Source organism: Thermobia domestica, chromosome 3 (genome assembly GCF_964235325.1).
Source record: "Thermobia domestica chromosome 3, izTheDome1.hap1.1, whole genome shotgun sequence".
Lineage (NCBI taxonomy): Eukaryota > Metazoa > Arthropoda > Insecta > Zygentoma > Lepismatidae > Thermobia > Thermobia domestica.
Genome location: NC_137456.1, coordinates 133,991,606 through 134,063,694, shown reverse-complemented (window position 1 = coordinate 134,063,694; position 72,089 = coordinate 133,991,606). Strand labels below are relative to the sequence as shown.

General features: G+C 35.8%; 2 protein-coding genes across 9 annotated transcripts in view; both read left to right on the top strand.

The window, feature by feature from the left end:
- nej (CREB binding protein nejire) overlaps positions 1-30,054 on the top strand; it is a 255,701-nt gene extending 225,647 nt beyond the window's left edge. For 6 of the 7 annotated variants that reach the window (XM_081751731.1, XM_081751729.1, XM_081751730.1 and 3 more), the window contains 8 exons: positions 1,269-1,445; positions 2,385-2,603; positions 3,861-4,091; positions 5,363-5,485; positions 5,868-6,074; positions 9,350-9,649; positions 14,679-14,869; positions 26,541-30,054. In XM_081751731.1, the coding sequence (XP_081607857.1) occupies positions 1,269-1,445; positions 2,385-2,603; positions 3,861-4,091; positions 5,363-5,485; positions 5,868-6,074; positions 9,350-9,649; positions 14,679-14,869; positions 26,541-27,816 (2,724 nt within the window). In that variant the 3' untranslated portion in view covers positions 27,817-30,054. The remainder of the gene's footprint in view (positions 1-1,268; positions 1,446-2,384; positions 2,604-3,860; positions 4,092-5,362; positions 5,486-5,867; positions 6,075-9,349; positions 9,650-14,678; positions 14,870-26,540) is intronic. The other variant, XM_081751726.1, reaches the window with a different exon arrangement.
- Positions 30,055-44,170: 14,116 nt separating this feature from the next.
- LOC145680753 (uncharacterized) lies at positions 44,171-71,356 on the top strand. Of its 2 annotated transcripts, none has more exons than XM_081751723.1 (2): positions 44,171-44,650; positions 68,790-71,356. In XM_081751723.1, the coding sequence occupies exon 2, from the start codon at positions 68,874-68,876 to the stop codon at positions 69,240-69,242; it is 369 nt and encodes a 122-aa protein (XP_081607849.1). In that variant the 5' UTR covers positions 44,171-44,650; positions 68,790-68,873; the 3' UTR covers positions 69,243-71,356. The 2 variants fall into 2 exon arrangements, with proteins under 2 accessions (XP_081607849.1, XP_081607850.1); XM_081751724.1 differs by having other exon boundaries at positions 44,171-44,677.
- The last annotated feature ends 733 nt before the right edge of the window (positions 71,357-72,089 follow it).

Below are 72,089 nucleotides of genomic sequence, written 5' to 3'. Positions count from 1 at the left end.
AATATTTTGGCACCAAATATTAATCGGTGGCCACTGTCCAACTGGCCACTAATTAGTATCGGTACCAAAATGTTCACCATCCTCTTAGGTATTGATTAACACCAATATCATCTCTCTATTACTTACCATTCTCGTGATATTGGCCAAAAAATGGCCAATTTCTAGATATTTAAGGAGCCGTAGCTCGGGAACCATAAGTTATAGAGAGATGATGTTTATCAGTACCTAAGAGGGTTGTAAATATTTTGGTACCAAATATTAACCAGTGGCCATTGTCTAACTTGCCATTAGTTTGGCCAGTGGCCAGTTGGATAGTGACCATCAATTAATATCGGTACGAAAATGTTTAACATTCTATTAGGGATTGATTAACACCAATATCATTCTCTATGAATTACCGTTCCCGTGATATTGGCCAAAAGATAGTTCCGATTACGGGAGATTTAAAGAGCCAAATCTCGGGGACCGTAAGTCACACAGAGATCATATTGGTGTTGATCAATATCTAAGAGAATGGTGAACATTTTGGTAACAAATAGTAACCGGTGGCCACTAATTAACTCTGTATTGGCCAATTGGCCACCATTCCCCAGATATTAGCCAAACTTTTCGAATTTCTAGATATTTAAGCAGCCATATCTCGAGAAGTGTAAGTCATAGAGATATGATATTTTGCTAATTTTTGCGAGAAAGAGAAGAAGGCGCGGAGAAAAAAATTACTTCTACATCTAGGAACAATGACAGTTATCCTTCCAGCTTCATCTATGATACGAGGCAGAATCAACATTATTTTTTAAGGGCTTTCTGGAACGCTTTGGAAGGCCGAAATAATTTATTGAATTCAGGTCATACAAGTCTGATTTTTTTCTCACGTATCAAATATAAATGATATGACTAAGTAAATAAGAAAATCAAAGTATCTACAGAGAGTAAAGAATTCGTGATTAAAACCTGGTATCACGCGTGAGAGTCATTTGGCCACAAAAAGGTACTGGAAAATGAATAATGTATAATGGACAACATGCGGAATTCGTCGAAGTGAATGTGTAGATGTACGTAACGTCTTCAGGGAAGAAAGGAACAATCTATGATGTTATGCAAAGAGTAATCTTATGCGATTGTAACTGTTAATTCTAAAATTGTTGATTTTCAAATACGTTAGAGGCGAATAATTTCTGAACAGTAGGAGAGACTATTTATGTGTTGTATTTAACTTTATCTGAAAAATTTGAGTGTGTTGTAATTATATATAACGTAATGTTTTTCAGGATATTCTAAAACAAGCTATGGAAGACAAGCTTAGTTCAGCAGCAGAGCTGCCGTACTTCGAGGGAGACTTTTGGCCTAATGTTCTTGAAGAAAGTATCAAAGAACTCGATCAAGAAGAGGAAGAAAAACGGAAACAGGCTGAGGCCGCTGAAGCAGCAGCCGCAGCAAACGTATGTGTAAGCTATATATTTTTATTCTGCTTTTTTTTTTTCTTAAGATGCGCATATAATCAAATTTGTTGGACTTCGACACACTGAGCTAGATACGAGTGCTGACTATTCATCGTACGTGGGTCATAATTAGGTTATAATTCTGTGCCATATGAATATGAATAATTGTGAATCAGGAGCTGCAGTGATTCTGTACCTAGATACTTACTATTAGTAAAGTGAGGCAACACAATTTAATAAATGAAATTTTCGAAAATTTATATTTCAGGCAGTTATCAAAATAATATAAAATTGGAGGAATTATTGTTAAATGTGGCATATATCCTAGTTTTTCTGATACATCCCTCATCTACGAGTTCTGTCAGAAAGGAAGTTTTATTTTATTAAGTAGAGAAGAGCTAAGATGGCTACATGTTTTCCCAAGCATGGGAGTTAAAAGATACTACATTATACTAGAATAATTACGGCATAGATTAATTGTAATACTCGACACAGGAAGCCAGAAACTTGACAAGAGATATCTGATACATAAAATTAATCTTTATATCCCTGGACCTCTTAACGAGAATTCTAATTTTAATCTAACAACACATTTTTGTTTCAGTAATTTTAATTTTTCTACTTGTTAAACAGTTGTATTATTCGCAGTTGTTTCATATTTTAATTCAGTTTTAATAAATAGCCAACTATACGATCGCAACTGTTGATAATTAACCACACATTTACTACAGAATCTATGAAATCACAAAATAATATTTATAAATAGGAGAAAGCAAGGAAATAATATTTATATAACTGGCACAATTAACACATTTTAAAGAACGTTATCACGATTATATTCCTCCAGTTCTCAAAATATGATAGAAGGATATATATCCTTCTATCATTCAAATGTACTTAGCTGTCACACATGCATAGTAACGTTTTTTCCTTTTCATTTTGAAGGATGAGAGTGAAGTTGGACCTGATGGTAAAAAGAAGGGTCAGAAAAAGGCGAAAAAGTCAAATAAGTCAAAAGCGAATCAAAGGAAAAATAGTAAAAAGTCAAATACTCCACAAACTGGAAACGATCTTTCGGCCAAAATATTTGCAACAATGGAAAAACATAAAGAAGTATTTTTTGTAATACGACTACATTCTGCACAATCAGCTGCAAGCCTCCAGGTAAGTGACTTTCCTATTAGGTATATCGAATCTATAACATAAATTCGAAGGTAGAATTAACCTTAAGATTCAAAACATTTATGAATTGTTTTGTTAAAAAATTACAAAAGATCTGAACGTTCAGCAGATCCTATTAGACATATCAATTGATGCCAAGTAGTGTATTCGTACAAGATTAAAACCAAGGTTTGAGTTTACAGAATAAAATAAAATAAAACAGAATAAAATAAAATAAAATAAAATAAAAAATCGAAACAAATTTCAAATTGTAACGCTTCTAAAATTAGTAAAAGAAGAGCTGTTTATTTTTACCAAAGTCAGTCATCCAGTTTAAACCACAAAATATATTGTTACTTTTGAGCTTAAGTTTCGGAACATAGTGAGATACCTTTTGGGAAGAAAAATGTAATTCGTGAGCTATAATGCTTTATATATGTAAATAGGTAAAATTGGTTAAGGATTCAAGGGGTATTTCTTTTTACATATGTTAAAAAGTCAATAATATATATTTTCTAAAAATATGGATAAAAAAATACCCTTGAGTGGTAACCAGTTTTCCTATTTGTTTTATTACGTAAGAATGATTATGATAATGCTTTGCTTAAATTGTACTGCTTTCCAGGTTTCCTTTCATCAGTTTTTATTCTTGTTATGAGTACAGGCAGTATAAGCGTAGTAAAAGTAGGTTCGTAATTTAATAAAGAGGAAGATGGAAAAAGAAAAAATATTCTTATTGAATCAAAGGTGGGCTGTATAGCTAAGGCTTGTGTAAATACCTCAAAAGAAACATAAAACCATAGCCGCATGAGAACGAAATAGAATTACGCAATTGAAAGAAGTATTATTACAAACTATTACAATCAGTTTCTGAATAAATTTTGTATTGAAGAATTAAGAAATCAGTCAGTTTTTCCTATATCGTATCATCTGTAGATGCGCACTCGATGGACAGTGAAAAAAATATTGATTGTCCCTCATACCTAATTGAGATGTGTTCATTAATGTAAAACATTGCATTGTCCAAGTTTAATTAAATTTACGATATAGTAAATAGGTGAGCACTGTTCTAAAGAATGTGTGTGGGGTCAAGGGCAGAGTAGGTAGCGTAGCAGTTGCATCGGCACTGTAAGTCTTGAGGATCCGGGTTCGATATCCTGTTCAGGCGTATCCTTAAGTTGTGAATTCGTGAAACATATTGTTGAATAGTTTATACTCCTTAGTCACTTCCTAATTTTCAACTTTGTTTTTTTTTTATAGAGTATCCAAGATCCAGATCCATTCATTAATTGTGATTTGATGGATGGAAGAGATGCATTCTTAACAATGGCGCGTGAAAGGCATTATGAATTTTCGTCATTGCGTCGTGCTAAGTACTCAACTATGGCTATGTTATATGAACTTCACAATCAAGGCCAGGATAGATTTGTTTACACTTGCAACAACTGTAAAACTCACGTCGAAACGAGATATCATTGTACGATATGTGACGTAAGTATCTGATTATTTTGTTTTGCAAATAATTAGAGATCCTTAACATTGATCTAAAAAAATTAGATTACGTACACTGTGCTCTCATTTATAAATACCTGATAAATATTATGTCTCCTATTGCAATCAACTGTCATTGTTGTGAGCAGTCCTATTTAATTGGGGAGACACATTTTATGTAGTAATTCGATGTATACACGTTAATTGGTGAATTATTATTTACTATACGAGGACTAGGTATTATTACCGACTCCTTTTACATTCAGTAAAACGTTAAGATAGCATAATAAACTTTATTTGCGGGGTTTTGCTTGGATTTCTCTGCTAGTATCGCTATGTTATGTAGTTTCATTGTGAAACTGACAAATTTACTATTACTTTACTAATAGAGAACTAGTGACAATTTTTTCATAATTTTCCGAAATACATATTTTGCAATGATTTTGTTGCCAATCCTATTACACCAGAGTAATATTGAAATCTTATTCGACACTTTAATTGGTGTGGATAGTGAAATCATGATTTGATAAAGATTAGATGATAATGTTCATGGGAACTCGTTGTTCATGTAATTTGCGAACGGCTGTGTCTTCGGTGTAGGTAGTCCCGGGTTTGGTCCCGTTTGGGAAGACTACATGAACTGGTAAGATGGGAAGATTACCTTAATTGAAACGTAATAAACTACGGTGTAGCAGACTAGAAATAGTAGGTCAGCGCAGGGAACCGGTGCACAGACCATGCACTACATAGTTAGTGTGACATCTAGCCAATCATAGCCCTTAATAAAGTTGTATACGAATGAGTTCCACTCTGGAGTTCCAAATTATAAGTATCTTAAGGATCACGTTGAAACTTTCCCAGGATTTTTTATTTTTTGTTGATACATATTTACCAGGATGAGGATGGAAACCGTGCTTTTAAATTGGGAAAGTTCGAAACCAGGGGTTATTTCTCCCTGTGAAAAGTGGAGTACAAGGTAAACATTGATAACGAATGTAAAGCGTGCGAACCTATAAGAACAGTGGCATAATGAGTTCGAAATAATGGCGTTGGAAACCGTGCACTGATAACTCGTGTTGCTGAACTTGCGCCATCTGCCCATTGATAACTCCCGAGAACTGTAGCGCTTCATACTTTAGGTTTAGCTCAATGTGACGTAGATAAGAGTAATCTGAAGTAACGCACTTAAACGTGGTTTTGGCGTGTTTTTTAAAGATTCTTTTGTTGTAAATGCATGAATAAAAGTATATCTTGTGTTTATCTTTTTGTAGGATTTCGACTTGTGTGTTACTTGTTATGATAAAGACGGTCATCCTCACAAAATGGAGAAACTTGGATTCGATTTGGACGATGGATCATCGCCAGGCGATCAGAAATCCCAAGCCAATCCTCAGGTTTGTATCTAAATTTGTTTTAGGGTAAAGTACAATGTAAATGGACTAGCTTAACACTTCAGTAATCTTTAATTCAAATGTGCAAAGCAGTATTGATTTTGTTGGACAAGTTATCGTAGAATGATTTTAATATTTTTCATGTATTGGTGAACTATTTTTATGCTTATACACTCAGTTCATCTATTACATTCAAAGGATATGTTATACTCAGGAAATACGTGCGAAAATAATTATGTATCACGTAGGGGGAAGGAAAACTAAGCAGTTTCAGATTTTATGTTGTGGAGGAAGTCGTTCTAGAAACTGTGTGCGCTTCATAATATTACATACTCATAGCTACTTACAAGTTAGTCATGAAGTTCTTCATCAAATTTCATTGCAGGAAGCAAGAAAATTGTCCATCCAAAGATGTATCCAATCACTTGTACATGCTTGTCAGTGTCGTGATGCTAATTGTAGATTACCTAGCTGTCAGAAGATGAAGAGGGTTGTCCAGCATACAAAGATATGTAAGAGGAAAACTAATGGTGGATGTCCAATCTGTAAACAGCTTATTGCATTATGTTGCTACCACGCCAAACACTGTCAGGTATGTTATATTCATTGTTTTGTATATATATATAAAGATAATAGTGTGTTTGTAGTATATAAATAAAATAAGGATTAACAGTTCTAATTATTGGTTTCCATCGTGTGTTGAAAATAAGTATACGAAGGAATATAAAAAATCCACTCCTCTAGAAGAAATCCACTCTAGAGAACTGTTACCATGATAGCATTAGTCCTCTATGTAGTCACCGTGTATAGACAACACATTTTTGCCAGAGGTTTTTCACTTTCCGTAAGCCCGTTTTGTAAAAGTCTGCAGTTTGGCTTTGAAACCACAGTTCAACTTCAGAAATGACGTCATCCTGCCATCAAAATGGCGTCCTCTGAATGGACGCATCATTTCCGGGAAGAGAAGGTAGTCTCTTGGTGCCAGGTCCGGTGAATGTGGTGTGGGAAATATTTCGTATCCTAATTCTACTGTCTTCATTGTGGATGCATGGGTGGAATGAGCCGGTACATTATCTGCCAACAGGAGCAGTCTTTTTGTAACCAATCCACGACGTTTGTTCTTCAGTTCGTCTCGTAACTTAGGAGATGGGAATAATAGGTAGTAGTAACAGTTTGCCCCTGTGGTGGGGAATCTGTCATGGTGACCCCTTCATAGTCTCAAAAAATAAAGTATCAGTCACCTTGGCGGAAGAATTCTGCACTCGTTGCTTTTTAGGTATTGGGGAGGAGAGTGTTTCCATTGTTTGCTCATTTCTTTGTTTCTTGGTCATAAAGATAAACCCACTTTCATCCATTGTCTCTAGTCTGTCAAAAAAGTCCTCTTCATCCACCTCACAGGGATGCAAAATTTTTCAGAGTCCTCGCGATTTCTCTTCTGGAAAGATGAGAGCAGTAGTGATGCCCATCGTGTTGACACTTTTCTGAAGATACAGCTGGTTGTGAATGGTATTCCAGGCAGACCCATACATAACACTTTCAATGGTTATTCTTCACTCTTGCATTATGATTTTCTCAAACTTTATCGTCAGTGTGGAATCGTCAGTGACATATGGTTTTCCAGATTTAGAGACGTCCCAGTGTTCAGTTTGGAATGGCCGTTTCCACTCGAATACCATCTCATAGGATGGTCTCTCATCCCGCATGAACTTCTTTCATCTCTTCTTGAATGTGCTTTGCTGATTTCCCCTGAAGCTGGAGGAACTTAATGATGATCCGTGCCGCAAGCTTATCAATCATCGCACTTCAGTGATTTATCTGCATGGTTAACCTACAAGGACCTAGCTATAAGATGTATATCCAAGGGAGTTCGTAGTTCGTCACCTTCTAGGTGATTGTATGAACTTTTTGATAACCCCTCGTACTACTTATGTAATTATTAAAAAAAAATATTTAAGCAAAATAGTCACTAGAAACTGAAACCGCAGAACATGTGACATAAAAGATTACAAATATACATAAAAATGATCAATGCGAGTAAATGGAAAAGTAATTGAGTGATTTTTTAAACATCAAAACAAATGTATTTACAAAACGTGAAATTCTGTCACCTGTTCATGAGATGGCAGGTGTGTGCACCTTGTACACGATAAACGGCATGTATTTCAAAATGATAATTCGGTTTGAGACATTCAAACAAGTGAAGCTGTGGAATGTGTTGACAATTCTATGATCAAAAAAATAGAAAACACTTGAAATTAAACATGAGTTGAGTACAAAATATAGTAACAAGTGCTTGACACTCGCAGAAGTAACTAGTGATCAAAAGCAAGGTGCATTTGTCCGATGGAATCCATTATGAATGAAGTGATCCAGTGGAACCTGAGGCAAACAATCCTAACAGTAGTGGATGGAATAGGTATTTCATATACAGTACATATAACATTATCCGTGAAACGCTTGAGTATCACAAAATGTCAGCAAGGTGGGTCTCGAGACAACTCGCTGCTCATGGAGAACCGGATGGCGTGCTATGTAAGGATGGAAACTCATTCCTCGACCTCAGTGTGACTGGTGTTGAATCGTGGGTGTTCCATTACATGTCGGAAGGAAAGTGCAAGGTTATAATTGGAACTCCATTCTCAGGAAAAGTTTTGCTCATCATCTTCTGGAACAACCGGCATGTGATTCTTCATGCTTTGCAGTTAAAGAGCAAATCGTATATTTCTTCGCATTGTGCTACACTGGATCGTCTATAGTGCTCTGTACCGAAAACTTCTCACAAAAACTTCGGAGATCATTCTGCATGTTATTACAGAAGTTTTGCAAAAACTCCAGTCTTGGTTTTGTGAGATTCTGGTGCATCCCATATCCACTCGATTCCTAGCTCATTCAGATGTACCTTTTTAGAACTCCTTGCCGGTCAACCCTTTCGCAGCAATAATGAGATCATCACAAACTTGTGTCGATAGTTCAGCGCCCAGCCAGACCAATTCTATCACATGAGTACCGAAAACTTGGTTGTCATGTTGGGACAGTATCTCAATATCAGTGGCTATGTAGAAAAGGAGAGAGATGTTATGTTTTTAAAATAGGAATATATTTCGGTTTAGCTGTGAAAAATTTACTCGGTTCTGTTGTAAATTTCCCTAAAATTTCAATCAATATATCCAAAATCAAATATGTACAGTCAAGAACACTTGATCTTGATAACTTAAATTTTCTGTAGATGATGATTTGCGAATTTTCTGTAGACGATGATTTGCGAATGACATTTTGACAAATAGGAAAGCAAAAATTAAATGAGATAAAGTCAAGTGTAAGTCTATCGTTAATAATCTTCAGTAGATAAAGTAGAGAAGATACGTAAGATAGATATCAGGAGATCAAGTGTTCATTAAAAATAATATCTCACATTTTAATAAGAAACCTAATATGGAAATGTGGTTATTGCGGGGGAAAAGATTTAAGTTCTGTTAATCTGTGCTAAATTTGCAGATACTTTAGATGAGAGAATATAGTGTTTTAAAATGGCAATTTGAAGTCGTTAGTGATGATAATGACGGGGAGGATCACAGTTTCTGTATGTCTGAATAATACACATTGGATGTGCGGGATTGTTGGTGTATTCATCAAGAATGACAGCTAAGTATTTTTTAGTAGGGTGTAACGTTTGACCGAATATCATCAATTTGATTGTATGTTTTTTTTAATGAATGGTTAATATATATATATGTATATATAAATGAACTATTGCTTTCAGTATAGTACTGAATTTATGTACACAATTGATTATTTCATTTAGAGTAATTAGTTGACAATGTAATATGCAACAGATGAATAAACTCATTTCTTTCCTTTCTTCAATAGGAGACGAAGTGCCCTGTGCCATTCTGTCTAAACATTAAACACAAGTTAAAGCAACAGCAACTGCAGCAGCGATTACAGCAAGCTCAATTACTACGAAGAAGAATGGCAACAATGACCACAATGGGCACACGACCACCAGTAACTGGAGCACCTGGGGCAGCACTACCTGGAACTTCGCAGGCACCAACACCACCTGCTCCGGGAGTTGTAGGTGGCATGCAGCCTCCACACCAACCGGGAATCGGTTTGAAACCTGGGACACAAAACCCACCGCCCAATGTTTTGCAGGTTGTGAAACAGGTAAATAAACGATGAAAAAATATACATCTTCACAAAATATACCAATCACTACCGTATTATAATTTTATGGTCTTTTTCGTGAATTCATTGTTACATGTCTGGATCTATTCATCTGTCACAAATGAAATCTTATTTCGACTTTTCCTCCTTTTGTATATTTCGGTGGAATTTAAATCTTTATCCTGCATTCCATATTGTATACGATCACGTAGCAAATTCTTTCTCCTTTGTATTTGTAGCTTAAGGTCGGAAGCTTCTTCACCCTAAATATACTTACCTCCCTCTCTTTGTTCTTCATTCTTTTATCTCTTATTCTCTTTCTCCAAACCTTTCATCGTTTAAACATCGTAAGTAAATTTAGTATCACGACATTTTGACAGTTAATTAATGCACATATTTTGTTAAAAGTCGCCAAATACTGATTACAAGTGCTATCTAATTCTGAAAAACTTTTGGTAGTACATTTTGTAATTAGTAATTTTGCTTGACAAGAAGACTCGTAGCTCTTCCATATTTCGTTATTTTAAAATTACCGTATTATAACTTTGTTCTGTTTTTAGTTGTAAAATAGTTATTTTTTGTTCATATAATCAGTTTTAGGTAGGAAGAAAGTCTCATTTATCTTCTGCTTACATTTCGTCGAAAGAATTGTGAACAGATATCTAATGGAGAATTTGTTAAAAATATTTCTTCCGTACTTTCCCATTAAGTAATCTTTCATTTTTAAGTAGAGCCGTTGCCTAGAATGGATATGTTATGACGTATATCCATTCGGTTAGGTCTCTTATTTACTTCATAATAAGAACCTAAATACAGTATGGTTTAAAGTAATATCGTTTTGTAGAAACCCTAATACCTGATCTCTCTCTTGTAGATTGATATGTCTACCGATGAATTTGAATCACATTTTTCATCTACGCAGGTAAATAAAGCATCGGAAGTGGTTTAAGATTTCAATTGTATTATGTAATATAAATAAAATATTTGCGTGCTGTATTTAATATTTTAAAGAGGCAAAATATAATTGAAATTACAGTATTTGGGTTACAAATTTTTTACACGGATTACGTAGATTACATCGTAATGAACGAAGTTGATAATTTTTTTCGATCAGTTAGTATTGTGTTGCTCGTTTTATTACTCAGTCCATCTCAAGGCGTAATCGAGTTATGCCACATCAAATCAACACACCCTCAAAACCTGACCATCGTAGATTTTAAAATTAGTATAGATACTATAGAAAAATGTAATTGCGTGAAAATTTCTCTCTCTCTATCAGTTTGTTTGCGTGTTATGGATGTTTAAAAAAATCAGTGGAGTAATGTACTCACCTATGTACTCTGTGAGTATTTGTGGTTATTATGTAATATCGTTTCTCCTTGGAACCTTCTTTAAGATGATTTCTGTTTGTTCCACTAGCTTCTTTGTATCATCATCTCCGAGAGTCTATTTATCTGGAAAATCTAAGAAATAGGATGATCTGGAAAAAATTGTTTGATTATCATTTGGTACTACTCGCACTTATTCACGTACGGAATTTTGTTAATACCGTTGAAATTTGTTAGAAATTCACTGTTTTTATAGTTTAGAAGTACTCATATATGTATGGTGAAAATATGGCCGTTACTTTAACAACTTATATTGAGTTTTACCTACTTAAAGATGGTTCCAGAAAGAACCGGTATTGTGCTATAACCAGAAAAGGATACCGAGTTGAGTTTACCGTTTATTTATGTAATATGTATCCTATAGCGTCCATTAGTAAATAATCATGAAGAAAGTAATTTATTTTGCCATAAGTTTTAGTTTAACGTCCTACTTTTATACCCCTTAGACTTACTATAAGTTATAACTTATCTTGATTGAAATCTGAAATTAGTTTTTAGTCTTGTTTGAAATGTAATAAAATGCCAGTTCCAGTGACACAAGGCCGTAGTTCGAATAACACGTGATTAAGGATACACTATTTGAGGTAATCTTAAATATATGAAATAAGTCATCGAATTATTTTTATCATATTTTGAACACATGTGTAAAGCTTTAAATATATATTCTAATTACAATCTGAACAGAGTGAAATCATTTAGATTAGTACTTTCCACGAATAGTAAATATAATCACAAGTCATCTGATGATTATATATTATAAGTTTGTAACGTTCCCCTCACAGATTTGACATCAGTCTGAAATAGGGAAATCTGGTGTTATCTACATCACAATTCACAAATTTCCTTAGTTGAATTGTTAAAGTTTCAGTGGCAAACGTTGTAATATTTCATTAAAAAATGAAGATTTATGCCCAAAATGAGAGCACTTAAGAGCGTAAATTAGGTTTTAAAAACACAAGTAACTTACAAGACCAGAAGAAAAATATGGAAACAAATATTTCCCTTATTTTTTTTTTTCCTATTAAATGCTACAATAATAATTGATACTTCTATTGCATTTCTTTATCATAAAAGTCACCAACGTTAGTTTTTTGCAGGTAAATAGCGTAATATTTCGAAATAAGAAAATACACATTTATTTTAAAAAAAAAAAAAAAAAAGTGATCATGGTCGATTGTTGGCATATACACTTGTATTATCACAATATCCATTGATTTTGAGTATAGGTTTACGAATAACAAGTGATCACTGCAACATTCCACTTTGGTTACGCTTTTTGCTATTTCGTTCCTCATTGCTGTCGCGACACAATTCTCGACCTTAACGCCACCCGAATAGAATATTGTTTAATTTCCCTATACTACCTCACCCGTTTTGGACCATCGAACTTTCTCAAACCTACTAGTTCTCTTAACATTTATCCATTTCCACTTTTAAATATTGAAGTTTACGCGCACATCGTAAAGTTCGTATGTTCCAGGTTTCTATACTAAAATGAAAGTTATTTTCTCCTTTGATGATTTTTCCCAGAGATCCGAACGGAAGACAGTTTTACCTCAGGAATAACCATTATTCTATTTATTCTCGTCCTTCGTCGCTTCTGGGGAAAAATAATATGGTTGTTCCCATTTCCTTTCCACATCTCTATGCCGTTGACTACCTTGTGATTCATCCGCCTTTTAGGACAGTTTCCCGTCCTAAGGTTCCCTGATTTTTACCGTTCATCTGTCCTTCGAGAAGGTGTTGGCACCTGGTAGTCAGTCTATCCCCACCTATGTTGGCCACCTGAGACGTTATCCACTTTCCCCCGCGAGGAGATATAGGTTGGGATTTTCCCTTCGTTTAGGATGAGACCCGAAGGCATTCCTCAATCCTTTCCAATACTTCCAGAAGGCCCGTTATTAATATACTGATCTAAAACGAAAACTAACTTGCAGTGTTTAGCGTTCTCATTCCCTTTGTGTGGAATATGTTGAGTCAATTTTCGATGAGTGTAACATGATTAGAACCCAAGTTCAATTGAGTTTTCGATTTACCTACTACTATTTGTCTCAACCGGCATTTGTGTTCCTTGTTGTATGTTTGTTCCACGATAACACCAGTAAAATGAATCAAATTCAAATGAAACATAGGATGTGCCTTCCTTCAACGTTGGGAAATATTCCTATTGTTTGAGGTTTACTCCGTCAAGAATAAGGGGATAAAATCAACACCAAGTTGCAAGTTTGTACGTATGTGTAAGCGATAATAAAATAATACTGCACTATACCTTTAGTGACTGGTCAGAAGGATCGTTCGGCCCACCGTAATTGGCAGATAAATGAAATAATATTTGATACTAGCGGTGAAGTATATCGTTGGAAAGAGAATTTCATTAATTTTCGAACAAGTCAGCGAGGGTTGCATAAAAAGTAATAGCAACATTGTCATAAATTTTAGCTGGCTTTATGCACAGGAGAACACCTGTTACATTGTTTGAACGTAATTGCTTCTCATCCGTATAATTTGTCGCGTGTGTGGAAGTCGTCTTACACCGTCAGCGCGTCAATTCTTGTCGATGTCCCGCAAGGACCGCCATATGGCATGGATGACGGTTTCTCTTGTGTTGTAGTGCTTCCTGCGAAGTGGTTCCTTCATATTCATGAGGAGGTCGTTACGAAGTTCCTGAAAACATTGTTGGGTGTGCACTGTACCCACATGTAACTTCAATCTTGATCCATGCACGTTGTTCACCTTTTCGAAATATGGTGTTAAACGGCGCTTCCATTTTCTTCCTCTGCGCCACAGCTGCTTTTGACTGAATAATACAGAGTCGTTGTTACTCACCACACTTCATCGCCTCACATTTCTTTATCACCTACGGGAATCTCATAATGCTGGGACACAATCCTCTGACGTAAAAGCAGTGTTGCTGCTACTTTTTATCCAACCTATGTAGAAAAGACTTCGTATCTGAATTAGAATAGTTCGTGTTCTAAGCTGCCACGAATAGTTTGGAAGTAAGAAGAGTTTTTAAAATTTTTTTAGGAGCGAATAAATGAAACATATAGAACTAAGAGTTTTGTGAGACCTGCAAAGTGACAAAGTTCGTTAAAATCTAAAATTATCGAGTTGTGAAGTGCGTTGATTTGGCGTAGAATAACGCAGTAGCAGAAGGATGATCAAAATTGTTAACGTGATTTGCAACTTCTTGAAATTTAAGGCAACTCTGTGAAAGCCTTTCTTTGTAAATCTCTTAAAGGTCCATCTAACAATATATTGACTACTTGTACTGTGTATGCGGAAGCGAACAGTGTGATCTCAGGACATTGCACTGTCTCTGTATTCTTGGTTTACTAGGCGGTAATTTTTCACTGTGTAACTATGTGTGAGGAAGCGAACTCTATTAGAATTGAGTGCGCACGTTTGGTGAAAATTAAAAATATATATATATATATATATATATATATATATATGAACAGAGATATTTAAAGCATTACTGTAATTTTACAAATTAAAATTCACAAACATTTAAATTTATAGTTTTACAGAAATTTGAATTATTAACGGACAGTAATTTTGAGAAATATCAGAGACTGTTCCATTTCCTTGTATTCGTTCAAGTTTCAAAGTTCTACACAGATTGTTTCCTTTCATCACAGGTTCAAGAAGAAGCGGCTAGACAGCAAGAACATCATGGTGGCATTGGGAAAATAACACCAGGACCTGTCCCAACACAAGCTCCGGTGATGCCGCCACCTCAGATGCAGAGACCAATGGCTGGGCAAATGGTATCTGGTCCCGGTGCCGATCCTCACAATATGTTACCAAGTCTTCAGCAGTGGACACCAAGGTTTGTAACTAGACAACGTCAGATTTTTGAAATTGAAATTATTTTATCACTCATTGGTCAGGAAAGTGATTTTAAATGCGTACACAAAAGCCAGTTACAAGAAGAATCACCCTTTTTTTCCCGACATCCAAATATTCTGCTTGTCTATTTCGATATTTTTACTGTAACTACAAACCCTGACACACTCAGAGCTTGAGGTCAGTCCTCAGGATTATAATTTGTTTGCAATTGGTTTGAATTCAAAGGTGATAATGCCGTTCTCATTGTTAGTATCCGATGAAATCTGTGTTATACTCCTAGATTTAATTAATCATTTTCATTCTATGTTTCAAGTCGAATTCTCGCTAAAGTGGTGAACTATTCAATTCAAAATGCAATAAAATTATATAAACAAAGTTTTTATTGAAATATTTCTCAAAGGCACGTACTGCTAAAATAACCCAACTTTCCATTTTTATTTCCATCATGAACATGTTACGTTAGAGCAAGTGAAAGTAAATGCTAACAACTACAACATACTTACATGAATTTATACAACGAATATTTGCTTTTCACAATAAATAAACAATATCATCAGAATGAAAGCAGAAGTTTCGACAATAGCCACATACGTTAAGTGTTCAACTTCCGTAAGAGTTCTATTTTCTGAACGGTTCTTACTTCTTTCCAGATTTTTGTGTCAACTTCTGTTGCTCACCTTCCAGTTTCTTTATTTCATGCATGATCTTCCTTTTTTAGAAGAATTATTGTCTTCTGTTTTCTGAGTGTTACGCTTGTTACGCTGTCTTTCCAAATCTTCGTGGCGTACGTATTTACTCTGTGATGACAAGACTAGAGGTTCCTTTGCGGGTGATATCATGTACTCTCTTTAGTACTATGATTGTATATTCACATTCGTGTTCAATAAGGGCAAACTTGTTCATTGACAGACCATCCTCAGCTGTAGCATTTCCATAGGAAAATATCAACCATATCACTTTCCACAATATGATGAGTATCTTTGGTTGTTTGATGAAAGGAAAGCACAGAAATAAGTCTGACAATTCCTTGCTTGTTGTGTATGTATGTTTCAGAGCTTTGTGAAAAGCTTGTTCTGGCATCTTTACACAGTAGTGAATACTGTCTTTTTGTATTTTCTGCAAGGTCTTCTGGTACTCTTGTTAGCTTGGAGCAGTCAACGAGGCATTTGAACCTAGTACAGAGAACATGTGATTGTTTAAAATTAGTATCTAAGAAAGACAACATTTTGACTACCTCATATCTCTAGGGGGTTCTTTTTTGTAAATTCTCAAAAATGTCTGGCATTCGTTTCGGAATCACAGCACTTCAAGTTCAGTTGCCTGTACTTCCTTCAAAAACTTTTGACTGGAAGCTGACATTAGCATTATTTACAGGAAGGAAGTTTTCAACATCATTAGGGTTGAGTGATATGAGCGTACTTACAGTCATAAGTGCTCAGAGAATAAATAGGGAATGCTCCTACAGCTGATGAATGTTCTACAAAAACTCTGTTGTAATGTCTTGTATACATCCTATGAACATCCTATGATCTTAGTGCAGATAATGATCACTAAGGTTCATACTTGACTTTTTGAGAACATGCTGGTTCCAATTGATATATCAAATGACTACTTTTCCATTTCAAAACAATCACATATTTCAAAATGGCGGATTTCAAGATGGCGGCGGAGGTTCATGATCTACTCTGCCAATTCTTCTTTTGCCAATATGTGAAACTACCACAGTTCGCGTTCTGTATCTTTCATTATTTTCACGATTCAACAGTTCATTTGATGTATTTCAATAACATTGCATAACCCTTTTCCCACCACTTTGGCCCGCTCCCCCTCCGTTTCTTATGGCGCTCAGTCGCTATAACTTTGCACATACACTTATTTTCACATCCTCTTATCAGGCGCACTATGTCTCATCCCGCAACTCGATTCATCCATTTGGACCCTTTACTTGTTAGAGCCCAAAGTACTTAAGACTTGGTTACTTCATTACGGAAAATGAAACTATCTAAGTTATAGATATCGAATGTTCTAAAAATTGTGCCCACGGACCACAGAGCATTATTCTATTTCCATTTCAAACCGTCCAGGCAAACCACAATTGGTCCCCATCATAGTCTCAGATTTCATTTCTTTTTTATATGGGATCTGCATTCAATATTATTAGACCCATATTTTTTGTTTTTGTTGAAAAAAAAAATCCTTCGATATACAGCCTTCCAAAATGGTTGCCCCCCTCTCGGATTGCTCGAAAAACTGAAAAACATGTCAAATTAAAAGTTCTGTTGTAGAGAAACGAGTGTACTTAGTAACATAATCGCAATAGCAGGAACAGTATAAAGTTGTATGTTTCGGTGGAGGACCAAAATTCGTCTATTGGTCCAATAGGAATCGCGCAATTCACTCGCAATGTTGCCAACTTTGGTGAATTTTTTGCTAACTTAAAACATTTTTTTTTCTGACCTCACGAGCAATATCAACCATCTGCTTCTAGCATCGAAACCTACTCCATGAGGTCCCTTGAAAATGTAATGGACTTATGTTTCTGATTCTGACATCCCACATTATATAGTATGATGAAAAGCCGAAAATTTCATTAAGACGCCATTTTCTCACCCCACCTTTTAAAAATCTGGATTTTTTTTTACAACTACTGGAGAAGTAACTAAGTATTTAATATCCGTTAACCGTTCATGCGGTTGCAGCCCCTAACATTCGCAGTTAATTACTGAAATTTGGATTTTTGTACTTGAAATGTAAATATTTCCTATGGGCATTCAGGTCCTATACACAAAGCGATTTGAAAGAGAGTATGAAAATTTTGAGAGATGGATCCTGACATAAAATCAAGTAGAAAAGTTCTATAAACATGAGTCGAATTCCGCTTCGTTTTCGAGTTACAAGGTTTCCAACTCGGGACACAAAATCGGCTCGCAACAATGGAAAATAATATATATATATTTCGCGTTAAATCAGAAACTGTGTGTTGAATTTATGATGATTGATTTAAGTTGATTTGTATCAATATGATAATTTTTACGTGCGTTGCAATTCGGTTGGCAGTGTTGCCAACTTGGTAGAATTTTTGTTTCCACATGACACTATGTGGTGTTTATTCGATGTTCGGTATTCATTAATGATTGTAAACATAACATGAAGCACAATTTTCCCTACATCACCAGGTTTCGAAAACTTACATGTATTTCATTAAAAGGTTTTATCTTGTGTATTATTGATAGTGCAACATTGAGTGTGAATTTCACTTGATTTTTACCATCAGCAGTAAAACCAAAATGTCGAATAAAAACTACGTCTGTGTCAGTTGTCATAATAATAATAATAATAATAATAATAATAAAAATAATAAAAATAATTTTTTTATTATTATTGCAGAACCTCTCGTAATTCCACGCACCAAGTTCGAACTTGTTCAAGAAGCGAAGTGATATCTCCTGGACAAGTTGTAACGTGTTCAAGAAGTTCTGCTGCAACCACGAAACAGTTCATTACGTGATTCGGTGTCGTAAACATCGTCCTAGTTTTCTCTGGGACCATGAAAATTGTTTTTACTGCTAACATGACATTGTAGTGCACTAGTTACAGTGTTTGTGTGAATAACAGTGTAGAAGTCCTATTACAGTAAAGACCGTATTAAGTGTGTTGATTATTCTATAAGGCATAAGAGGATTGTGTACAGAAAGAATTCTTGACAAAAATTTATCTTGCCGTAAAATATATGTACAGCGCGTCTGCCAAAACGTAGTATTAGGAGAGGATGATTATTTGTGCAAAGGCTGCTTTGAATATTTACTGTGAACAACAACGAATGTGAGATATCGGTGACCACGGAAGAAAAAGTGTAAATATGAAATTATGCACTAGCAAGATGAAGAGTTTGTTCCTCTGGATGTAGATTTGGAAACCATTAACTAGAAGTTACAATACTAAACATGAATGTGTCGCCATTAAAACGGCCGTTATCGGTGAAACCTAGACTACGGTGAAGGATTCACCTCTCAAAATTTTTCATACTGCTTTTGAAATCGCCTTGTGCACAGGACACAAATAATCATCCTCCCCTAATAATATGTTTGGGCAGACACGCTGTACGAAATCCATATATTTTACCGCAAGATAAAATTTTTGTCGAGAATTCTTTCTGTACCCAATCTTCTTATGCCTTTTAGCATAAACGACACTTTTAATACGGTCCTTACTGTAACAGGACTTCTCCATTGTTATTCACAAGCACTGTAACTAGTGCACTACAATGTCATGTTAACAGTGAAAACAATTTTCATGGTTCCAGAGAACACTAGGACAATGTTCACGACACCGAATCACGTAATGAATTGTTTCGTGGCTGCAGCAGAACTTCTTGAACAAGTTCGAACTTGATGCTGGCGTTACGAGAGGTTCTGCAATAATAAAAATATTATTATTATTATTAGTATTATTATTATAACAACTTACACAGACGTAGTTTTTATTCGACATTTTGGTTTTACTAATGGTGGTAAACATCCTGTGAAATTCACACTCAATGTTGCAAACTATCAATAATGCACGAGATAAAATTAATGAAATACATGTAAGTTTTCGGAAACTGTAGTGATGTGGCGAAAATTGTGCTTCTCATATGATGTTTACAATCATTAGTGAATACCAAATATCTAATAAAATCCACATAGTGTCATTTGAAAACAAAAGTTCTATCAAGTTGGTAACACTGGCAACCGAATTGCAGCGCACGTAAGAATCATCATATTCTGAATTTCATCATAACTTTAACACATAGTTTCTGATTTAACGCGAAATATATATATATATTTTATTTCCCATTGTCGCGAGCTGATTTTGTGCCCCGAGTTGGAAACCCTGTAATTCGAAAACGAAGCGGAATTCGACTCATGTTTATGGGAACTTTTCTACTTGATTTTATGTCAGGATTCATCTCTCAACATTTTCATACTCCCTTTCAATTCGCCTTGTGTATAGGACATAAATGCTCATAGAAAATTAAATTTGAAGTACAAAAATCGAAATTTCAATAATTAGTTGCGAATGTTAGGGGCTGCAGCCGCATGAACGGTTAACGGATATTAAATACGTAGGTAATTCTCCCATAGTTGTAAAAAAATCCGATTTTTAAAAGGTTGGTTTTTTGAGAAAATGGCGTCCAGACATGACGTCCTAATGAAATTTTCAGCTTTTCATCATGCTATAACGTGGGATGTAATAATCAGAAACCTGAGTCCTTTATATTTTCAAGAGACCTTATGGAGTAGATTTCGATGGTAGAAGCAGATGGTTGATATTGTTCTTGGAAACAGAAAAAGAAAATGTTTGAAGTTAGCAAAAATTTCACCAAAGTTGGCAACATTGCGAGTGAATTGCGCGATTCCTATTGGACCAATAGACGAATTTTGGCTCTCCACCGAAACATACAATGTTCCTGCTATTGCAATTATGTTATTAAGTATACTCGTTTCTCTACAGCAGAACTTTTAATTTGACATGTTTTTTTTCAGTTTTTCGAGCGATCCGAGAGGAGGGCAGCCATTTTGGAAGGCTGTGTATTGAAGAAAAAATTTTTTTTCAGCAAAAAGAAAAAATACGGGTCTAATAATTTTGTATGTAGTTTCTTATTTTAAAAAATAAACTCAATCTGAGACAGTCGTGCGGATCACCCTGGACTATTTGAAATAGAATCCCTCATATATATATATAATTGTGTGTATGTGTTTGTCACTGTATTCATAATATGTTCGCTGTTGCTTGGCTGTTCTTTTGATCCAGATCCATGAAGCACCAGCACTGAAAAATGATGACAGGGATGCGTTGTAGATCTTTGAGCAGTTGGTTATGTTGTTGTTCGCCACTATGGATCACAATTGCTTTCAGACCCACATTCACTAGAGAAAAGATTCTCTTACAAACAACATAATATGCATGAAAAGGATCATTAGCATTCCATAGCCACGTTACAAATTCAGGGTTAGTAGTTGGTTCCAGCCACTGCAAGATAGGACCCAAAACCATGCAGACAGAAAATGTGCACATGAAACACTTTACCATTAACCGGCACTAAAGAAATAGAGTTGAATTATGCATATATAGTTTTTACAAAATAATAAATTGCGTTGTGTTTAATGTAATATTAAATATTAAACGCCACAAGTCATCCACTTACCAATCTAATCGTCGTCGTCTTCGTCTTGCAGAAAGTGAGTTTCGTTTAAATCAGAATCACTTTCAGTTTCAGTGAAGCTATGAGCTGTATTAATAACGAAACTGTTTACTGCAGAATCCACTTGATCATCCAAGTCCCACATTTTGTTTTCTTCTTCAATCACGTGCTAAATACGCTTTGTCCAATCGTGTCGAATAATCCGAGACATAGCAGACTCATCTAGAGGTTTTACCCCACGCAGCATGAATAATTTGTTGTCTGGCTACGAAACCTTAATCTGATTCCATATAAGCAGGTTGTTTATAACATATTTTTAAATATTATTATGAGCACTGCCAGTTGCTTGGAGCAGTCTAGCCTGAACACAGTTTGCGTAAAAATTTACGTTGCTCTTTTCTAACCAGGATAAAGTCTCTTGTTTTCGCCAGGATTTGGTTGGAAATCTTTCAAGTTTTCATGCCATGACACAATGCGTTAACCATTATTACTTCCAGGATACAGTTTAGGTAGTATCGTTCCAAATCATTTTTTGAAAGCGACACCGTTTCTCTCTCCGTGATAGTCCCCTGTCTTTTTAGACTCGAACAGCAGTAGGTGCATTCGCGCTAATTGTCGACAGTATAGGTCTGAGTTTATCGTTCTGCCCAGTGACAGCAGCTCGTAATGCAGTATGCTCTTCCAATCCCATCAAACACATAGGATAACCTTCCTGGGCGTTCGTGTGGCTAGATTGTAGAGTTTCTTCTCTCTTCGACCACAATCTTTTTTCACATACCTGCTTTTCATCGCGTGTAATCATCTGTTTCAAAAATGGCTCGAATTTGTTACGTTTCGATAGATAATTCGCAGATAGGAATTCGATCTAGTAAGTGTTTCTGAGTCATATGACATCCAAATGTCGAGCTTCTTTTTATTCCACCTTTCTCAGAATGATTTAACACCGTTTGGTGATGGATGTTTAGGTCCTTGATGATGTCATGACTCCTTACACTGTTGACCTTGCTCTATTTTTGCCAGAATATAATCCACTTTTGCTGTAATTGGTCGCCCATTGGTAGAGCATTTTGAGCATCGGAATTTCTAGAACGAAAGCGATTGAGTGATCTTTTGGTTGTTGCTTTTGATAACGTATCTTGCCCATAAACAGCACAAATTCCTTTACGGGCCTGTGCAGCATTTGCGCTCTTATCGAATTACAGTTGTAAAATGCAGTGCAGTTTTGCGGAAAGTTCACTTATCTTCACAACACAATATCTTACATCTGATTGTAAAAATTCCAAACTAGAAGTAAGGCCTGACCCTCTCCGACTCATAGATCGAGGTTTGGGACACTAACAGCATCTCGATCGCATAGGCTCGATATTTTTTTTAGATAACCTGCTATTAAAATAGAAAATGTTCCTAAGTACAGAAAAATTAGTTGTGCTAGTGAAAACAATATGCAAGTTTTTAATAGTAATGTATGAATCAGTAGAAACAGTAGCAAAACATGGTTTTTGTATTATCTTTTGTACCTCCTCCCAACCAAGTGGCTAACGCTCGTTTCCTGTTGGAGGTACTTGCCTCGAATACAAATCTAATGAATATTTTAAATAATAGTTACGTTAACTAGGTACTTTAGGATTTACTGCTTTTCTGATTTATGGGAAGTTTCGTAGGGTGCAGGCGAGCACTGCTGAGTAATGTATCCTATACAGGATTTCATTTTAAAGAACAACTCATGTGGTCAGATCCTCTGACAAAAACTTGATGTTAGTAAACACGTTCGAAGAAAGAATGTCATATTTTGAACTTATGTCCACTGCATACACCCACAAACTCAAATGTTTAAACACGTGTATTTCATTATTCAATAGTCATGGTCATTGGTGAAATTTATGACTCATTGATGTGTTCGCTATTCTTTTTTATTGTGATTAGGCTTTCTTGACCAAATAGAAAAAATGTCAAAATCCATGATTTTAGTTAGCTCAGGGTATGTTGTACATTCTCGAAAGCTTCGAGTTATAATGTGGTTTGTTATTCAGATCTCAAGAGAGGTAATGATGGATTAGAAAATATTGGTCGTAAAGTATAGTTCGAACAGAATCAACTTATGTATTTCGTTGAATTTACGTATAGGCGTTTATAGAAGTTTTAAGTAGCGTAGCTAATTTGAAAAATACAAAATATATTTTAACAAAATATTAATATTCATAAGCTGTTCGAATTATTATTATGGGTTCTGTTCACATTTTAAGTGTTATTTTCTCGTATTCCAAACTTGAACGATATTTCGAAGTATATACGGATTCAGTATTGGGGGGGGGGGCTATTATCAAGTGGTCACATCTAATACTGAATATTTAAAAAAAAAAAAAAAAATCGAATTGAATTTTATGGAAGTTTAAAGATCTTTAAATAAAAGTAAGAAATGCATAACAGCAATAAAAGCATTGGATTCCAAACAGTGAAACTATGCGATTAGGTCTGAAACGAACCCAGATCTCGTGACTAATTCTTACATTAATCACTACGTTGTGCATTTTCCGGAGACGAGACCGTATATATATATATATATATATATATATATATATACGCTCACACTTCTTAAGGGCGGTGCATTACATACTGTATCATGTGGGATGTGCCACAACTCACTTCTCAGGAACAAATACAGTGACTGTTTGAATGAGCACTTCAGCTGTTCAATTTTATATTTCAAAAGTCGGTTTGGGAGACCCGGGTTCGATTCCCGGCGGGTGCTCATGTGGTTCGGATTCCACGTTAATCAGTAGGTCCACGTCTCATATAGCCTCACTGCTGAACGGGACGTAAAACTCAAAATCAATCAAAAGTCTGTTCACCAGCTGTTCAATTTTATATTTCAAAAGTAGGTTCACTGCCAATGCTTAAATGGTAAACAATAAACACACATAAGATTGGTACAGTTTAGCGAACACAGAACATTGCAGTATAGACATATTCATATTTGTTTCGAGTTCTCAGTTTTTGTTTGTATTATTAATATATTCACATATATTTGTTATATAGGTGTAGCTTAACTAACTTAAAGTTGTGGACATATTCTTGATTTAAGGGATTTTAGGGGGGGGGGGATTTGCTTCTCTGTAAAATTTCGTGGCAGTATCAGTAAGAGAAGTTGCTTCAGTGGAGAGCAACAGTTCACATTAGAGGTGATCATTGTACAAAAGAATAAATATCTTCGATATCTAATTCCAAAATCTATTCCAGAATTCAATGGTCCATGAGAGTATTTGTCATTACCCTTCGGAAGTATGTTCGGTGATGAGCCTTAACTTTTTCTTGAATTCTTATTCAGATTAGATTAATTCTTTGATGTTTTTGCTGAATGATGAGAATAACGAATGAGATCTGGTAAATATTGGAACAAGTAATAGGATTGAATATTTGGATAGTCACACATCACTCAATAAGTTCGTAGGATGACATATAAATGTTGCCAGTATTCACAAATCCATATGATGTTTAGAAATTAACTAACCTTCAGATGATGCGGGTCATAGTTTCACAACGACTTGACGTTTAATTCACAAGTTACAGTGGTTTTAGTGACGCAACTTTGTAATTTTCAAAACAATGGAAAACTCTGAATTTCGTGTGTTGATAAAGCATTGCTTTTTAATGGGGGGGAAAATACCGTTCAAGCAAAGCAATAGCTTGACAAGTCGTGCCAAATCCGCGAATGTGCAAATTTTGCCATTTTCACCTAAGTGCAGTTTCATGTTACTTGGGGCACACAGATTCCAGTACAAAAGTCCCTTTTGTGAAATATAACTATATGCGAAGTTATCGTCAATTCCTAAAACATGTACCTAAGTCTATATACTCACTTTTCGGGGTAAGTTGAATATTAAAATGCTTATAACCCAAAAGTCAAATTTAGCACATTCGTGGTTTTGTCATTGGATCGACGAAGTGTTATTGGGAGTGCTTCATCGAGACTAATGGTAGAGAAGTGGTCTGTTGAGTTTAAATGCGGCTGTACAAACACCGATGATGCCGAACGCTCTGGTCGCCCAAATTCGGCAGTTGTTCTAAAAAACACAAAATACTTCTGGCCGATTATAAAGGAAAGTTGCGTGAGGTAGCTGACATCTTCAAGTTATCAGAAGGCAATGTGTTTACCATTTTGTACGAACATTTGTCCATGAGAAAGTTCTGTTCGTAGTGGGTATCGCGCTTGTTCACAGCCGACCAAAAACAACAACTCGTCGACGATTCAGAGCACTGTTTGGAGTTGTTTCAGCGCAATAAAAATGATATTTTCGTACGGCATATTACAACGGAGAAACGTGGATCTATCCTCCAGACTCAAATCGATATTCAGCTGAATAAAAGCCGCCCAAACTTACCAGAAACGCAAATGCAGCCGGTAAATTTTGTCCTCCCTGTTTTGGGATGTGCACGATATTATATTCATCTGTTACCTTGAGAAATGAAGAACAATCAATGACCAATATTATATGGCATTATTGGTGCCTTTGAAGGAAGATGCGAAACAACGCCAGATAAAGAAGAAAAGTGCTCTTTCACCAAGACAATGTTCCGTGTTACAAGTCGATCGCAACAATCGCAAAGTTGCACGAATTGCTCTTTAAATTACTTCCCCGTCCATCATACTCTCCGTATTTGCAATGTGTTTAATACCTGTTTGCAGACCTAAAAAGTATGCTTCAGGGAGAGAGATTTGGCTCCAACAAAGAAGTTATTACCGAAACTGAAGCATGTTAGAGAAGCATGGAAATGAGTGTATCACTCTTGAAGGAGACCATAGCTCCTTCGTGGCTAAGTGATTAGCATATGTGCCTTTGGCTTAAAAGACCCGGGTCCGATTTCCGGTGTGAGCTCATGTTCGGATTCCACGTTAATCAGTAGGTCCCGTCTCGTATAGCTTCCGCTCCCGCCAAGTGAACTTTGTGGTGGACAAACACCGTGTGCGTGGGTTTTCCCGGGGTTCTCCCGTTTCCTCCCACTTTCTTCATTCCACCATTTCATTCATTACTCATCATCACCGTCTCCTTTAGCCTAACCGGCATAACCGTGGGACGTAAAACTCAAAGATTTCGTATAGCTTCCCTGCTGAAATCGACGTTAAACTCGCAACCAACTCAACTCAACTCTTGAAGGAGACCATGTTGATGAATCAAGTCGAATTTTGCCTCAAAGTTTTTGTGTTATTAGTTATCCTTCGAACTTATTGAGTGATATGTTACTTTCTTAAATGACACCACCTTTTCTTTGTTATTACAATAAAAGAGAGAGACAATCGGAATAAAGTAACAGATGTGGGATTGTTGTGTTAGTGTGCGTGGGTTTTTTATCATTACGTAAATACAAAAGCCATTGTCAAAAATATGACTTAAAAATTTTATTTGTTCTTAGTGTCCTCTCATTAGATTCTAAATTCCGCCATTTTAATACTGTTGAATTATATTTGCAGGTACCCTTCATCGGGTGGTTTACAACAAAATCCTGGATTAAGACAACCGGCTCCTAATCAACTTATGCAACAACAACCATTAAATGCTCCTGGTGCTATTGGTCATCCTCCACAAGGTCCAGGACAGCCTGGTCAACCAACACAACCTGCTGTCCAAAAGCATGCACTACAGCAGTTGCTGCATACGCTAAAATCTCCAACTACGCCTGACCAGCAGAATCAGATTCTTCAGATCCTGAAAAAGAATCCTCAGCTAATGGCAGCTTTCATAAAACAGAGACAGGGTCTTCAACAAATGCAACAGCAGCAGCCTCAACAACAGCAGATGATGCAGCAGGTACAAATGGGAACTGGTATGCAAAACGTTGCTGGTATGCAGCCTCGGATGCAGATGCAAGGAGCGATGCAGCCCGGTATGCAGAATACAATTACTTCACCTGGTATGATGAACCAAATAAACACAGTTCAAGTAGGTAGCACTATGCAACAAGGTTTGAGTGGAAACATGAATCCTGGACAGCCACCGATGACTCCCCAACAACAGCACTGGTTTAAGCAGCATCAGATACTGGCCATGAGGCAACAGCAACAACAGCAGCAGCAAAGTTTTCAACAGCCTCCTGCGCCACCGTATGGGCAACGTCCCAGGCAGCCGCATCCGGGCATGTCTTTCACCCAACAGCATAACTTCCAGACGTCTGATCAGTACGGAGCACAATTTCCTGGCCAGCAGCAACAACAACAGGGAATTCTTATGCAGCAGCAATCCATGAAACCCACTCCTCCGCCGATGTCACCCCAACAAGGAATAATGGGCCCTCCAAATCAATCACAACAATTAATGCAGCAAGTGCGATCTCCTCCTCCGACGTTAACACAGGCTGTACGGTCTCCACAGCCGAATCCTTCCCCCCGAAACCAGCCAACTCCGGGCTCCGTTAGTGGTTCACAAGGTCAACCGATGATTCCTTCACCGCGGAATCAGCCTATTCCTTCTCCTCGCAGCCAACCAGTTCCTTCTCCGCATCATCATGCACCCACCCCTACTCACTCACCACATCCGGGTATGCCAGCCCCCGGTGGGCCAGGACCAGGTGCTGATCAAGGCTTAGGTAGTAGTGAAATGATGTTATCACAGTTAGGTGGACAAACGCATACGACTATGCCTCACCAATCTCCGGCTAGCCAACAGTTAGGTCTTGGTTCAACAGGTGAATCGGACGTAACACCAATGACACCTCAGGACCAGTTATCGAAATTTGTAGAACAGTTGTAGTACTAAAACAAGTTTTACTTGTCATTCAGTGTAAAACAATTGTAAAAAGTGTGTAATTAAATGAGTGCAGTGCAAGACCTGTGTTCAGTGAGATTTTTTGCAGGTGAATTGTGTACAAGATAGTACACGGATCGAATGTGGAGTTCTGATCTGCTTCCTCAACTTAAAAGAGTGTAAAACGTTATTTAAAATAATGCTAATAAAACAATTGTGTGATGGTGGAATTGTGATGCGTGTGCTGTAAATATATGCTAGTGCTGACTTCTCTGTCATTGGAAGCTGCAGTGTAGCATGAAATGTCAAGTATTCAGCTTAGTGAGACTGTTTATGCAGAATTATTACTGTGGTCTGAGTGAAGAAAGAAATATATATATATATATATATATTATATAGATATATATAAACTACAGTTTTATTTTATAAACTTCACATTGTCTTCTGTGAAGAAAAAAGTACTATCGTTGCAAGCCATGTTGTAATAACTATTGTGAAAGTTCATAAACTCCAGTGTGCGTTTTTCTAAGTACATCTTGTTTACAATTATTGTAAGAGTTAATATCAACAATTTGTATAGTTAGTTGACGAAACTATTTGAAGTGCAGTCACTGTAGAAAACTCTTCAAGATATTAGTTTCTTGTTTGCATCAGAGTCACACAGTATACTGCTCCCTAGCTCTTTTGTAGGTAGCTGCTGCAGTACTCTTGGAAGTTCTTTCAGCCTATCAGATCAGACTGTTACCATTTCTTTTGCTGTAAAAAAATATCCATCTTTTCCCAGTCCTCTGTGCTTATGGTGGTAGCATGAAAAGATTGTGTAAATTTATCGAGAGCAAAGTGCACTTTTTGGCTCTCATAATACAGTGAAATATTGTTGAATATGGCACACTCACACATACACACAAATATACACTTTTTTTTTTTTTTTTACACAGTTCTTGCGTCATAAAGAGATTGGTTTACAAGTAAAGAAGCCCATTAAATCAGTGGTACCAACATCAAGTCATAAAAGTAATCATTCATCATCATTCTATCACTCACTTATTCATGCTAAATATAAAGCAGATGAAAAAGATCTCAGTTTCTTGATGTTGTTTGATAAGAAGAATCACTGCATTTTGGGCCAGTGGTGGTTGTGATGGAAGAAAACAGGTGGTTGGGGAGAACATGCATTCTGAGCCATTCATGGGATTTTTTTTATTATTATTATTTTTTAAAAGGAAAAACACATTATTGGCTGCTGAGAAGTGTGCAACAAACTGACAAGCACATACCCAGCAGGTTGTAGGAAGCCCTATTCCCCTTTTATTTAAAAAATCTTTCTTCATAAAAATCAGCATTACATTCCACCAAAGTGTTTTTCGCTCCTGTTATGGGTAAGGTGCTGTGCAGTTTGAACAGGTTTGGATTGCACAGTGATTCCCATGTCTGACCCACCTGTGCAATACCTAAATATTTCCTTATTTATTATGGAAGGTAGCATGTTTAGTGTAGTATCAATATTTGAAGCGCTCAATGTACAGTGTAAAGTGTTACTTCAGTTTGTACATAACTGCAGAATACAGTAGTATCGGGAATTGCAAGATAATGTAATAATCTAATTGGAATTATCTGGATTTGGTCATTTTTTTCCACACGGTTTAATGAAAAGGCGGCGATTTTCAACCAGATCCTAATCAAAAGACGTTGCAAACATTGATATTGCTGTCTTCTGTAGGCTATGGTCGAGAGCATTTGATGATTTTATAATAAACCTTAAAGAAATAGAATTTGTTCTATTCTTATTGTGTATCAAACTCGACACGAGTTTTATTTTTTTGATATGTCTGTCTATCCTATTCGTAATTATGTTGAATTTTTTCGTAAATCGAAATGTAAAAAAGTTTAAAAAATACCAAAAACAGTTCCTTATTAACCTGTACAAAGTTGGATGTATTTTTCTGCTTGATATTCTATGAACAATTCTTCTGCAGTCTGTTAACCCTTTTTCAAGGTCAGCCATGTACAAATAAAAGCAAAAGGATGTGATTAAAGGTAATTTATATATTTAAAAACAAAAATGACATGCGTAGTAATCGCAGAGTACGTACGAGATATATAACACAAATACTTCAGTGGCTTTCATTGACCTCATGATTCAAAGTCAGATATGTACATCATCAATCATGTTATTTTCTGCGTTTTTTAATTTTATTTATTATTATTTTTTGTAAAGAAATAAATAGACTTTGGCAAGTTGTAGTTAAATGTTTGGAATGCAATATCACTATGGTGGGCTTTTTTAAGACATCAGTTAAAAAATTGTATGTCCCAAGTAACAGTGAAGAATACAGTTAAGTATTTCCTAATACAACGAGTTGAAGCTTCTGGTAAACACACGCTCAATATTAGATATCAAAATAACAATTTAAATTCTTCCTATAACGTATTTTTATTTATTTTCGTGTATTAGTTTTGTTTGTTTTGTTTCGGTTTTCTTTGTGATACTACAGAGTACTGAAAACTCCACTTTTCCGTCCGCTGGCAGTAATACATCCGATCAAATAAATATATGCAGAAAGAAATCGTTATATATATATATATATATATATATATATATATATATATATATATATATAATATGAATTTATTTCAATTAGCATATATCCTACTTCAATAGTTTGTCCAAGTAACATTCATCTTTTCAATTTAAATAACCTTGAAGAGAGTTTTTCTTGTTACTGTAGTTTCCAAATTTTTTCTTTGCCTTACTTCAGTCATTTTGGAAAACTAGAATGGTGTGTTTCACTTGGATAGACTCGTTAACGTAACAATGTTCCACGTTCTTTAATAGTGCTCCGGGATTAATGTCGTTGGCAAAAAAGCGAATCAAGAAGTATTACAATCTTATTAATAATTTGAAAGAAGTAAGGTTTCAAAACCAAACTTCGATTTATTTATAATCTGTGATATGGGTTACTTAAGAATTTTATAACATTTGAAAATCATAAATGTTACGTCGTCAATAATTTCACTAAAATTATTGAAACGGATCGTCTCTAGCTAAGCGCTTTGATTTGCAGTATTACCAGCAATGAATTTCGTCCCTAGCAAGTAAGAATTCCTTTAAAATACTTAACTCAAATTTGGAAGGGCCATTTGTGTATTCAGCGTGAACAAAATCCCGAAGGATTCTCAATTGCAGACAACTATTAATATATTGAAAGACTATAGCACTTGTAGTTTGCCGTCTATGATTTGTTTTATACATTTCCTTACATTTTGAAAGCAACTGACATTTTCATTCTCAGGGTACACCATAAACATTGTTGAACGGCTGTCATGATATGAACTAGATTTAATTCCTAATACATCTGGATGCAAAATGGAATTCAAGTTTATGGTCACGTCAGTTTGCTAATCAAGAACGTAGAAATAAAAGTATACAGGCATATGAAGTATATCGCCCCCGGAAAGCAGAAAGGTTTTAAGCGCCACCACTTCCCTTGATTTCCAACTAAGTGCTTATTCTGACTTCCCATTTCATGTTTAATGTTAGTAGAAAGGAGACAATTGGCAGAATAGAATATGAAAGGTCTGAGTTCTATAGAAGAAAGAAAGTATCGAAATTAATTAGTATTTCATTCGTTTTTATGCTCTCCTGAGAAATTTGCATTTGTTGTTTAGCGCCTTTCTGCTTTCTGGGGATGATATATGCGTGAAATATATATGAAATATGTATGCCTGTATACAGGCATCGAGATGTATCATATGATAGTTTTTGCGCTAAGTCTGGACACTATTTTAAGTTCATCAATGAATCAAATTATGCATTTTTCTAACAACACTATTCCCGAAACTAATTTTAGTCAAGGCTAGTACTAGTGAGATGAAACTAATTTAGCTGTATTTTTTAAATGAGAAATTATATTGTGTATATTTGAAATAACGTCGTCATGTATTAAATCACTAACCCATAAGGTGACGTACATTAGATATTTCTTGCTTGTTTTATTTTTTGGCAATGTAGGTGTGTAACAACGGTTGACCGTTGCGGTCAAGAAAGTAATTATTTCATTAGTATTGTTCAATGTGCATTATTCTGAGCTTGGCGAGAAGTTTACCTACTATTGTATCACAATATCAATTACATAAAGCTTGTCGTAATTGCTTCAATTCTGAGCAAATTCACTTGCACGAAGCCGTCAAGTCGATATATATATATAAATATACAAGTACATTCGACGTAATTTCTAGTAGCATAGCATAAGCTTCCGTATACCCTCTCTAAAAATTTGCTGCTTAAGAGTGCAACCAGTCCAGAACTGACGTCTTGAGCACTTCACGGTCTTTGAAGCCCTTTGATGTAAGCCAATTTTTTCAGGAAGGAAAAGAAAGCGTTGGGGCTGTAAGAGGGATGATTGAATAGTTTCCGTTGAAATCTTTGAACCGACTCAACAGTACGAGGAGCTGTGTGGGAGCGGGTGTTGTTATGGATCAGAATAATTCCAGAACATTCCTCTCCGTCTATTTTGGATGGTACTTCTCAGTGTTTGACTATATACGTCTGTTGTAATTGTTCGTCCTAGTTCCAAGAATTCCACAAGAATCACACTCTTTTGGGCCCAAAACACTGTTCCTATGATTTTGTGATCTGGTGTTTGAATTTCTTTGCTTTAGGAGAGCCAGAGTACCGCCGTTGCATTGACTGCTACTTCGACTCTGCAGTGGCGCTCAATATCTAGGTTTCATCTCCGTCACTATGTGAGAAAAGAGGTCATCCCTATCTTAAACCCAGCGGGCAAAAAAAAAAAAAAAAAAAAAAAAAAAAGAAATCACGTATGTCTGTCATTCTTTGCTATTTGTGAGCGTCTGTCAGCATTTTTGGTACCCATGTCATAATTGTTTTAACCCAGGTTGCCAGCTTGTCGATGCGTCAAAACGACTCGGCATAAGGCCCACAAACAGTAAACGCTTCTTGTTCTGTCTGAATAAAGAAAGGAAAAAGCTTTCGTTGAAGCGTCATTGTCTAGTTTTTATTCAAATTATTTCTATTATGAAGTTCCATATGCTTCTTTGTAACTTGAAAAGTACAATTCAAGCATTTTGTTGGAAGTTTGCCCTTAGATACCACATTTAGGCTTTTCTAGTTCACATCAGTCACGATGGAAAATATTCTCTGCTTCCGCATTAGAATGAAGCAGCGATAAAACAAACTGTCAATTTTCCGGTTTTCGAAAACTAAAAATCATTATTGTACTCTTAACTTTTGACAAAGTGTGCCGTATTTAATCCAATTTTGTACTCTTGAGTAGTTTCTTTTATGCATCCGAAATAAAAGGCAAATTTCTCTATTGCACAACAGTTGTATTCTGGTTAATTTCGCCAAATATTTCAGAGATAGTGTCAAATTGTGTGCTCATATTTGCATTTAAGGCAATATGTGAATCAAAAAATCCCATTGCTTTGTACACTTCGTTGTACAGAGGAAGTCTCTTCTGGACTGGTCCAACAAAAGTTCCTTCAAGGGTAGACTATTGTCAGTTTTAGTTAGGTCCATTCGATTATTTCCAAATGAAGAGGGCTTAAGGTAATTGCAAATCATTTGAAAAATTGCAATAAAATTTTGGTTAAGTTTATGTATTTTAATATATTTCTTAACTCGATGAGAGCATTCAATTTATTTTAAAAATTCAAGCACATATTTCAAAAATAGTATATGTGCATATGTATACTTATTTTTAAGTTCTGAATGTATGACAAACACTTGCCCTTTAAAACTGCTAACTCAAAATCGTTTTTCGAAGACTGTCCAGTTGTCCAAAATACTTACTACATATGGGTACAGGGAGAGTCATTTTGTTAATGAAGGGTTCAAAATCTTTCACTTCACCATGAAAATATTTATGCATTTCAATCAGTTTAGCACTTCCCGATACGTAAGTTGCTACGGCACGAATCAGTTCCTCTGGTGATCGCGAAAGTTTGACTGACATTCTTTGCTAGCTACTAATGTTGATGAATGACATCCATTTCATAAGAACTACCTTGGGAACCAGTTCCTTGAGTTAGAATGAAGTGAATTCTTCGAACCTAACATCACGCTGACCCCATCACAAGCAAGCCCACCAATATTTTGAACAGGAATGTTGTCTTCAAGCAGTCGATAAAAGCTTGGAAAATTTTCTGAGCAGAGCAGTCTTTCACGCCAAAGGAATTAACTGCAGCAAATCTGTACGAATACAACTCATCATGGGTGACATATGTCTTGCCAACACACACAAAAACTTTTGAGTAATGTCTATGCTCTCGTCCAGTAGGTTTTTTTTCTTTTTTTTTGGTCAAGTCTTCTCTTCCGCAGCAACTACCGTGTTGATTAACGCTACGCCCTTCTTTTCTTTCCTTGATATGCCATTCACAATTTTCGAATTTGTGGCCATCTTTTTAATAACTTAGAGCAAATGGCCAACAGCCTGAAAAGGAAGATTATGCTCTCGCATAAACGACGCAAATCAAATTTGTACTTTTTACCTTGACTTCATGAGCTTTTTCTAATTTACTGTCAGGAAAGAAAGAAGTCATAAAGGGTGTATTTTTCATTGCCTTAAGATTTTGTAGATGCTTTTAGCCTTTTTTTTTCTGCCTTTTCCGTAAGATAACCTTGCGCCATATGCCAAACATTTACACTTTTCACTATTGTCCTCTACTGGCTTAAGCCAACTCTTGAATCTTTTATCATACAACCACTCGGTTTTGATTTTTTTTAAAACTTTTTTTTAATAAGGGCAGTTTTCTAACTTTTTGTACCTTTTGAGGGTTGCGAGATTTTTTCCGTTTCCGCTTGTGCTTGCTTGCATACACCAACACCTGCATCCATTGAAGAAACGGTTTGCTGATACATACGTTTAATACAAAAAAAAAAAAAAAAAAAAAAAAAAAAAAAAAAAAAAAAACGCACTCAAAATTCACAGATATCAAACTTTCGGTTACACTTCGATTTGGCATGCACAGCTTTTGACTTCAAGTATTGCTGTTCCCTTCCTCAATTACGATATTAAAAATCTTATTATTATTCTCGGGTGTCTATAATACAAGTATATATATATATATATATATATATATATATATATATATATAATGTATAAAATGCACGCGGAAAGTATTGAAGCTTAAAGCTTAATGTTACGGGATATGAAGTCAGGACAAGCTAGGACATCTTTATTTCATGTGGAAATCCAACCAGCCATCAATGGAAGCCAAGCAGCCTTCAAGAGTTCACTGCCTGATGTTATTAACACCAATATTCTGTTGTACGTCGCAAGCTGACTTTACATCAAAAGATTAATTAACTATTGCTTTGCTGTTGTTGAGGAAGTCTTTGTACTTGTAATTTGTAATAAACACTGGTAGCAACTTCCTATTACCTTTTGCCTACCAAACAGTCTCACACGCGACGCTTTTAATTTGCTTTGTTAGATCAATTGGTTCGACCTCATTGGCCCCTCATAGTCAGGCTACTGCAAGACATTGTCCGTTTCGTTCGTTTACCCACGACACGATGTTACAACAAGGATGTAATAAATACAGAAGTAAGTACTTTGACTCAGGTGAGTCTCTTTTTGGTTCGTTTACCTGACAACGTTAGCAATCTCAGGAGCAAGTTTGAGAACTTTGAGTTGACGCCATGTAGAAACATGGACTTGGTCAATGTCGGTTTTGGGTAATCGACCACGCTCAGGAAACTCTGTGGTGTCACCATTATCTGATTCTGACGTCAGAGGGACAGTCAGGTCAAAAGCAATTGAGAGAGCACGATCTGGGTCTTTGGATCTCAACCACGACGCGAGACACATCGGAGTCTCCCTGCCTTTGGGGTCCGGCGTTCAATGCCATGGTTGATTGTCGGACAAGTTTTCATCATGGACTTCATCAGGACAACCCAACCTGCAAGTCACTGGAACTTCGAGGACAGCGCCTAAACATCACCTATGAGTAAGAGGGAGAAGATTGGAACTACTTCGAATTAGGGTGAGACTGTTCTAAATTAGTTGCTATTCCTTTGCTGTACCATCTATTCCTTAACGCCCTTATTGCTACCAATTTTCAATGAAAATGCATTGGTTATTTTCAAATTATTTTTAACAATTCATATTCATTATCTTGTCTAATTTTGCTCATGGTTCTAGTCGCCTAAGACTAGTGGTGGAGTCGCCCCCATTTAGTATGTGCTTTATTGCTATATATTTGGTATTGTTATTCCGCTCCTCTCGTTTCTATCTCAACAGTTAAGTGGTGTCGGAACATGGTGGATCGCGCCGTGATTTTTGGTATCTCTGTGGTCCGCTCGCTGCTTCGAATTGTTTTTCCTCCCGCCCTAATGAGTAGTGGAAATTTTCCCCCGCCCACCAACCCTTCTGGAAGTAGTTTTGGATGTTTATACGCTTCTAATTTATTTTTTGCTGAAGTATGTTTAAGTTGGTTTAGAATGTTACCTCCCACCTCTAAAATTTTATTAAATTTTACTTTAGTTAGCGTCAATATTTTTCGCATTTTTACACACCATCTTCATATTTCCTTAATGGCACTGATAAAGTATTATTGCTCGCTGGCAGGAAACATCCACCTGTTGTATTGTTTGCAGTGGAATAACACGTTTCAGCTTGTTCTGGTGGGTCAACAGGATTACTTGGCGTGTGCTCTCTACTTTTGGTATTTCGTGTAATTTTGTTGCCGCTCTCTGTGTTGTGATCTTTCTTTGTGACAAGATGCCTTACTACGTGCTGAAGCCTTGAGAACAGTACAACGTTTGGTGAAACGCTTTAAGGACAGAAGAGAAGTCATACTGCCCTGTGCAAGACCAAAGTCTGTGCTAGGCCTAGGAAAGTGTCCCAAAGAACACTAAAGATCATGAAAAGGAAGCTACAGAAGCAACTTTCTTTAAGGTGGATCACTAGTTGTTCTCTGTGCTTTGCTAAACGCTACTTGAATAGTGTGGCGTTGCCAGATAGTATCGTGTGTTTACTGATGCCAGATATTAAAGGAAGTAATCATGGAATTCTGCTTAGATACTTACTGGAGAAGTTAGATTTCGACCCTTACCGGAATTCACAGCTAAGTTCTGCTTCTCGAACTGCAAGGAATTTTCTTATTGCGACTGTCACAATAAACGTATAAGTTTGGCAACTACTCATTATGGCGTTCTGCGCAAGTTTCTTCTTAAGATCTATTTCCTTAAAAGTAAATTAATTGTTAAAGATAATCTGAAAAATAACAAAAGAAACCGTCAAACAATATGTCTATTTTGTAATAAGATCGTTACTTTAAAATACTTCATACGTACAAGTAAACATTTCAAAAGAAAGAAAGAAAAAAAAAACTGAACACTTCTAGTAAAATCTAACACCAATTATCATCTTGTGTGCTCATTGTAAAACGAGTCAAATATTTTTTCTTTTATTTGTTACCTTTTTCGATATCAGAAGACACAACCAAATGAATGAGTGTCTTGTGTTGTAGCTGAAACATAACTCTTATCTTATAGTACGATATTTATAATATGTAATGTTTCATTGCACAGTAGGTAAGGGAATGAGCTAAAATACGTACTGACTTCCGGGTGGTGATCCACCTTAACAGCCAGGGAATTAAAAGCTGTATTGCTTGGTAATGTGTCCCTTGGTGCATGAGAAAATTTATTATGACTTAGTACGAAGTTCCAGAGTTCGCCGGAAACCCCTTCTTACAAAGTATAATCGTAAGAAAAACTTTTTAAAAAAAGAAAGAAAAAAGTACCTGGACTGTTGGTGATTGGAAAAAATTGTTGTGGACTGATGAAGCCACGCTTTTTGTTAGTGGCACTGGGTACCAGCGAATGTATCGTCCTCCTGGTGCTGACTTCACCCTTCCTCAGTACACTTGTACATTTGTAAACCCTGCCAGTATCATGGTGTTAGTTATGGTGGTGTAGGAGCTATGGTGCTGCCAAAATGTCTTGAGCCGTGGCAAAAATGCGAACTAAAGCTCACACACCCACGCGTTGAGCCAATAAGGGTTGAGCTGTTGCTAAGCGAGAGAAAGCTATTGGAATTCCTTCAGCTGATAGCAGCGCTAGCTACGGATGACTAGGGATCAAGTCAATGTGGCATATCTTTAGCTATTCTCTCTAGAAACCATACCATGAATTAGTTTGTTTATTTTGAGCTATTAAATGATGTATTGGAATCGTCCTTTACAAAAAGTGAGCTGCTTTTTTTAATGAAAGATGGAGCTACTTGTCATACAGCCAAAAGTGTGATATCTTGGTTTAAAGATGCTTGTATTCGGCGTCTTTTTATTTTTGGTTCTAGCTTTCACTTATGTCGCGTCAATACTTTCCGCGCGAACTATATATGTAAGGGAAAGGGGGACATTGGCACGATTTTTACTTACCCGAGATTTTAGAACATATCGTCAGCTTGAGCAACATATTTTTTTTCCTACTTAACCTATGATTCTACAGCTACATTTACAATGTATTAATACCTATCAGATTTCTAAAAACTCAAGGTTAATTCAACCACCACCAATGATCTTAGACCATGAGCTTAACTAAAGTTCAAAGTATTGTTTCAAATTTCGCGCCTACTAAAATTTTGTTATCACAAATCCCAAATTTAAAGAATACTTCTCTCGATATACCTGTCTTAGAATTAATCATATAATTACATGTTGTAGTTAGGTCTCAATTAGGTCAATTGTTTATCTTGTCTTGTTTTCTTCACCGTAACTGGTGTTGGTTGAACTGAAGATCTAGATGCACCCCTGAAATATTATGCAACAAATGTGCTTACTGCTTGATGTTATTATTGTTTTATTAAGAATGATTGATGTAATATTTTTTAAAACTTTTTTTTATAACTTAATTCCTGTGTGCTGTAGAAATTAAATCATAGCTAGTATGGCCTTCCAGTTTTTTGATCCGAGAATACTTTTGTGTGAGAAAGGTGAGTGACCCAGATGAAGATATAATTTGTTCAGTAGAGTTGGTCTTATATTCTGAAAGGATTCACATTCAAATAATATGTGATTTAAGGTTCCAATCCCCTTGTCACACCAACAATGGTATGCCAATTTTTTTCTAATTTGATATAATTTAGTAGGAATCAAAGCAGTGCTAAATATGAGTCGATAATAAATTATAACTTCTCTTCTTGACCATAGTATTAGGTTTTTTTAAAGTATCATAATTATTGATCCTTTTAATTTCCCAGTATAATTTTCCAGCTTTTGAGTCAGTATTGGATAACCACTTATGAGATTCTTCTGTGATATATTTGTTTATCAGATATTTGAAAGTAACTGGAGCCAACTTAATGTTTGAGATCTTTCCTTCTTTACAAGCTCGTTTAGCAGCTGAGTCAATTGTTTATCTTAGCAGAACGAACTGTTGTCAGAAACGTGTTATTTGATAACTTTCACGAATTTTTAAAAGGAAATGAATCCCTGTACACTACCTCATCAAGGTCAATCAAATGGTGCATCGTGTTGCTTACGTTTATATTTGGTCCATAGGCGGGAATAATCAAAACCAATGACGTAATTTCATTTTGACAATTCTCAAATTATTCTAAAAAGTTTAAATGTACCAATGTCCTGGACACCTAATCCCATCATAGGTCAATAACAGATCACGCGACCATACTCATATTTGACAATGATTTTCCAAAGAAAGAGATACCACCCACTAAGAACAATTACCAATTATTAATTTAACAATAAGAAATGTACCCCACACAAAATTTAAGATTGGCACATAAATACACATGTGTCTTATGGAAAAGTAATAAATCCTGTACTCATTCAATTATATAGCCGTATCAAACAAATAAAATAGGTCAATAAACTTTAAAATTCGAATATTTGGCAATAAGAGGAACACCAACATTTACAATGGGTCCTAGAAAACGTTTACCGAATTTTGTTATTTGATAATTCCTAAATTTAAAAGGGAACATAAACATATAAAGGTAATAAACCTCTGTACATACCCATATAACGTGCTAAATCCTTATCAAAGGGGGTCCATAACCTCCGAAATTTGATTTTTGGTAGTTCTTTACCCATGAGAAGGAACAATGTGGACCATCCAAATTTATAGTGGTGCATATTGAAGACCTGTACTATGATACGAAATGCTTATATTAAACAATTTCTAAAACTGAGTGGATAAGCCAAGATACCCCTCCCAAATTTTAAAGGGTGCATCAATGTAACCATGTCTTATGATAGGAAATGAACCTATATACATGACCATATAACCATATAAGGTAATAAGACCGCATCAAACGGGATAAATTGGGCCAAAAACCAAACACGTGGTACAACGTATTGCTTATGTTTATATTTTGGCATTTTTTTTTTTTGCCCATGAAAGGGAACAAGGTGGACCACCCAAATTTGTCATGATACATGTTGAGGTCATGCACTATATTACCGAATGCTTAAATTGGAAAATTTCCAAAATTTAAGGGATTGGCCACGGTACCCCTCCCAAAAATTTAAAGGGGTGCATCAATGTACCTATGGTTTATGATAGGGAATGGACCCCTACACACGATCATATAACCATATAAGGTAATAGGACCTCATCCAAGGGGATAAATTGGGCCAAAACCAAACACGTGGTTGTACTACAATTTGGCAATTTTGTACCCCTAAAGGGAACGAGGTGGACCACCCAAATTTATAGTGATCTATATTAGGGTTCTATACTATAATACCAAATGTTTAAGTTGGACAATTTCCAAAATTAAAGGGGTGGGCCAAGGTACCCCTCCCAAAAATTTCAAGGGGTTCATCAATATATCCATGTCTTATGATAGGGAATGGACCAATGTACATAACCATATAAGGTAATAGGACCTCATCAAAGGGGATAAATTGGGCCAAAAACCAAACACGTGGTGGTACTAAAATTTGCCAATTTTGTATCCCTAAAAGGAAACGATTTGGACCACCCAAATTTATTGTGATCTATAATAGGGTCGTATACTATTGTACCAAATGTATAAAATGGTCGATTTCCAAAATTTAAGGGGCGGGTCAAGGACCCCTCCCAAATTTTTAAAGGGGTGCACAGATGTATCTATGACTTACGATGGGAAATGGACACCTGCATACACCCATATAACTATATAAGGTAATAGGACCTCATCCAAGGGGATAAAATGAACCAAAAACCAAACACGTGATTGTACTAAAATTTGGCAATTTTGTACCCATGAAAGGAAACGAGGTGAACCACCCAAATTTATAGTGATACATACTAGGGTTCTATACTATTATACCAAATGTTTAAATTGGGCAATTTCCAAAATTTAAGGGGTGGACCAAGGTACCCCTCCCAAAATTTTCAAGGGTTGCATTAATATACCCATGTCTTATAAAAGCTAATGAACCTCTGTATACGCCCATATAACTATATAAAGTAATAACACCTCATCAAAGGCGATAAATTAGGTCAAAAATTTCTGAAATTTGAATTTGTGGCAATTTTTTACCCATGAAAGGGAACGAGGTGGATCCCCAATACTAACAGATGTACATACCCTGGTCCTAGGCTACCATACTAAATTTTTAGATTTGGCACTTTCCAAATTTTAAGGGGGTGGTCCTAGTTACCCCTGCCAAAATTTAGGGGGTGCGCCAAGGTACCCCTGCCAAAATTTAGAGGGGGTGGTCCTAAGTACCTCTAGGTATGACTCACAAAGGTCGGGGTCAAAGTCCAAAGTTAGATCAGGTGCTGCGAGTACTACTATATTTAAACTATGTTCACAGTTATAAGAATTACAACCGTGAAACCATTACAAGTACCCAAATTATATGATTTCATGCGATGTCAAGTGTTTTCATACACTATTCTTAATTTGGCACACCCACTCTATCGCTGACGGAACTGATCCATATGCGAATGCACCCCCACTGTGGCACCGCTGCTACAGACTGACTCGTTTAGATATCATTTTCGCTTTTAGTTGCTACCTAGTACAACTTGTTTTGTGGTTCTTGCACAGTCGATTTTATGGTATACGTCCGAACGCGTATTTAAACCCATAACGGGAATTCCTTGTAAATTCCAAAATTTTTTCCACTCCTACCATAAGAAACAACTAAGGCTCTACGAGTGAATTTTGGGCTAATGTTTAGCTTTGGGAACAGATTTTTAACTGACTTTTTTTTTTCCACATTCACATTCGGTTAGGTTAATAACATTGCTTTCAGACAGTACTGCCGAACGAGTGTTAGCGAGTGTAGACGGGTTAGAGCCCCGCAGGGCATGTTGTTTTCTCTTCGTGAGTGTTGGCGGTAATTGTTTAGAAATGAGGGACCAAAAGTACTGAAAAACAGGATGATTTTCAGGAGAAATGAGTTGGTAGTGTTGAGAAAATCTCGTACACATTTTTTTAAAAGGCAGTAGGTAAGAGTAAGTGGAAGTAATGTCGAAAACAGAATACAACAAACTCCTGCGGAACTTCTAACCCGTTCCTCCTCCTCCTCCTCCTCCTCCTCCTCCTACTACTACTACTACTACTACTTCTACTTCTTCTTCTTCTACTTCTATGGATCCTAATTTAAGGTATGAAGGCATAAAACGACCGAATCGGAATAGAATATCACAAAAAAAAGTAGGTGAACAAGCTGGACCCCAAAGCTACACAATAGCCGAATTTTGTGATAAAATAATTGCACTTAAGTCAAAAATACACATTAGAATAGTACATAGTCATTACCATTGCATATCAGTTTCCACTCATATTATCAATCTATACGATATTATTAGGACATGAGGCAGGTTAATAACAGGGTCCAGAACGTCTTAGAAAATCATTTAAAGCAAGAAAAGGAAAAGATTCGTTTTTTTTTTAAATAAAAATTTGACTTACTATTCTTAATCTCTATTGTATAATTATAATAATTTGTGTACAACCATTTAGTCCAATAATCTGCGTGGAAGGCATTAAGGTCCAACTCGTTGCTAATTATGAAAACTGAACTGCTACAAGTATCTACTGTAAAATTATTACAAATCCTTTAAGACGGATAAAATCAGTGAGTGCATATGATAGATGTCTCGATTACAGTGTTTCTTCCAGCTCTGCGAGTGCTTCCCCTCCGGGGACCAAAATTACACGTCTCCATTATAATAATAAATAGAATAGTACCAGCAGTGCCCCCCGAAATATTAAGTGTGCACTCGGTACTTTTTTTTTTTTTTTTGGAAGAACGACTGCTCGATTAGATGGCATCCCCCCAGCAGAATAGCCTATTTCTGCAGTGTACAGAAGCTGTAAGTTATGTTTATAAATAGAGTGTTACTAGTATGAAACCATGATAAGTTCTATTGAAACTCGTATCACACTAAAAAACCACTTGTTTTCACTACTGTCGCGTAATCGGATACCCACAAACGCTGACGAACCTGCTGTCTTCGGACACACCTCGCGCTCCCGGGTGGGCGCCACCAACTCGCCCTACTCAGTTAGATAGCATCCGTATTTTCTAGTGACCACCTAGCATAGATTGGTTTGTGTTTTCTTACTAAAGTCAATCTCAAACAAGTTGATAGGAACTTATATCCCGACCGTCCATCTGCTAGCTGTCTACTGTTTCAGACGAGGGCTGTATTGCTGTTCCCTTTAGTAATACAAGCCCCATTCGTTCATATGTAGATATTTGATAATAATAATAATAATAATAATAATAATAATAATAATAATAATAATAATAATAATAATAATAATAATAATAATAATAATAATGTGTAGGGGAGTGGGGGAATTGGTACACGGGGCACACAGGTACGAGGTAGATATTTTTCCACTGTGAAGAGATAAATTGACAAAAGTTCGGTGTTGGCAACATTGGTAACAAACGAACATCGTGAGGCTCAGTTGATGGATAGATGCAGAGTTCTTTTCTCTGTACTTGATTTCTTATAGCAAAAGTAGGTTTTTACATATCTTTGTAAGCTTATATTTGTAATAAGCACTGGATTTTTTTAAAACTTTTGTATACTGGATGAAAGTGTACGTTAGGTACACATAACACAATTTGCAATTTGTAGCACATATGACTTTAATGCAGGTGCACTTTCCTATTTGACCGATAATGGTCTCAGAACCCTAAAACCGGGTTAGCGGGGACAGGTCAACGACACGGTCAAGTCCATTTTCGGTTTTTGAGGTGTGGTCTATACTTAGATGCCGTCTGCTACTCCGGGTAAAGTTATATGTGTGTTATTCCGTGGTGTCATTTGAAACCCCGTGCGAAAAGTGCGCGAGCCCATACCTACGTCATACTACTTCTGCTAGGGTTCTTCTCGTCATCTGTCCACTGTATATATTGGAGTTCGACAGTGGCTGGTAGTGCTCCGTGAGGACGGAGATTAAGTGGGTCCTGTGATACACCTACACTACACTTACACTTTCTGTTCCATTTACACGTACATACTTTCCCTTCTTTTTTACACTCTTTCTCTTTTCCTTTTATACTTCCCACTTTCCTCTACTTTTTGGCCCTGTTCACCTCGGCTTTTCGCCCTGTTTCCCTGTCTGAACTCCCTTCCCGATTTTGACTTTTTTCCCGACTTGTGTCCTTTTCCCAATTGTGTCCTGTATTTTATTCTATTTTGCTTTTGAATCGTAAATCCTCTGTTTGAGGTACACATTTGACCATTTTTGCATTAGTAGCACATATGACTAGTGAGCTGGTGCACCTACCTATTTGACCGATAATGGTCTACGACAAGACAAGAGAAATACATAACTATATATACTTGAATATTTTGTAAATTATTGTTTACGTCAGTATTATTTTTAGAGTAAGTGTCCAAGACAGTAACGAAGGGGTATGTTTATGGTTTATTGGTAGGCTGTTTAAGTGTATTGATATCCACGATCTCCTATGCATGAGTTATTAAAATATATAAATGTTCACTAACTTTGCTTCAGATAAGTGGAGAGTAAATTTATAATTACATATAAGTTATAGTTTAAACTTGTTATTAAAATTTTAATAAGGTATAATTTGCACCAAGGATGGTACTAGATACGTGCAAAATTGTCAATATACTGTCAATCTTTTTAAAGTTATTTTCCTTTGTTACAATAATTTCTTAAGACATACTGCACAAATTTATGCCAAATTTACGATTTCCAAAATAATTAATTGCAGATTGATATCATGCGTGCAAACTGATATGACCCTTTGTGGGTTATAATTACTCGTCCGGACAATGCTATAAAAACTAATATGAAAAATAAAATTAACCAGTGCTGAGGCATTAGTGCTGTATTGCCGGACCAATTTAAAAATCGAAACGAAAAAAAGTACGAAAATTTACTGTGTTCGGCTATATTTGGTTGGGTTACATTAAGATACGGGATATAGTATACATGAAGCTACATCAGTTCCCGAAGGAGCAGGACGCTCATACTTGCGGGACTCCTACACTAATATAACATAAACTAAACTAACCTAACGTAACCTAAACTACCCTAAAATAACTTAAACTAACCAATCCTATCCTAAACTAACCGAATGTGAACAGAAATTACCAAAATTGTAACATTTTTTAGAGAAAAGAGATGGAACCCCTTCTGCTAAACATAGGCCCGCATGTCTTGTGCACATGGATACTTCTTACTATTGTACTACGTAGAAAATTTATGGTATTTCATGTAGAAGTGGTAAAAGAACACAAGAATCGCAGATCAGGGGGTTCTCATGTATACTATTACCAGATACGTTAGATTACGTTGCATTAGGCGTGCAGTATTATTATACGAATCCATAGTAGTAGTAGTAGTAGTGATAGTAATAGGGTTGGAGGAGAAGGAACGGGGTAGAAGCCCCGCATGGGTTGGTTGGGTTCTGTTCTTGACATGAAATGGGCAAATTGGAGAATTGCCCAAATTTTACTGTACATTTTACAATCTATGGATCCGTATAGTAATACAAATGTACCTCTCCTCAAAATAGTCCATCCGCCTCCATATACAATGCCGCTTAACAACATCGAAAACAGCCACTTTCTTAACTTTTACTATTCCCCTTATATTACTTTCACTCATTCTTCCTCACAAACAAAATAAATTCTCGAATTCACCCGGTAAAGTTCCTAAAATTGGTCCGGCAAACAGCACTTAACCCAGTGCTGAAATCACTTAACCAACCTGTGCTGAATTGCTGCCACTAAAAAGCACAATGTGTTATACAGTCTCGTTTGAAATGTACTGTCGCTTTAACCGTAGTACAGCACTTGTAATGGTTTGTTACTTGTAACCTTATACTAGTAAACATAAAATACTTCTTGTAGAAATAAATGTCTTAGTCTCCTATATACATTAACATATTTTAACCGTAAAATTATAATTTGGATGGTATTTACTGTCTCTCAGAGATCCCTCGACGGCTCCGGATCCAGTACTGTGACATAGTAAGCAGTTGTTGTAAACGACCTCGTTTATGCCTATGCACACCATCTCTGACATGTCTATGGACGTACCCCTCGTTACTTCCCGAGCTACCCTGCTGCGCTCCTGTTGACTTGGTTAGATAGCATTCGTGTTTTTTAGTGGTCGCCTAGCACAAGTTGATTCGTGTTTTATATACCATAGTGGGAAGGTTCTAGAATATAGGTTCCCCTATATAGATTAGTAGCTAGATTGATTTATTTCTGACCAAACTTTTAATATTTCATTCACATAGTATTGCCGAACAAGCGTCAGCGAGTAAAGGCGGATTAGAGTCCCGCAGGGCATGTCTTCTGTCTTTATTACAGCTAAATGGGGAGAGGGACTTGTGTTCTAGAACCTTGCCCACAATAGTTTTCGTGCTATACGTTTACACTGTATTTATAGTCATCACAATTACAAATAAGAAATCGTGATCACTACTAAGTGAGCCAGAGGCACCACCAAGTGATGTGGGGAGATCCGGTGTATTCTTAATGTTCTCTTTAGATCATTATGACAACAATAGGTGAAATTTAATGGAATATTATGAGCTGTAACGTAATGAACAAATGGTAAAGAAGGTGAGAGGGCCAGTGCTGCTAATTTAGCCATTTTTATATGCTGAGTGACTAGAAAAAATGTTATTTGGCTATAATTTTGGTCAATTATCTATCCATAAGCACGAATTTCTAACCATTTGTCCGTAGTAATTGAATCTCTCTCTCAATCTAAACTTCTTAGTAGGAAAATATGAATGAAAGTGTAGGTTGCTATTTTTCTGATTCTTATAGAGCCACTTTTTATAACTCTCGTTTATGTTTACAATTATTCTGAAAGTTTAATTGTTAGTTGCAATTAACAATTGAAATAAATAGTGATCAATTCTTACAATTCTTAATTGCTGTAGCTGGTCATTAATCAATGAGAATCACTTGCAGTTGATCAGTCAATTGAAAGTAATTGCTGTGGAAAGTAGTTGCAATTAAATTTACTCATTCAATTGCAACTGAATGTAATTTACAATTAATTTAGTTGCAATTTCCACAGCAATTACTATCTGTTGATTGATAAATTGCAATTGATTTTCATTGATTAATGGGTAACACTTTAATTGTGTATGTATTACATCGTACAGCTGTTTTCAAATATATATATATATATATATATATATACCCTCCCCTCCCACAATTTTTGCGGGGCTGAATGTGGATTTAAATGGCATCAAAAGTGTCACTGTTCATCTCAGTGACCTCAAAAACTATAGATTCGACACTAATATCGGTCATTTTTGATCATTTGTAAATGCCTTTTCCTTCCTTTAAGTTACATCGTCAAAGTGGTATGACAAAAATCATCTCAGGTTTAAGCTTAATCTAGGTTAAAAAATTGATCAAGATCGGTCCGGTGGTTCAAGAGTTATTAAGTTTTATTTATTTTTGTATATCTCCCCCTCCTACCTCCTCCCATAAGTTCTATCGTCAATGTGAATAGATAAATATCATCCCAGGCCCGAACCTCATCTATATTGAAAATTTGATCGAGATCGGTCAGGTAGTTCAGGAGTGAAGTCACATATACAGGCTCTCATTTTTATTTTATTTATTTATTATTTTTTTACATATATCTTCACCTCGTCTTCCCCCTCCCCTACGTTGCATCGTCAAAGCTAAAAGCTCCAACGTCATCTATGTTGAAAATTTGATCGAAATCGGTTGGGTGGTTCAGGAGTTACTAAGTTTTATTTATTTTTATATATCTGTCCCCACCCGTAAGTTCTACCGTCAAAGTGATATGATAAAAACCACCACCACGCCCGAACTTCTTCCATATTGAAAATCTGATTAAGTTCGGTCCTGTGGTTAAAGCGTTATGAAGTCACAAAGACAGGCACTTTTATTTTTATTCTTTTTACATATATCTGCCCCCTCTCCCTCCCTAGGTTACACCGTAAAAGTGAAATGACGAAAACATTCGAGGCCCGAACCTTATCTATGTTGAAAGTTTGATCAAGATCGGTCTGGTGATTCAAAAGTTACTGAGTTTTATTTATTTTTATAGATTTCTCCTCCCATCCCCCTTCCCTAAGTACTGCCGTTAAAGTGATATGATAAAAACCACATCAGTTTCGAACCTCATATATGTTGATTTTTTTTTTTTTATAAGATCGAGCGTGTGGTTTAAGCTTGATGAAGTCACAAAAACCGTCACTTTTATTTTTATTTATTTATTTTTACTATTTCTCCCTCCCCTTCGTTGCACTGTAAAAGTGAAGTAAAGAAAACATCTCAGGACCGAACCATATCTATGTTGAAAGTTTGATCGAGATCGGTCGGGTGGTTCAACAGTTATTAAGTTTTATTCATTTTCATATATTTCCCCTCCTCCCCTCCCACTCTCCTAAGATCCACTGTCAAAATGAAATGATAAAAAAGAAATTCTCAGGTTTGAACTTCATACATGTTGAAAATTTGATTGAGATCAATCGGGTGGTTCAAAAGTTATTAATTCACGAACGTAGTCATTTTTATTTTTATATTTATTGATTTTTGTATATCTTTCCCTCCACCCCCTCCCCTACATTACTCCGTCAAAGCGAAATGATAAAAATCATGCCAGTCCCGAGTCTCATCTACATCGAAAATTTGATCAAGGTCGGTCGGGTGGTTCAAGTATTATTAAGTTTTATTTATTTTTTCTATGTTCCCCTCCCCATCCCCTAAGTTCTACCATCAAAGTAAATAGCTAAAAAAAGAAAAAAAAAGAAACAGGTCAGAACCGCAACTACGTCAAAAATTTGATCGAGATCGATCAGGCGGTTCAAGAGATTGAGTCACAAACATAGTCACTTTAACCCGATTTAGATGATTCGTGGTACATTGGTGAGCTCTGGCCAAACTTAGGTTTTTATTACATTAGTTTTCTGGAGTGGCTTATCTTAAGAGAGGTATAGTGATTCAAGCATTTATGCCAAAAATGCTGTTTCTCACTGGCCCTTCAAATTAGAAAGATGAAACTCAGTATATCTCCTCATTAAAAATAAGCTTCGACCCATGTTTCAGTAATTTTGAAAATTTTTGTTGTAACGGGGGACAGAAAGTTCTTTTTCTGTATAAAGAAAAATGAATGTAGCTATGATGAATTTGATGACTTTTAGTACGTAAGTAGACCATTGCCTAACTTAGGTTTTTATCATATTATCGGCTGGGAGGGGAAAGGTTAAGTGGGAATAAATAACATGTAAAATTGAAAAATAATATTTAGCAAATCAGTTGGAGATCAGACGTTAAGGCCCTAGATAAAGCATTATAGCTAGTTTAGTAGTGACTTCACAACATTCACTATCCTGTTGCACTAACGCTCTAGAACGGGATTTCCGGGAACGAAGCCCGTAATGGTGACTCACAACGCTCACATCGATGCTAACTTCCAAAAGCCCAAAATGGGAGTCCAAAAGCCATTCCATAACAGTAATTGGCTTTAGATTAGAATACGTAAGTTAAATTTATCTTAACGTACTAATGAGCGAAAAATTAATGAAATATCTAGTTTTACGGCCTACAATAATGCCTTTTTGACTAAAGGTCACGCATGATTAATGAAAATAAATGATTATGGGAAAAGAGATGGAATGTGGGAAGAATCGGAAGAACACTGAGAGAACCCACTGACAAGTTGTTGTAATCACAAACTAGCTTGCCTGAGATCGAACCAGAAACCCCTTTCCGTAAGTGTAGCAGGTTAGCTCCCCATATAGCACCGAGACATCTCTTGGACGTTGAAGGGATGTCAATCAGTCCAGTGGATATTCTAGGGATATTGGTTGCTTGATGGAAGTTTAGTGACCCATTTCAGTACCAGGGTTGCATCAGACATGGACCTACAGTTTGAAGTGGACTCTGAACCACTAAATTTCAAGGCTTTCCCATCGGGAATAGATCCAGGAATCTCGTCATAAAAGAGGCACGCATGCAGCAGCCAGACAAGCGGGAAGTGGAGATCCAGATATCTGCTTACAGGCCCGGAAATGAGACTTCTCAATTCTTGCGGGGCATTTCTGGACTGTTTGCGGGATAATCAAAGGACGACTTTTGAACATTTTTTGTTGCCTCGTAATTCGCATACCCCATTGAAATTCAAGCGAAATCCCATAGGAGTTGAAATTCAAGGAATATTTTCAGTATCCTCAATCATTCTACTGCAAGTGTGAATATCTCAGGATAGGTATGGGACATGCTGGACATCACTGGAGATAATGTGCTATATAGGTTAACTTTGTTAAATTAAGAAATGTCATGAAGCTACTAAAATACGACTTTTGACAGCAGTAGTAATATTATTTTTTTCAAACATTTGTTATTTATTGTCATTGTATTTTGCAAGCGTAAAATACACTGAACTGTAATTGGTTCACATACAAGTGCACTCAACATGCTTCTGCTCTTTATTTCTGTATAGGTCTCACTCTTGTGGTTGCATATACTCTAGTTAATAAAGCAATCAGTTTGCAAGACTGTTAAATTGTACTTTATCGCTAGTTCACCTAATATGTGGCTTTACAATGCGCTTTCGTGTAGTCCAGCATTATAGCTTGTTCTCCTCCCCAGTTACCTAGCCTACAGTGATCAAGTTGGTTACTTTTTTCGTTTTGCATTTTGTGTTCTGTTAGTTTTTCCGTAAATTTTATCTCTTTTTCCTGCCATCTACAGTATTAATCCTTACAGCTAATATTACTTAAAAATACCTTGGATGATACTTACGTGTAACTTGTTCCTGTGATCACCATAAATCTTAGAATGAGTTTAACATTTCTAACAGAATGTAGATTATCCTTCGTCAATAGTAGTAATAGGCGTATATCATCTTCTGCAGAAAGTTAGTCAAATCTTGAGACGCAGCAACTCCAGTGGACAGATATGATTTTTAACTATTCTATAAGCCGCTAATTGTTAGAGAGTTTATATCATATAATTGTTTCTCCTTTAATGGTAATAACGATTATATTAATTATGCATTTTCTGTTTTACTTATTCTTTGTAAATTACCTGTAAATGATAGACCAAATTTTTAATCAGTACCAGCATTTATACGAGATATATTTCTCAAAAAGGTAGTATAGTGACCCATTGAAAGAATGTAGAACTCTGACAAAGAGTAAATGCATGGAGAGTTAGGGTGCTGAAGGCACAGTGGGTGGAGACTATTTGCAGTCAGATGTCACATTTAAAGTTAAGTTTCATGTGGTTCGGATCCCATGTTAAACTGTAGGTTACGTCTCATATAACCTTGCTGCTGAACTGGACGCTAAACATAAAATCAAATCGAATTAAAGTTAAGTTTCGCATCGTGTGCATACTTTAATTTTTTTAAAAAAATTACAACTTTCTTACCTAATAGCCAGGAAAATCAACCAATCGCATTTATACAGGGTGAGTCAAAATAAGTGTTACAAGCCAATATCTCGCGAACTGGGCCAAAAAATATGTCTAACACGAGGTTCCCCCCGTCGCCCATTTTGGGGAGAGGGGGTGTACATGAAATTTTCAAATGGGAACATAGGTCGAGTGATACCTCGTTCGAAAGAGCTTGAAAAATGGAACAGTTTTTGTAGGAAACAATTTTTGACATGGGGCACCATTTTCAAGTTGGGCCCATCATGGGCCTCGGGACCAACTTGAATATTTCAAATGGGAATATAGGTCGAGTGATACCTTGTTTGATAGATCATGGAAAGCCAAAAAGCTTAGTACAAAATTTGTTTTGATTTCGGGCAAGCCTGTTTCAAAGTTGCCGCCGAAAATGGTTCCCCATTCAGTTACGAAGCGCAGTGTTCAAATTGAGTGTCACACGCCAATATCCCGCGAACTATGCATCAAGTAAGAAAAGTGTTAAGAGTCAATGTACAATATAGACGGCCTAAAATATGGCTTAAACATGAGGTTAGCCCGCCCCTTATTTTGTAGGAAGGGGTGTATGAGGAATTTTAAATTGCAACATAGGGCGAGTGATACATTCTTTGATAGATCGTGAAATACCAAACAGCTTAGTACAAAATTAGGACCTCATGTTTGACTCATTTTTTAGGCCCCTCTGTATTGTACATTGGCTCTTAAAGTTTTTCTTATTTGATGTATAGTTCGCGAGATATTGACTTGTAACACTTATTTTGACTCGCTCTGTATAAGCAATTTATAATTTTCATATAGTTCGTGAGCTTGTCAGGGTATCTGTGGAAATACGTTAAAGTCTCAATATTGTTAACGCAAATTATGTATATAATAAGATTTTTTAAAATTTACTTACTTGCACCGTACCTCATAATCTTCATAAGATGAGATACCTGATGAAGTTTGAAAAACTTAAAGCAAGTAAAATATACATATATGGAAAGGGAAATGATAAAATCAGATAATTGCGCAAGATACGTTTTTTTTTTTTCTGTTTAGTGTTCTGTGCAGTTGCTGCATGGTCACGGATAGAGTATATGATTGTTATCAATCCGTTATATTGCTGTATAACTATGGTTTTGCTACACTTTAAGAAGTGTCTTACGTAGAGATGCAAAGAAGCCGGCTTTTTTGAATCGATGCTTTTTTTCACATAAAAAGCTGGCTTTTTTGGGAAAAAAACGAGAATTTTGGAAATTTTGGCTTTTTTCATTTTCATGATTTTTCTATCTAAATAGCTTTCTTATAGTATATTCTATAGTTAGATAAGAATTCCATGACTTATTCGCTCTGAAATTCACTATCAAGATGGATGGAGCACATGTTTTACGAATTAAAGCTAACGTGAAGAATGTGGTATTTGAGGGCAATTTTAGAGGCTGTTTAACTTTATTTTAACTTTTGAGTTATCTACATCTTTTTTCTTCTCTAGATCATTTTAGTTTGTCATCCGTGTTTCATTTCTAAGAGCTTAGTACTCTAGCTTCTAGCGCCAAAGTTAAACTTGCCCGTTTTTCTATTTATGCGTCAAAGCGTACGTTTTTCAATATATCCGTCAAACCGTACTTCCACATTTCTGCTATACTGTAGTTGTGAAGTGATTTATCAATAATTTTCTGGACACAACCTTGAATACCAATTTACACAAATAATCAGAAGCGAATTTAGAAAAGTACTATAGGAAGGGTTTTTCTGATTGTTTCGTTTTCTAAAAAAAACTTAATTTTATTTGGGAGGTGCTTGAAGTTTATGAGTACAGGCATAACCAATATTTCGTTTCGTTTATATGTTTAGCAATAATCTTCCGGATACAACCTTAAAGATCATTTTATACTGAGAATCAGTGGCGGATTTAGAAAAGTATTTTGGGATGGGTTTTTCTTACTAATGTTTAGTTTTTCTAGCTTTGTCAGAATGGTCGAATGCTGGATTAAATCCCGGACTTCCCGATAGAAGCGCAAAAGCTAATCACTCACTCATGTTTGTTGTGCAGTTGTATTTAGCTTAACTTAAATATATTCCGTAGTTCTTTTTTTTTTTGGGGGGGGGGGGAGTTCCGTAATGATATGTTGAATCCCTCTTGTTAAAAATTCAGAAAACTTGAGGATTGGGTAAACTATGATGGTGGTTATGTAAAACTTAACTGTAGAATTTCAAGAATATACAGAACCAAAAGCTCTAGATGTGCAGCTTTTAAGTGTATCATATAAATCTAAGTATTTCTCTTATGTTTTACTTTAATTTTATTTTGTTTCAAAAAGAGGGTGTGGAATATTTTGAAGTAAAAATACTACATACAATTTTGCTAGTTATTTGTGTATTTTTTGAAAGGAAGTGTTTACTTTTAGGGTTGGTTTGTTTAACCCAACTTTTTTTTAAATAACTGGTTTAAACCAAAAAATAAAAAGAACGAAAAATGCGAATCGTGTGAACTTCATGGTGACGTTTCCAGATATCAAACCACCTGCAATAGTTTTATTTCCCTTTCACCTTTTAATCAAGGTGTCCCATGTTCAATTTTCGGTCGAACCATAACCCTTCTTTCATGCGTAAACCAAGTAGCAGTTCAGATGTCAGTTTAAGCGAAAGTCTTCCCCTTGATAACCTCGGTATTTCGTAAGGATGTTAATCCTAAGCATACGAAACGAAACCAAATTTTATATTTCTGCATGCCTAAATGCCTGTTGTTTTATAAAGAACCCAAGATTGCTTAAATATATTAATAGAAATTGGCAAAATTTATCGATTGCCTACGTAGCTTCCAACATCAGCTTGGATTGGACTTTCAATGATATCTACGCACTAAATTTGTAATTTAATACCTCAGTTTTAGCGTACTGATTATGATACATTGACCTTTAAATTTTATATGCAAAGCAATAACAGGATTTTTTCGTTATTGTTTTACATTTCAAGTAATGACGGGATTTTCCCGATAGTTAGGGTGGGAGCTTCTCAATTTAAGAAATTTACTGACCGGACTTCTTTAAGCTTATGGGAGTTCTTCCGGCATAACCCCGCTGTTGCATAATAACACCAAGCCGAAACAAACTTATTTCTGTGAATATGTAATACAAATACATAAAGCAAAGAATCTAAATCAAAAAAACCTGGTTTAAACATCCCCCCCCCCCCCCAAAGCGGGTTTTTGGCATTTTCAAAACAAACCATGGTTCTTGCCAACTCTATTTACTTTTGTATATAGGAGGTTATAAAATTCTTATTATATACATTGGTTAATCCTTTGGAATTCATAATGTAAATATATTGAAGAAAAATCATTTGAAATATCTTTTCGGAATTCATAGTTTATTTTCGAGGTTTTATATTATTATCAGTATCAACCACTAATTAAATGACTTTTTGTGTTATAGAGAAGCGAAACAAAGTCTGCTTTATCAATTTGAAGCAGAAATTTGAAAAAGGCCCAAAATTTCCCAAGCAAAAAAGCGAAGCAGAAAAAACCGAGTTTTTTTTTTTTCAAAAAAGCCGGTTTTTTTCCGAGCCCTTGCATCTCTAGTCTTACGTGAAATTAATATCTCAGCATGAAAATAGTAAAATTTAATAATTCACAAAGAAAATATAAAGCCTAAGTAATTTATTAATGCAGGCCCCATGCTTGTAAACTGGTATAATATTGTACAAATAATACAGGTTAAAAATATGGGGACGAAAGGTAAGGGCATGCACAGATGTCACGAGAAACGTGCACATCATTATGTGAGGGAACCAAGGATACCTCAAATCAGTTTCCTTAGGGAGGGCCCAAGGCAACACCCTGCTGAACTGACAATGTTGCTTTTTCATTTAATATAAGTCGCCTTACCAGTGTGTATTCCAAACGACTGGGACGATTAGAAAAATTCCACTATTTCAGATTGAAAACGTATTTCCAACCACTTTTTTCTTACCGTTTTTTCGTATCTTTTCCTTCATGTAACAGAGTTGGTTTATGAGCCCGGACTTTTTATACATACTGACTATATAATGAACTTACAGCTGTCTGAATGATAACTACTTGCTTTAATCTCTCTATGATAATTGGTTTAGAATTCTGTGATGCAGGAAGAATTTACTTGTTTTTCTCATAGACCACTTAGTAGGGCTCCGATGGCAGAATTTGTCTTTCTGCGATGGGTTTTTGTAAGTCAAAAATTTTCTGCAGGAATTCCAAAATAAAAAATCAAGATGATACTATCATATTTTTATTACAGCGTTACATGCCAGTTATTCTACACAGGCGCGGCAGATTTTCTGCGATCACATCGCAGATCGCGGCATGTTCTGCTATGGGGAATAGGGCAATAGGGGAATAGGAATTCGCCCTGACTTGTTTTTACTGGTCAGTGCAAGGAGGAAAAGTAAACACTACAAGTGAAATGTATTCTTAGTTCTTGTCAGGCTACGAAGTAGTCTTCCCGGGTTTTCAACTAAGATTTCATACAGTGAGCGCAGAACGTGTTCGTACACCTATGCTATTGAAACGAGAATGCCTGTGAAAAAGAAACAGAAAATTTAAGAAGTGTAATAACACACACAATATAAATAATGAGAACTAAGCTTTCTGAATATATCAATAAAGAACCACAAAGACAGGTGTAATGTTTAGAAAGTAAATAAAATCCGTAAAAAGTGTGTAGACTAGACGCAAAGAAATGTGAACGTACACGCTATGCTAGGCATCGCAGCGAGTCACTTTTTCATCTAAAAGTATCTTTTTTGACCAAAGTCTCTATTTTCGAAACATTAAGTCTCTCTCTTTTTTTTATATATATATCCTTACTTAGTCATATTGTTTGTATTGTGACCAATGCACTAGAAAATATCAGTAATTAAATAAAAGAAAATAATAATGAATAGAAAATGACATAAATACAAGGTAATAAATATACTCAATGTGTGTGTGTGTTTGTGTGGGAAGTTGGAGGGATTTCTGTCTCCCTAGAGGGAGGTTGCCAGGGAGACTCTTGTGTGTTTATTTTACCTTTTCCGTTAACTACAAGGGAATGCAAAGAGCATAAGGACATTCAAGCTCTTCAGGAAAGTGATGAAAAGAAGAAAAATCCTCTAATCCAAGTGCAAAGGTTATATATATATAATGCTTCTGAGGTGTCAAATCATAATGATGTTATTGTATCTTTGAAAAAAGAGCCAATCTCCATCCAGAACCAGAAATAAAAGCTTTGTTCTGTTGGAAGTCTTTACAACTGAGTTGTCTTTGTATAACTTACTAACTCTATGACCTATGGAACCCGGAGGTTCAATGCCGCGTTCACAAAAGCTCTCCACTGACTTCTATCCTTAGCCAACTGGATCCAGTTTCTACTTTGGATTCCTATTTCTGCGAGATCCATCTTAATGACCACCTGCGCACCTTAGCCACGTAGACTTAATGACCATAACAATGTTCGGTAACCGTATAAATTATGCTGTTCCTCGTTATGAGGTTTGTGCCATTCCCCATTCCCGTTCCTCTTGGGTCCGAATATTCGTCTCAGGATCTAGTTCTCAAATGCTTAGTGTCAATGTTCCTCGCTCAGAGTAAGCAACCATGTTTCGCAACCATACAGAACAGCAGGCTTGATTATCGTTTTATATATTTTAAGTTTCAAATTCCTCGACAGAATTCGCGACAAGAGACTTTGAACTAAATAATAACACGAATTCCCTGCTTTTAGTCGACTTTTAATTTCTTTGTGATTATGATTTTCGTCTGTTGATATTGATCCTATATATCTGAAAGTATCCACTTTATCAAAAGTATTATTTGATATTTTAACGCATCCATAATTTGCCGTATATTCTTCCTACGTACTTCCTGATATTTAGTTTTCCCTGCATTTATTTCTAAACCCATGTCCCTGGAAGCGTTAATAAGACCTCCGCATTTCTTTCTATTCTCCTATCTTCTACCAGTTTGCATCATCAGGATACGCCATAACCTGGTGAATACTATTCAGCTCTAGGCCCTGGTTGCTATCTTTGATTTTCCTTATAGCATATTCCAGGACAAAGTTGAATAATAATGTCGACAACGCATCTCCTTGTTTCAGGCCATTCTCGACGAGAAAGCTCGTGAACAGGAATTTTCCTACTTGGACTTTGCTTTGGGATTCGTTTAACCCTTAAGGGATCCGATGGTACAATTTGTACCATACGGGTGTTGCATGCTACATTACGTTATAACTCTTCTATTTGAGTTTTTTCGGCTTTTTTTTTTTTTTTTTCAAGTCCAGAGGCATTGTAGAAGACCTTACGTATGGTTTCACACCTTCCTGCGTCCAGACATAGGAGGTGATAACGTCTAAGCCTATGTTCATTATTTTTTGGCAGGTTTATTTTTGCACGTAGAAGATTGAAATTTTGCACAAACATTCAGTCCACCGAGTAGTATTTACCAGATTTTTTCAGATTTCTGCGTTAAAACAGGGGGGATCCAGAGGGGCAAAAAGTTGAAAAAAGGGATTTTTTAACCAAAAAAACCCTTTCTTCGGGATTTTCCCGCCTTAGGCAGTTCTATTGTGAAGAAAATGATGGGCGAAACATGACAAGGGTAATTAGGGATGCCTCAGGGAATTTTTATCAAAATATACTTTGTATAGGGGAATATTGGACATTTTCGGTTTTTTTTTTTTTTTTGCGGGCTTATTTTTGCACGTAAAAGATTGAAATTGTGCAGTCCATCGAGTAGTATTTACCAGTTTTTTTTTTCAGATTTATGCGTTAAAACAGGGGGGTTCGGAGGGGCAAAAGTTGAAAAAAGGGATATTTAGACCAAAAAATCCCTTTCTTCGGGATTTTCCCGCCTTAGATACATGAAGGCACGTGAGTCATACCGTCTGAAAGGCACTTCTATTCTGAAGAGAATGATGGGCGAAACATGACCCTAGAGTAATTAGGGATGTCTCAGGAAATTTTTTACCTGAGATCATGGTCTTTTGCGGTAATTTGGGGGATTGTGGGGATATTTGATAAAATTTCTCCCGCCCCTAGTATTCAAGATAGAAACTTGAAATTTGGCACACACGCTCAGTCTACCAAGTACTATTTATCAGATTTTTTTTGAGATCTCTACGTTCACACAGGGCTGCTCCAGAGGGGCCCAAAGTGTGAAAAAAAATCCCTTCGAAATTTTCCCTTTGACATCAATTTTCCCTCTTCTGGCATATGATATGGGCATGCAAGCGGCATCATTTGAAAGCCAGCTTCATTCTGAAGAGAATGAGGTATGAACCATGATCCTAGGGTAAATAGTGACGATGCAGTAGCTGCTTGACTGAAAGTCTAAAAAATACCCCAAAAACCTCGGATCCCTTAAAGGTTAGCTACTAGCTTTACTAAGTTAGGTTACTAGCTTTTTCTGTATTCCAAATTCTGCATGAATATTGCATAATATTTACCTCTTTATAGAATCGTAAGCCATTCTAAAATCAATAAATAATTGATGTATCGGAATGTTGTATTCCCATTTATTTTCGGGTATTTGTCGAATGGTAATATATGTCCCATAGTTGATAGATTTCGTCTAAATCCACACTGATAATCTCCAATAATTTCATCTGCCTATGGGGTCAATCTTGCTAATAGAATGTTTGAAAGGATTTTATAGGATGTTGACAGAAGAGAACTGCCTCGATAATTATTACAGTCAGTTTCGTTGCCTTTCTTGTGAATTGGAACAATGATTGATTCTTTCCTCTCTTGTGGCAATTCTTCTTCTTTCAGATAAGGAGAATGAGTTTGTGTATTTCGTTCCTCGCCTCCCGCTAAAATTCAGCCGGAATTTCGTCTACACCCGGAGATTTGTGTTTCTTTAATTTCTTTATAACGATTTCTACTTCTATTCGGTTGGGTTCTATAATATACGGTTCCTGCGTTGTGATTTCTTCCTTTCTCCACGCACATTAGTTTTTGTCTGCGTGTTAAGCAGATCGTCAAAGAAATCTTTCCATCTATTTAAGATGCTATATGTGAGTTTTCTTTATATATGTTCAAAAATTAATGCTTTGAATCATTTGTGAAGATTGGAAGGTAGATAAATATATTTTTTATTTCTGAACTTAACCGGCGTCTTGGTAGAGGTAAATCACTAATGCACAGTCAGAGAAGTAGTAAAATTTATCGAAGTGCAATGGTTTTATTATATATTATATTTAACGTTCCTGAGATGTCAAATCATAATGAAGTCATTGCATATTTGAAAACAGCCAATCCTCATCTAGGACCAGAAATAAAAGCTTTGTTCTGTTGAAGACTTTACAGCTGAGTTGTCCCTCAGCTTTCTTTATATATGTTCGAAAATACAAAATGTCTTTAATCATTTGTGAAGATTGGAAAATAGATAAATATATTTTATATTTCTGGTCAGGGATAAATCACTATAAAAAAATGTTACATTTTCTAACATATGACTGAAAGTTGATTTGTGAAATTCCGTATCAGAGGCGGGTTGATCTACAAAGTCTCCTTTTTATTCGGTCTACGAAGTCTCTTTTTGAGTTTTTTTTTTTTTTTTTTTGTCTACAAAGTAGCTATTTTCAGTGCCAGTAGACGCCCCGATGCCTGTACACCTAACGTAAGAATACGAAACAAAGACACCACAACTGGGGTTCACTAGTATTCACCTGATTATATACCTCTGTATAGCGGTGACGACTGACAGAGTGAGTTTAGTTGCGAATAGCAGTGAAAAAACTACACAGTGGGCTGTCAAAATGAGGAGCAACCGAACAGAAACAAGTGAGGAGACAAGAAAAGTTATTATTAAATTGTATAAGAAGCGTAATACTTTGAGAAATATAGCAAACCTTGTAGACAGGCCTCGTTCAACAGTACAGACAATAATTACTAGGTATAATGTTTCTAACACGGTGCGAAACAAAAAAGAACTGGAAGACCAAGAGTGTTGAGTGAACAAGACAAAAGTTACATCATTAGGGAAATAAAATGGTTCTGAACAGTAGTGTTGTGCAATTGGTAGCGGATCTAGAAAAAAGCGTTGTTAAAAGTATCAGCCAGTATAGTGCGGAATATTTGCAGAGAGAATGGGTATCATGATCAGCTAGCCAGGAAAAAGTTCTGGGTGAACTAGACAAATCGTATAAAGAGACTAAGGTTTGCAAAAGAGTATAGAGATAAGGGATCTGACTTCTGGAATAGGGCCATACTTGCGGACAAAAGTAAATTTAATCTTTTCGGGTCCGATGGGAGGTGTAGGTGTGGCGCAAGGTGAATACGGAGATGAATCTTCGAAATCTCATCCAGGGGCCGCGGTGGCTCAGTTGTAGAGCGTTCACCTCTGGTGTGTGGGGTCCCGGGTTCAATCCCAGTTCCCGCCAGGCGAACTTTGTGGTGGACAAACACCATGTGCGTGGGTTTCTTCACACTTTCTTCATTCAACCATTTCATTATCACAGTCTCCTTTAGCCTAGCCGGCATAACCGTGAAACGTAATACTCAAAGATTTTCTTTTTTTCGAAATCTCATCTCTACAGTAAAACGCGGAGGAGGGCTTGTGCTCGTATGGGGTTGTATGAGTGCCTCAGGAGTGGGTCGTCTCCACTTTATCGATGGAGTAATGGACCACAAAATGTATAATAACATATTAAAGGAAAATCTCCTTACTAGTGCTCAGAACATGGGTCTTGAAAACAATTTTATTTTTCAGCAAGAGAACGACCCCAAATATACAGCGGAAAATGCTAGATTTTGGCTCTCTACAATATCCCAAAATAACATTGCACACCTCCTCAATCCCCCGACATTAACCCTATAGAACATCTATGGTCTGTTCTGGAGACAAGAATCAGAAGCCATATCTTCTCTACTAAAGAAGACCTGGAAAAGGCTATTCAAGAGGAATGGGACTGAATCAGTCCCGAAAATACACAACACTTGGAGAAATCAATGCCACGAAGACTAGAGACAATCATTAACGCACAGGGTAATCCCACAAAATATTAAATAACGTAATAAACTTTATAAACATTAGTTCAAGCATAAGGGTACGGTGACTTTCTTTTTTATTCTTTTTTTTTCTTTTAAGGATAGATTTAAAAAAAAAACAAAGCAGTGATTGTAATTGTTTGGCCTTTCCCTTGCATATGAAAGTAAAATGTATGAAAGTTTAGTCTTAATTCTGGATTTATATGTATTTTCCACCTTCCGTTCCCATTCTATGCTATTTTCAATATAAAGTGTACACGGTGTGCGAACGCTTTCTGCGCTCACTGTATGCTCCGGGTGTATTTCTATTACGAGGAGCGTGTCCCACCCGTTTAACAAATTCAGTTGAATTATTCTTGTCTGGCTTGGTGGCGCAAACATATGAAATTCTGCATTTTCCTTACTTTTTCCATTTCTCTGTTTGGCTTTTTTCGTATCGCATATTTTTTTCACTTTTTTTTTTAATTCGTTAGCCTTTGTTCGTCCGTGCGAATTAGCGACTATGTTTTGGAACCTCACTGTACGACGGTAAAACCTTTACATAGTAATTCGTCAGTATTAAGGCTCTTCGCTAAATTCATCCCGTTTTTTAAAATTTTAGTGAATAATTTAAAGACAATGAAGAATATGAGAAGTATGGAAAAAGTGGACTAAATAGTATCTACAAAATGCAAGGTTTGAAAACACTTTAAAAAAACAAAAAGCCCAACCCACCTGGGCCCATATGTTTTTTTTTCGAATATTTTCGGGTTTATTTTTTATTTTTTTCGAAATATATATTTCAGTGTCTTTGGGGTAAAAGTGTTGAAATGGGATTTATATTTCAACATTGTCATCGTCACACTTGCAACAATGTTCTATTCACTGCTGTTTTCTATTCATTTAGTGCAATCAGAACTTTATAAAGGTCTTATGTTGTATATTTTAACGTTAAAGCATCTAATTCGCTCAAGGAAAATCCAAAATGTGATAAAAATCACTTTCAATGAGATCACCTTAATTGTACCAATAATATATTAATAAAAGGCTTAAAAACCCAGGTAGGTTTTGTTAGGTGGATCCAACCTGAAAAAACCCGCGAGTTTTTTCGGGCTGGGCCTACTTGGGCAAACCCCGACAAAATGCCACTGAATAACATAGTTCTTTTTCTTGTTATTTTGTATTCTGACTGTCGGAAAGTGCTAGGAATAATGAAAGTTATTTGTTTTTTCCTGCTTAGGTGTTTCTTCCACGTTTCTTGATCTTCAGCTTCCTCTTTTAGCCCCCAATATTTTCTTGTATTTCTCAAATCATCGATCTTGTAGATAGGAATTCTGGGTGCGCAGTTTTTGACATCATAATTGTTGGGCACATAAATGTATATACTGTAAGAAAGATATTGAAAACAATTAATTAGTTCATAGAATAACATTTTGCAGATGCCATTTGGCTCACTTTCTGAGTTTTTGATATTCCTCATGTCTTTACATTATCCATTATAATTAAAAACATGAGGGGGACTGAGCTTAACGAAGAGCTGTAATTGCGAGGATCAAGAAATTTGCACGCAGTAATAGCATGTTATTTTCCTACCTATCTATATCTGCGTTAGCATCTCTTAGCTTGTTCTTTCTAAGTCAAAATGTTGAAATTTATTGTCTTCAATATTATTGTTGATCATAATATGTCCATATAAGTAAGAATTCAACATATGACCATATACTTCGCTTTCTGTTTAATATGCCTGTAGTTTTAGCACGTGTTTCGCGCCATTAATCTCTCTTTTTTTTTTTTTTTTTACTTCCGCATTCATATTGTTTTTATTTGTTCTCATTCCGCCAAGATACTTAAACTTGTTCAATTACTAGCAAATGCCCCCGTGTTTTTTTGAGGATAATATTTTGAGTTCTTCTTTCTGCACATTTTATATCAAATTCGTCTGGGGACTTTGTGGTGAACAAACACTATGTGTGTCGGTTTTCTCGGGATTCATCCATTTCCTCCCACTTAATTCCACCATTTCATTCATTCGCATCATTACTATCTCCTTTAGCCTACAGAGCATAACCGTAAGACGTAAAATTGGAAGATTTTTATTTCATTTCAGTCTAGCACTAAATTCAAATACCTTGTATTGGCATCTTAGTGAACTGCCTCACCTTTTAGCTTCCCTTTTAGATTGAATATCAAAGAACGCGGGAACACATGCTTAACTATTTTAAGTTAAAATTGTAAATACCAAATTTCATGTCTCTAAACTGAAGATATCATTGATATTGTTTTGCAACAAGCCCCGTTGTAGGGATAAATAGGCCCTTTGCGGGATACTAAACAACATGTTGAATACAATTGAACAGGTTGACAAAAATAGACAGTTCATAGTCACATGCATATGAGCATGCATTTAAACCAAAACACATGAATATGTTACACAAGCGCTATTTTCGGTAATAGGTTGTATGTTGAACCATAGCCGACTGCCATTTAACAGAATGTAGCGTAATGTCGAATATTGTATGGAACGAATATAATCAATTGTAGTAAATATTCGTCATACAAATGATTCTTATTGAAATCGGACATGAGCCTAATAGAACTTCCTTGACATAAGCAGTATAAAAACTATATTAAATGATTCGTGGCTACATGTATTTGTTTCGAAATATACAAATGTAAACAGTATAAAGCATGGCACGTCAAATGAAAATGAAAAGTCCTACAACTAACTAACAAAACAGTTCGATATACATTTACGAAAACAGCACATAAATACCGTTCTTGGCCATTCAAATGCGTTTGAATTTGCCACATGTCAATATTGGAAACCATTCCTCTCTTGTATTAATACATAGAACTAAACATAGCATTCCGAACACAAACTTCTAGAAAACAGTTCTGATGTCATTGACAAAGAACTGGGCATAACTAAAGCCGAAGAACATAACCAGTGATGCAGTGATGCAATTACGTACATCTTGCACAGCAAAATGTTGCATGCCAGTGCGGATATTAAAAAGTAAATAGCTATGTTGAAACAATAACAAGGACAATACGAAACAAAATGCTCTCTCTATATAAGGGAAACGGACATTCACTTTGTCTGTTATAAATGACATCTCCTTATTTTTGTCCAACCTATTCATTGTATGTATTGCAGAAGTAGAACTTCACAAAAAATCCTCCAAACACAAATATTTTAGACACCAAGAACACCCGACAACGGATGGTTGTCTACATGTATCGCACAACAATGAATGCAATTGCTGAAAACCGAAAACTACTGGGTTGATGAAATGTATCGGTCTTTCCGAAACATAGCCGCAGCGGAACCATGCATAGGTGAACAGATGTGTATATCTTGGAGAAGATAACTGATTAGGTACTAATGATTGAAGTTTGATGATATTGTCTCTTGTATGGAGATTGATATTTAGTTATTGAAGAGTAACTACATCGGATATTTTACGCACATAACTCTTCCACATTCTAAAACCATAAACATCCAGAGGTTGGATTATGCCCGTTGTATGCTTAGGTATGGTCATAATTGTACATTGTTTGGTTGGATCTGTGATAGCTGCCAAATCATCTTTATCATACCCAGTCCAGGAATCTACTAATAGCACGGTCCGGTCACCAACTTGTGGAAGGTACGCAGACTGAACCCATAATTTGATTATTTCTTTGGTTACTTTGCCGGATGTCGATGCACAAATCAGCAAGTTTTCTGGTCGAAGCATTTTCTATTGTGCCCGAGGTCCGAACTTTCCGTGAGGTTCTTTTAAGACGATGAGCATAGGCGACAGTAGCTTTCCATTGGCAGATACGATTGGCTGTATCGTGTAACTGTGTGTCGTCGCAGACAGAGACTGCACATTTGCGTAGACCTGTTTCTCTCCACGCATTGCCAGACATCTACCCGAGTGAAATTCCAAATTGAATCCATTCTGATCTGTATTATACACATTCTCCGCGCCATGAGAATTTATACATGAGCGAACACTTTGCACGAACCTATTAGCATTATCACGTATATCTTTGGATTGTTCTGCGCTATTGTACGTGACATATTTTGTAATTTTCCGTGACACGATGTGATGATGGCTTTTAAACTGCCATAGCCATTTCTTTGACGCTTTAAACCCGTCGGATCCCAGTTTGACTAGCTTCTATAGCCCAACGTCGTAAGTCTGTGTCATGAATTATAAGGTTTTTGCATTTAGCAGTATGAAATTTCTCATATACGATTGCATCAATATGCGTCCCTTTTTCATAATTTGTTCCACCGTCGTGCAACTGCATTTCCCATTTATAGAGGTCATTCCTACTTTTGACGAACTTGAACCTATGTTTCACAGTTTCAAACAACAGACGCCTCTTCTTCCCACTTTTCCAAAACTACACTGCCTTCACTTTATATCCTGTGTCTACAGCTTCGCTGGTGCTCCCTTTCTCCGCAATACTGACGTTGTATTGTGATAATCCTTCGTCTTCGTTGCTTTCTGTGTCATCTTCACTCACGAGTGAAGAAGCGACGTCATGTGCGTCATTATCACTAAATACCAGGTCATCTTAACGTCCACTTCGGTATTACAATCTTTCCTGAAACTTTCCAGGACATCAACAAGTATATCCTTTATTTCCATTTCATATTCGGTTTTTACAGTGTTCACACGTTTTGTTTCTTTGTATGCGTCCATTAACATATCCAGCACATTGTGTGGATTTACATACGTCATTTTCACAACACTGCAAACAATAGCATACCACTTACACACACCTCATGCTGACTACTTCACAACACACGGGTTCATGTGTTCAGAACTTCTACCGATATCTTTACATGGCATATATACACAAACACACGTATGTCCACGTATAGGATGCACGAATGTTCTCCGCCAACCGGTCGTCTATTAGTTTCAAAATACAACTGTGCCCCCACTTTCACACTGTACGGCTTCCGTGTTTGACGTGGACATACACTACCAGGTAATATCCAGTTTTCGCCGCATTTCTGGTTCTGCTTCTTTACATTACAATGTTCTTGAGCCAATGTCTCTCTTCAACTTTTTGGCATTTCAGCAACCAGTTCTTACAACACTGACAGGTTGTCTCTCATACAGGCGTTCACATCTTCGTATTTCCAGTTCTCCAATCTTTCGACATTGAGATAACGATGCATCTATTTACGTTTTTGTCTCATCTTGCAAGAACGAAAAAACACGTATCATTTATTGTTTATCATTCTTTATTCTTACCTACGTTATTTGGATTCCGCGTAATAGATAGAGCTCTGTGACTGCTTTTCATCCCTGTTTGGTCCATTTGCGGATGTTGTGTGTTATCCCCGTGGAAGAGCTATGTGTTATTGAAATGCTTATCGTGTCATGACAGCTTGCTCCTTTTACAACGTTTGGCTATCTCTTCTCGTTTGCGCGCTATTACCTAAAGTATGCTTTGTTGTCCCAATTTGACAGCCCTATTATACCGCCTAAATATGCATATAGGCCGCTATTAAAAAAATACGTGTCGCTTATTTTTTGCTGTTCTACAAACTTGTGAAGTTTGATTAAAATCGGCATGTATCACCTGGGAGACCTTACTTGTAAGCTAATAAGCGTGTTTATCCATTGTTTCGATTGTAATGTTTCTGTCAGTACCGAAGCTATATGAGACCTGGATCGGGACCTCCGAGCTGCCACCACGCATCGAATATATGTCTCTTATATTTGAGTAAATGTAGTGATGTTAACTATTAAATCACGAGGAAGCACGTGTCCCTGCTGCTGGTCTAGTTGTTAGCGTGCATAGAAACTCGGCTTTGATTACCGCTGGAAGAGCTTTGAAATTTGAAAACATTAAAGAGGATCGGATTGCACCTTAAAAAATACGCATCATAGAGCCTCGGTGCGGAAAAGGTTTCCTTTTTGAATTGATCCCAAGAGATACAAATAATTAAAAGGAGGTATCCCTGTTCCCATCTCTTTCCGATTTCCAATATGATGGCGTACAAAAAGAAAGAAAATAGTAACTTCGTCATTCTATCTAGGTACATTTCTTTCCAATTTACAAAAACAGTCTTTTTTTTCTCACTCACTAAAGATAATTTTCGACATAATAAAATATTTAGGTAAATGAAATACTTAAGTTATTCAGTCATCCGGATCGATATCAGTAAATTTAAAAAATAAATCCAGACTGTATGTATTCGTTCGTAAAATTATAATTTTCTTGAAATTCCTATTTAAACCAACCTGGTGTTAAAATTTATACTTAATTGGAATTTTCTGTATATTTTGTAATTGTTTATAGTAAAAGTTATTTTCAACACACACATTAAGCATATTTTTATTGAGGATTTTTTTTTTTTATCTCACAATACCTTCTTTTATGATTTTCCCAGTTATCAGGATTTCTGCATATCCGCGAATTATGTTCAGAACTCATTAATCCGTACAATTGGAAATTCACTGTATGCAGAAAACTAAGGTCGTTACATTTATATGTGGTTCTAGAATTCGATCGATGTAAGACTGCATATGAATTGGTGTGAATCTTTCTCGGTATATGTTTAATTCTTTTTTATTCATTCATTTAAAAGCAATTTCCTGTAACTATTTCAAATGACGAGATTATATTTTTCATCCTTTTCATCACACATAAACACACACACACACACACACACGAATCTTAAAAAAAAAAAAAAAAAAAAAAATTCCATGTATGTGAGAGAATATAGTAATGACTTATTTTAAAATTATCCAATTAAATCAATTAGTCATTATGAAACTGATTCAAATACGTCATTTGCAGATTTGCAGATGATTATCTTTTTAATTATAGAAAAGAAAGTGATTTACAGAATCTGTCAAAGTTAAGTAACAATTCTAAAATGAAATTTATCACGGAATTAGAAAAGAGCAATATAACTAATTTCTTAGATATGGCAATTAGCGAACAGGAGAATAAATTTAAATCAACACTTGAAGCAAAATAAATGCCTGAAACTTCTACACAAATGAAAAATCGCTCGAAATGGTTACAGTCAAGGTGTAAAACATGCATAAAATGTATGGTATGTCAACATTATTATGTAATAACTTTCGTGTTGTCTTTCTTTTTCATGAAATAGTTCTGCATCAATAAAAGGTTGTCGATTTTTTTTTAATCCGGACTGTGGAATGAGTCAGTGAGAGCTTTAAAAAGCGTATAAAAAATGGAGGAATTACAAAATATGCAAAATACGACCAACATTCCATGCCAAGAAAATGAAGCACTGTCAACGGAAGAGAGTAATGTAAATTTGATGGAACATCATCAATCATCACGTGGTGCTATTGGTCATCGTGGTCTTTCGCCTGGGTTATTTCCTGGGAACAGATCCTCTTCTCCACAGATGCAATCACAGGTAGATCGCTTACTTCACAGAATCAAATCGCCCATCACCCGCGAGGATCGTAATGAGGCCTTGGAAATGCTGAAGAAGAATCCTCAGCTGATGAGTGCTGTTATGGAAAGTTTAAAAGCAAAAGGCAATCAAGATGGTGCTTTGTTACAGTCGTTACAGAAGGAGATGTCAAGTTAGTAGCTGTAATTAAATTCTTTTTTATAAAAACTATATGAAGAGAAGTATTAAATAATGTTCACAGATTAACAGTGCACTACAAAGTTATATATAGATATATATATATAATCAGGGAAATAGATTTCTAGACACGTAAAATAAAACAAAAAGTGTATGAAGCTGTTGCTAATAGAATTCAAGGTGTACAAAAATATGTGTGCTTCAAGATACAAATGAAAGATTGTTTACATTGATATAATAATATAAGAACAGCAATTACATGTTTCAATACACATATGCAAAAAACTTAACAGGTGCAGTTCTGTGTATAGTTACCCGAGTGACGATAAATTACCAGGCAGCTTAGTATTTAGATCTCATACAAGTAGTACACACTCTAAATATGTCAGTTTCTTAAAATAATGTTTAGTTACTTAATATAATCTGGTCATATTGAATCATTTTTATATTTAAAAAATCAGAAGTCCTGTTTGAAATATTGTGTTGCTTTATTCTTTCGATTGGAATATGGTAGCTTTTAAATATAATATCTGCAAACAAAGGTCAAGTATGATGCTCAAATTTACAGAAAATCTTTAATTGATAATTTTAAAATGGAGAGAAAAGAAGCAATTGAGTAATAATTTTAAAACATTTTTATGCAAGTCATTTGTTTTATTTTATTTTTAAACGTTCGACGATTTACATGGTTGCAAAGTCATTATCCAAGAATTACAAAATTTGTTTCAGACAAAACTCAAGGAGTCAGCGTTCTGTAAGTAGTCTGTGTAGCATGATATTGCTAAGCTCGCTCGCTCTCTCTCTCTCTCCCGAGAGAGAGAATAGCTTGTCTACGCATAGAAAAGCAGGATAAAAGAAAATGAGAGGGAGAAACAAAGCGTCCATTTATTTAATATTCTTTTTACATGTATTTGTTTAAAATAAGGTTTGCAAACCCTTATCCGTACTGATAAGATTTAAGGCGGTATAGTCAGTATAATCCTTAATTCGGCGAATGGTGCCAATACATTGAAAGTAAGTTTAAGCGTTTCTGTAGTCGTTGAGCTATTCATTTTTGTAAGATATAAAATAAAGCATTCCAACTGATTCAGAAGGTATTAGCAAGTGTCATTTTACTTTTTATATCAGCGAGTCTTGTCAATTCTTAAGCCTACTGCACGATTACCAGAAATTCAGATTTCCATAGTACGATGTTTAAACGTATCCTTTTTTTATTGTTAGTGATGCTCCTTTGTGAACTTCTGGAAACAATGTATTGTGGAAAAAATATTTGTACTGATGAACCTCAAACTAAAACTTATCCCTAATGTTACTCTGCTACGAATGTAAATTGGGTCTCTCTCCATGCAAAATACTTAGCATTCCTTTCATTGTCGTTAGAGAGCCGAGTTCCTTTTCCCGTTCGAGCGTATGGCGTTCGGATTAAATGGTAGGGCATATATTTCATAAGTGCTGAAAAGGCCGTTAAACTTAAGTAAAGAATAACGTAAGATTTTTCTGTTACTACACCTTAAACGTTATGCCTTGTACTACTATGAAGAAAGATAGTGTGGATTTTAAGCCATCGATATTTGTTTATTCCGAGTTTTATTGGTTATTGATTTACTTCGTATATTTGACTTTTCTTTGAGGATATTAGAAGTTCACTTGTTTTCTGCGGCAGAATTAAATTCGAGTTGTAGTCAGTGTACCATAGTTCTCTACCATCTTTCGTGTAAGGTCAAATATAAGTTGGTTTCATTTTTTTTTTTTTAATCAATGATTTAAATATAATAAAATCCCGTCTAGTTAGTAGTGTTAACATTGAGTTAAGTGCAGCTAGATTATTTAAAACATTCCCGTTTGCGTAGAATGTGTGTATGATGAAACTCGTAATAAAGTCTCAATAAACGATTGACTTAAGGTGTTAATTAGACCGACTTCTACATTCGAATAGTAAAATAATAATACAACAATAATGAAAAAATAAAACACAAAAGCGCTTTAGACTTTATTTTAGGCAGTATTAACAATCACTCAAGAAACTGAATTCTGTACTTCGTCTATTTGTATTGTTACTATTTTACTTTAATCCATTCTGGTGTGAAATACAATCAAAAAACTTAATATAAGATGTGTAAATCGTTACCTAAATTTAAAGAAGAAAGAAAATTTGTAGTGAGTTGTGCTTAGAATACACAAAATCCAGTAACTTGTAGAACTCTTAGTGTATAGTTATCATATGAAATTAGAATACTAGTTTGTCAAAATGTAAGATCTCATGAGTTTTAAGAGCTTAAATTACTAATATATGTATATATATACGGGTTAACATATTGTGATTTAAAAATAATAATTAGTTTAGTATTTTGAATTTTTGAAATGACATAATTTAAATTGTTCTGTAGTATCAAAAAGAATGATCTCTGTTAATTGTAAGAGCAAACATTCCGCTAAATAATAAGCTGGATATCGCTTTCTCTTAAGAATTTCAGAGAAATTCACTATAACATAATGAACATATCATATGAAATTAGTAGTTTTACTAGAATATTTAGGTAGAGCTGTAGTAAGATAATGTAGGAGTTTCCAAAACATTCCAGTTTATTATACTGTTTGTATTAGTAGCTGTTTTACATGTAAGAACATAGAAAATACATTGTATCGTAAATGTAACAAAATTCTACTTGAGATTAAAAGAGTCTTTCGAGATTTTGTTTTGTCTAATCTAGTTAGACTAATTCATGTAAATTTTATTTATTAATTGTTTTAAATATGTCTTTTAAGTCCTCGAAAGAAGCGTAATAGAATTCAGTTACCTTATTGTTGGATTGGATTAATGTATTCTTTTTATGTGTCTACGTAGGT

What these genes read in the sequence shown, in the direction of transcription:
- LOC145680753 (XM_081751723.1), top strand. Translation starts at nt 68,874, where the DNA reads ATGGAGGAATTACAAAATATGCAAAATACGACCAACATTCCATGCCAA.